General features: G+C 45.3%; 1 long non-coding RNA gene across 1 annotated transcript; it reads left to right on the top strand.

Annotated features, from left to right (window-relative positions):
- The first annotated feature begins 2,424 nt into the window (after nucleotides 1-2,424).
- Nucleotides 2,425-49,914, top strand: LOC131274551 (uncharacterized). Its single transcript, XR_009181780.1, has 3 exons — nucleotides 2,425-2,593; nucleotides 42,692-42,771; nucleotides 48,762-49,914. It is a non-coding gene; the product is annotated as an uncharacterized lncRNA (long non-coding RNA).
- Nucleotides 49,915-72,089: the final 22,175 nt, after the last annotated feature.

Genomic DNA, 72,089 nt, shown 5'->3' on the forward strand with positions numbered 1-72,089 from the left:
GTGTGTAGGATTATTCTAAAGACATTTATAGAGGAACAAAATACAGGACCTGACTGTATCCTTGAGAGAATCCGACACGAAGTACATTGTTTATTCTTCCTCTTCGAACTTACAATACCTAATCCTTCTACTGAGATACACAAACACTTCTCTCAACTGCCTTACAAAAGATAATACCTTACAACAGACTGCTTACAGATCAAGGGTGTGTGCTAAGTCATCCTTTAAATTTCTCCATAAAATTTTAATCGGCTTCCCTACTATAATTTTCTACAATAGTTCATCAAATCTTATCATATTTTATTATATCACTCTTGAAACATGCTACACAAAACTAAAGCCAATTTGGCAGTTAAGTCTCCAAGTTGGGTGCCAGAGAAACGAGTCACTTTATGATAGTCTGGAGTAATAACAGAATCCTATCAGAATGCTATCAGAGCGTTCACTGCTTTAAAAACATGCTTTCCCCAGCCCTCTTAGCATCTTGGCAGGTAGGACATTGCCTTGAAAAGCCCAGGAATCTCCCAGCTATTCATGGAATGCTGCCTTTGCCTGTCAGAAAGACCCTTGTTTAATGGGGAAATGGAGGATTCTCTGCTCAAAGCCTTGAGGGATCATTGTGTGAGAAAAAAAATTAAAATTTAAAAAATCTGTTTTTCAGCTAAAAAAAAAATTGATCAGGATCCAAAACACATTATTAGTTTATCTGCTTTTTACTGTCTCCTCACCCTAGAGTGAGCCTCCCTGAGGGCAGCCGCCATGTTTATCTCATTCATCACAACAACCCAGGATCTAGAATTGTGCTGGCACATGGAAGGTTCTTGATTTTTTTTTCTTTTCATGAGTAAATGAGTGACTAAATGAATGCATCCGTGTTACTGTGAGACTAATTGCAGGAAGCCCTGGTGGCAGATCCAAAATGAGAAACTTATGCAACAGAGCAGGTGACTTACAGAGTCTCTCTCTTCTTTCTCACCACCATAACTTTTGGGAAGCTTTCGTTTAAAATGCTCCCTGTCGGGCTGCTGGGCAAAACTCTTCCAGTGTCTCCCTGGGAAGGAATTTAGCCTGAGCTTCCCCCACCCCAGTAGGCTGGCCCAGAGGTGATGGGAGAGAGCATGCAGGTGATGGATATAAGGTGTGGCTACCTCACCATCTGCGTTTGTGCATTCTTTAATGGACAAGGGTTAATTTGCATCTTCATTCTGAAGTCATTCCTTTATTATAGAATTACTATAAGAGAAATAGGGGTCCTGGCAGCTTTAGTAGCAGCAAGTACTGACTGAGATATTTATCTAGGCCTGGTCCTGTGCTAAAAGCTTTACGTGAATTATCTCATTTACTTCTTACAAAGACCCAAAGAGGGAGGTGCCCTTATTATCCCCATTTTACAGTTGAAAAAAACAGAGGCTCACAAACATTCTGGAACTTGCTCAAGATCATGTAACTGGTAAGCCTCAAGGTCAGGATTCAAACTCAGGCAGCCTGACTTCATAGGTGCTGCATTCAACTACAAAGAGAAGCCAATAGAGAGGTGTGGGTACCTCACACTGAACAAATAAAATAAATTGAATATGTAAAAGGACTCATATAGAAGACTGCATATGGACCCATGCACTCTGGCTTTTATTTATTTCTATGGATGGATGAGTGGATGGATAGATGGATGGACAAATGGGTGTTAGGATTATGTATGAGACACTTAAATGCCTGCAAGGGAGGAAAGTCAAGTTGGCCAGATTTAAGACAGTGGTAGGGACTGTTGGGACATCAGAGCCTAAGCCTTCTCCAAAGCCCCCTTTCTGTCCTTAGTGGTTGCCAGGCAGAAATATAGTGCCAGTGTGGACAGATATTCTTGTTTTTCCAAGAGAAACTAGAAATCCAGAATTTAATATGAAGCTCCCGTTTTGAAATATTGGCAAAAAACTTAATTCTATATATGTGTGTGTGTCTGTTTATACAATTACATATACATCTAAATACACATATCCATATACAACATTGAGCATTTAGCTACGTGGAGCAAAGGGGTTGAGGGACAAATGTTGGGGGCAAATATGGTCTGTAGCTAGGAGGGCTTGATTTAGGATTTCAGCTACACTGAACCGTTCCAGCTGAGTTGTCTGTTTTCTTTGTGCACAGCCTGTAGTGGGGGGTGGTCTGTGAGCGTGATAGAATGAGATGTACCCTAGGAAAAGAACAAATTCTTTTAATCCGCGTTCCGGTGGGCGTGACCCCATTGTTAATATATCCTTTGAAGAGGTTATTTTTAGGTAAAGTGTGACCCATGAGAAAGAGGCTGGGCCTTAGCCCATGTTGCTCGAGTCCCTTAGAAACAGAAGCGAGTCAGTAGGAACGGAAAGCCACAGGGAGGAGCCGGAAGCCGGAAGTCCACTGGAAACCGGAAGTCCGCCGGAAGCCGGAAGCGAGAGGAGACATGGCCCTGTGACTCCAGGCAGGCTCTAAGGAAGGAATCCCAAGGCCCGCGGAAAGCTTCGGCGGGGTGAAGCGAGCCTTCTGGCCTTGGAGACCGCGAGCCAGGACCTGCCCCTGGTGGCTTCCGTCATCGCACCCCGCGAGCCGGGGTGGGCAGGTGGGAGGAAATGCACTTGGTCCAGGGCCAGAGGGCCGCGTCGTGGTTCTTGAGCAGTGTAAGGCATCGGCACCAGGGCCCTGGCGCTTTAACCCCCGGCAGCCTGGTGGGCCTTAGCAGAGAAGGTCCTCCTCCCACTCTCTGGGAGCCCGCGGCGCGGTGTGGGCGGCGTTCCCAGTAACTAACGAGCGCCCACCAGTGCTCACGGAGTCCCGGGATTCGGGCTGAGTGGACGCGGTCTGCCTGCGTCTTAATGTTGCCTGAGCGGGCTCGTAACCCTGAATAAACTAGTGGAAATCTGGTTAGCAGCCTAACAAAGAGAAAATCAAGTCTGACTTGAATATACATTGATTTTTCTATAGGCAGGGAGGAGGCAATTTAGTTTTCCTTTAACTCAAGGCGCTGCTATTTTCTGCCAGTTCAGTTAAATGCTGGCATATTCTGAGAAGAGAAATGATGCGATTTCCTAACGGAGGGACTGCGTCCAGTTGAGGGGCAGGGTCGTTGTTAGGGAATGAGAACTGAGAATCAGTATGGGCAAGACTGTTTGCTTTCACCAGTGGATTTTACTGTACTTGAAGAGAACAGTGTGCTTACGCTTTGCATTAGGATTGGGATTTGTTTGTTGTTGTTGTTTTTTAAATCACCATTAAGTTTTAAATTCCGTGATGGCAGGTGGCCTGCCCACATCCTTGGGTGCATGCTTTGTTGCTCCATGCATCCAAATACTTAGTATTCTAGACGGGAGATGCCTAAAGGTCTTGCTGTTTTAAAGATGATAAAATGCAGCAGAAAGATGATAAACTTGGAGATTAGTGTCGTTTGTTCTCATCTGCCATAAATCTCAGCTAAATCGTACCCATAACTGGAAAATTGAAGCTGTTAGACCTTATCGCTGTCCTCTGGGCAGAGAGCATGCGCCTCTGCTGGGATGGAGTAGGAACAAGAAATCACAATGAATCACAGGGTGAGAAATTACTCCTCAGTCTCACTCCCCTTCAGTCTGGTTGAATGCAGGGGATGACCAAATTGGTGAAGGTCTGTTTTGAACACTTTCTAAGCTCCTTATTCAAAAAGGGACAGCAGCTCCCACTCAGATATGAGCATCTGGCTGGTATTGTTTTTACCACTCATTCCTTGAAATTGTATTTATTTTTGTGGCCAAGCCAAATGACTTTTCCCTTAATTGGCATCTTTAGACGCCATCAGCCTCCTTCCTGGCTTCACCCCCATTCCCCCTCCTCTCCTGTCCTCTGCACAGGAATGACGGTAGTTTCTGGGCTTGGCTCGAAATGGTGCGTGAAGCAAGCCTGGCAGGCTTAGTCGACTGTGGAATAAGAAACCCGGAGAGAGTGGGAGTCTGAGGACTCCACACTTAGCCACCAGCTGTCGTGGTGATAGGAGGTTGTTTACACCTTGTTCTTGTCCTAATCAACTTGCTGCCCGTGGCCTCTCTGACTGTCCTGCAAAAACTTGACATGTTGGTCACCATGCAGCTGAGGCCCTGTCTTGGCTTTCTCACCACAGGCCTGTATGCAATTTCCTGGAGACTGACAGATCCATATCTAGAAAGCAATAAAAATATGTGTTCTCCCCACTTCTCTCTTTCCATGGAGAGAAAAGTCTGGTCCTTGATCTTCAAGTTCTTGCCAGGCATTGATTGCACATAGGGGTTAGAAGGAACAGCCATGGGATAGCAGAACGTGGCCCCTGGGGGGTATCAGAAACTTCCCTGATGATCTTTTTGCACAGAGCATTGCACTGGGAAAGATACAGTCAGACAGAGTCCACAAGCAGAATTAACTACTGTTGTTTTTTAACTAGAGGGAAATGGAATAACATGTTATGTCTCCCTTGATACATTTACATGCACTCAGAGCACACTAAGATGCCACCGATAGACTGCCTGCAAGTGCTTTTAGTCATTATAAATAATCTTTGTGTAATTCATGCCCTTACCCAGGAGGCTTCCAGAAGCTTCTTTCCCCGGAGTTCCTGGAGAGGCGCTAGCTCAGTTGTATGTTTCAAAACATTGCTTGTGGCCAGTGTCTGCTTTGTTTAAAAAAATGCTTGCCAAAGAATTCCTTCAGTGCAATAAGGATGTTTTCATTCCCTTTTCAGTTCAAAGTTTGCAACGCTGCTAAGAAAATCTCGTATGTGCTTTCTGTTTTGAGGGGTTTCTTGTGCCCATATCATCCTGACCCCCCTTGCCAATCGCTGAGGAAACAGTGACTGGCCATATGGAAATAGACTTTTTAAAAATACATGATAAGTGGGTGGTACGTTTTTGTTGTTGTCAAAGATTCAACTCATTGGGTGAACCTAGCACAAAAGTCTTTTTAATAAAAAACCTGCAAACCGAAACCAGAAAGATGCAATCAGTGTGGCTGTCAGCACCTCATTAAGAATTTCCAGAGTTCTGAAACGGTTGTTCTTAGAAACTTTTCCAGTCTTTTTTCATTGTTGTTTTTGGAGAGGAGATGCATCCAGGTCTCCATTCAGCCTCTCTGGAAATCCTAAGTGGTTATGCATTAACTAAACCTTGACTGCATTTAAAAATAGAATAAGAAGTTTGGTTTGAATAAAAGGAATACAAATTATTAGGATTTGGAAGGGCAAAGACAGCTGAATAAAAATGTTCATCTTTTATTAATTACATACATTTTGCCCAAGATGATTTTACTAGCTGGAGCTAATAACACAGTCATTTTATGTAATTGTGAGACTATGCGGGCTATGGCAATTTAATGACATTTTTACAGAGGCATAATTTTGCAGGGGCTTAGATAAGCCATATTGTTTTGGCTTTTTATATAACTTCTCAATCTCAGATGAGCTTTAAGTCCAGTTGTCCAGGGCCAGGGATGCACTTGCAGATCTATCGTGTTTCCAGCTCCTGCACAACAATCCCAGTAAGACCAGTTTACAGAAGGATGCTTCATTGTGCAAGGCTCGCAGAGTTTACTTTCAGAATTCTGGTCATGGGAATTGGTTTGTTTCTCCTCCAGGTTCTGATCCCCTGAACTGGATCACATGTTGAAAAGGCTGTGCTTACTCAGGTATCCAGAGGCTAAAAGGACACAAATTAAAGTTTAGTGTTCTAGGCTTTTTAATTCTCCTTGATCTCCATGCTGAACTTGACTTCACAGACACAAACAAAAGAATACATTAAGCAATATACGTGAGGCTGACAGCAAGCTGCTGCACAGGAGCCACAGAGAAGATAGACTTCACCTACAGGTGGCTGGGCTGGACGTACCCTCCTTGGACATACCAAGGAGCTCCTGGGCCACCAGAAACTGTTTTTGGATTCTCAGACCTATTTTCTTCTCACTACTCAGCACTGCCTCTGTGTTTATGTGTAGGTATTTCCACTAGCCGTAGGGAAAGCTAGAAAAAAAAGCTAATATTGGAGTTCCTTTGTTGAGATGACACAGAGAATTAAGTCAAGGAAATTGGTTATAAATGAGGAAGTGGTGTAATTAGATACTATTTTCAGCTGTGGTGTCATGGATGTGTAACTTTTTTCTTTTAAGGAGATACCAGGGATTGAACCCAGGTTCATGAGAAGCAAGTGCTTTGTAAAGAGGGCTCTGACTGCTTTCATTACAAACATCCCCTGCCCTGCCCTTCCCCAAAAAGTGCATGGGCTTGTTGGAGGAGGCACAACTCCACTTAAATCTGTATGTGAGGAGGGATCAGAGACTGTTTACAAACTGTGCTAAATGGGTTATTAATAGCAGCCCAGAAAGAACAGCTGTTGGTATTACCCTGTATGTGGAATGTCAGGTCCCCTCAAAAGTTACTGCCTATTGTATAGGGGGTTTAGCAGGGCCAGTGGTGGCCCCCAAAAGACATGGCCTCACAAAACCTGAGTCTTTGGACCTTATTCAGAAAAAGGGTCCTTGCTGATGGAACCAAGTTAAAGATCTCAAGATGAACGGTGAGAATATCCTGGATTAGGGTGAGCCCCAAACCCAGGAACAGGTGTCCTTAGAAGCTGAGAGAAGGGAGAACCCAGAGAACAAGGCTGTGGGAGGATGCGGGCAGAGGTGGAGGGAGTGCTGCCTCAAACCAGGGAGCTCCTGGGCCACCAGAAACTGGGAGAAGCCAGAGGCGCCCACCTTCCGACGGAGCGAGCCCTGTCTCAGCTGGATTCCAATCTTCTGGCCTCCAGCATGTTGAGAGGACACGTTTCTGTTCCCTCACACCTCAGGTGTGTGGACATTGGTTCCAGCAGCTGCTCACGGCTCACCTGGTTGGACAGGTTTGCTGGCCAGTGAATATCTGGGGTGTCCTACAGCGTTTAAGGGAAACCCGTTGTCTGGAGAGGCTGTCACCGACCAGGCACGGCTGGGACGTCGTCCCTGGTGAACCCTGTGCTTGGTGTCTGTTGATGAGGAGGAGGTAGTATTAATACCAGGACGTGATGCATTTGAAGGACAAAGAGACTCTTGGTTTTTGTTGAGGACTCTTGTTTTCAAAACTATGGCTCAAGTGTGTGATAAAGATGTTGAAGGCAATGGGCTGAGAGGAGGTGCCTCTCAGTCCTTCCTCAGCACCTCTGCCAGTGCTTCCTTAACCCTCCATAGCCAAGGGGAGAAGGGGTCAGCAGAGAACGGAAAATGAAACCCTGGACATGTAAGGCTACAAGAAAGTGTGCTCTTGTGGAAATTAAAACCCAAAGAGTTGTAGCGTCTTCCATGTGTTCATCTTGATTCATTTGAGTAGAGGCATTATATAGTTTTCTATGTATTAGCTTTCTTTATACTCAATGAGAAAAAGTGGTTATTTTTTTGAAAGGGCTCTAGAGCACAGGTTAAGCGCCCTACATTAAAAGGCTGGACACAGATTTGGTATTCTCATATTTTCAGTGGTTACAGCTATTGCTTCTATGTCAGTTCTGTTTTTATTTTTTTCATATTCCTTGTTGCAGTTGCATCCCGTAAAGTACATGGGATGTGGCAATGGCAATGCATTAAGCCCCAGGGTATTTTCATTTGTAAGTAAGAGAAACCCAGATGAATTGGCTTAGCAGAAAAGGAAATTGATTGTCTCTCCTATTAGGAAAAGTCTGAGGCTTCAGGCATGGCTGGACCCAGCAGTTCAGGTACTTCCATCAAGACTTGGTCTTGTGCTGTCTCCTGTGCCTCATGCTCAGGTGCTGCAAGACGGACACCTGCAGCCCCTGGAACCTCAGGCTGACAGAGTGTTCCTCTTTCCCAAGAAACCCAGCAAAGCCTGATGGGTGGTTCTTAAAGGCCTGACTGTTACCCCTGAAACCCCCTCTGTCCCCACGGGTGCCCCATGTTCTGACCTGCCCGGGCTGGCCGTGGGGGTCAGCTCTTTCCCAGCCACTGGATACAGAGTGGACTGGGGTGGGACCTCTAGAGAAAATCAGGGTACTCTTGGCAGGAAAAGGGAGAGTGAATATTGCACTTGCAGAAACCCGTGTCCACCTCAAGCAGCCTCTATGGTCATCACCCTGTTGGCACGGCGGGTAGGCCTGACCCTCGGGGTGGCGCCCCACGTCACCCACGTCAGCAGCTGCTGCTTCAGCCCTTCCCTAGCTCTCCAGCCACTCTGTCCTCATTGCTTCCCAAGGATTTCTCACACGCATCCTAAGGGTATAACCCTGGAAAAGGAGGTGCTGAGCGTGTGCGTGTAGGTAGACATGCAAGATTTCTACCCGAGCGATAACTGCAAGATTTGGGTTTTTTTTTTTTTTATCTTAGCAATTTTTTTTAAAGATACATAGATCACACAAAATGTTACATTAAAGAATATAAGAGGTTCCCATATACCCCCCCCTCCTCCCACATCAACAAACTCTTTCATCATTGTGGCACATCCATTGCATTTGGTGAATACAGTTTGGAGCACTGCTGCACTGCATGGACTGTAGTTTACATGTGTATAATAGCCTGTTTTGTCACTGCTGTCCCTTTACCTGCCTCTACAGGATCGCCAGCATTGCTCAGCCTTAAATTCTTAATGCTTTGCCCTGTTGTTTGTTCATTTCCATTTTTGAGCGGTGGACTCTCTAGCTTGTAGGCCTTGCAGACTTTCTTTCCAGCCCCCGTGTCCTCCTGGCTCTGTGGCTTCCCTTGCCTTTTCCCCTACACGGCTGTCCCCGCTCTCTCCCGGGCTCGCCCTCCACGTCGGGCAGCTCGTGGCACTGCTTCCCGGCTCCCAGACAACAGCTCCCTGGCTTACATGCCCAGTGGGCCCTGCCATCGTGGCCCCTCCAATTCCAGAGCCAGGGGGGGCTCCTTCTTAGCTCTGGTCCCCTCTGTGTCGCGGCTCCTCCCTCTGCCCGGGACGCTGCAGCCCTAAGCTGCGGGAGCGGGGGCTCGGGCCGGTCCCACCTAAGGCTGCAGCCCCTGCAAACCTGCCCTGCCCTGCCGGCTCTGCCGGGACACCCCGAGTGCCCCCCGCAGCCCCTCCCCAGCCCTGGGCTTCTGCCCTGCGTCTTGGCCGTGGAGGTAGTGCCTTTGTTTTCCCCAGCTGTGCTTTTTATTACTTTGCTGTGTGATTGTGTTAATTTGCATATACTTACTCTGCCCGCTCGACCAGCAGCCGAGCCGGTGGTGGGAAGTCTGTCCTGTGCTTTAGGACTCAAGATGTGAAATGCCCCCGTTAATATCATTTTAACACTACAGTGAGTATTATGACAGTGTCATTTCTCAGGACCACATCCCTACTTTGCTTTCCTTATTTTCACCTAATACAATAGATAGAACCCCAATAGACACAGCTTTGAGTTTTGCTGAGATAAATGGGCTTATCTTTTATGTCAAATAAGGGCTGCTCCCAGGGTGGGGTGGATGTGAAGCTGTCCTCTCTTCACACCTGAAAGGGAGGTGGGGTCACCGCCACGCCCTGTGCAGGGAGCACAGTGGACACAAGCTCCAGGGACACGTGTATCTTGTGGTAGTGGCAACAGATGTACCTTATAGCCTCCCCCACCCCCCAATGTTTGTTCTGCCATAACTGCCTTCCTCTGAAATCTGCTCTTACTTATAAACTTTTTTCATGCTTGTGATTGAACAGCTGTGGGGTTTGGAGTTGTGTGTCCCCCAGGATAAACTCATTCTTCGGGGTGTGAACCCGCTGTAAGCAGAACATTCTCAGGCAGTGGCTTCAGTTAGGGTGTGGTCCGACCCGGTCAGGATGGAGCTTTTCTCAGAAACCCCTATAGGGCGATTGATTTTGTCTTCTGCTCCAGCCCTTCCTGGAAGGGTTTCCCTCCCAGCGGTGCCCAATGTGAGCAGACATCTTATTTTACTTCACAGTGTCCCCATTAGTTGTTGGGAGGCTGTTTAAGCAGCTCAGTGACATAGGCATGTACCCATTTTCTTTGCATTCTTCTGCTCTGCTATGCCAAATTCATTGATTTTTCAACCTTGTCCTTGTTGCTTCTTGCTTATAAGATGGTTGCTGCAGCTCCAGGCATCACAAACACTTGTAAGGTAGAAATCTGTGATGGTTGGGGAGATGGAAGTGGCAAAGGGACTTTTTCTTCAAAGGGCTTTTCCCTTCATTTGTGAAGGTAATTGTAGCAGTTTGATATAGTTATGAATTCCAAAAATAGATATTGGATGATGTTTGTAATCTGATCTGTACCTGGGCATGATTAAGTTATGATTAGGGCTTTGATTGGGCCACATAATTAGGGCGTGGCCTAATGATGTCTCTCAAAGGATAGAATTTAATGTTGGAGTTTTGATGTTAAAGTTTGATGCTGAAGTCTTAAGCTGGAACCCCAGGAAGTGAGCACACAGAGGAAAGAGAAACAAGTCCTGGGAAAAGAGAAACCTTGAGCCCAGAAGGAAACAAGCCCTGGGAAGAGAGGAACCCAGGAAGCCTGAACCCTCTCAGACATTGGCAGCCATCTTGCCCCGAAACATGGAAAGAGACTTTGGTGAGGGAAATAACTTATGCTTTATGGCCTGGTGTCTGTAAGCCCCTACCCCAAATAAACACCCTTTATGAAAACCAACTGATTTCTGGTATTTTGCATCAGCACCCCTTTGGCTGACTAATACAGTAATCTTAGAAGCCCTTCTCCCATCAGGTATCTTCTTTCAGTCCTTTGTGCAGAATGTGACAAGTGACCCCCCCTCCCTGTAAGCCAGGCTGAGGAAGTCAGGAAGGATCTGTGGCAAATAGAAGTTACAGACAACAACAATGGGAAGGGGCAAAATTCTCCCCTGGAATGGGAGAGGCTTACCCCGCCCTCCCTGCCCTGCATTTACCTTAGAAAACCGACACCCTGAGTGCCCTTTTTGTAGTGTAGATTTAAATGCCTGTAGAAGGTTGAATAAGCCTCTTGCAAATTTCCCTGGGCACAAAGGTCTCCTCAGAGAAGGAGTTCATTTTGTTGGAATGTAATCAAGGAAGATAGAGCCCCTATCTCCCAGTTTCTTGGGAAGAAGATAGTATAACTTCCAGAGACCCCCAGTTCTGCCTGTAAGCCTACCCCCACCCTCACTCGTGCCTTCTAGAGAAGGTGTGTAATGGGTTGCATGGAGGGGGGTCGTCTCTTTCTCTCTTTGCAGTCTCTTTGCGGGTTGCCTGTGGCACATCACGTTTTGGTTTCATGCTTATTTAATTCTCAGGCTTTCCTTCCCTGCTCCCTTGGTGGTGGGGGAGGCTGCTTGTAGCTGTACCCCCACCCCTGCCACGGGGGCTTGACGGCCGCCAGGAGTCCTGGGCCGGGTGCGCGGGGAGCCCCCTCCCAGGTGACGGGGCCTGGGCCAGCTGCCTGGGGTCCTGAAGGGTCCCGGAGCCGGGGCGCGGCGCGCAGGCCCTGGGTGGCTGTGCCATCCTAAAGGTCCCCGGCAGTCCCGTGCAGCCATCCCGCGTCCACCTGGGAGAGGAAGCAGCTGATAGAGGAGGCCAGCCCTGGGGCCCAGAACCCTGCCTGGTGGAGAAGCACCTGCAAGTACCGTGCAGGGCAGGAAGCCGCTCCCTCCATTCCCGGATCCGTAGGTCTGTCTGTCTTGCTTCCTGGGCCAGAGGGAGAAGTGAGCCCCGGCTCAGCCCTCCGGGAACACAGGCCCAGGTGAAGATGGGGGTCCAGCCCGGGGCCAGGACGGGCCCTCCCTGGAGGAGGTGGCAACCCAGTGGGGTCCCGTAGCAGAGGTAAGGGGAGCTGGGGGAGCCGAAGCGCAGGCGTTTAGGGAATGGCTGCGAGGGAGTCAAGGCTGAGCCAAAGCAGATGGGTGCCCGGGGCAAGGGAGTGCACAGAGGCCCTGGGCCGCAGAGGCTGACCTGCCAGGTACTGCAGGCCTGCCTCAGAGGAGGGCTGGGGGCAGCGGCGACAGGCTCACCTTGGGGTTTATACCCCAGGTGGCTAGAGAGCACGGAGGTAGTGGCAAGCCTGGAGGCTGAGAGTGGAGGCAGCGTGGAGGCTGGGAATGGAGGCAGCGTGGAGGCCGGAAATGGAGGCAGCGTGGCAAGCCTGGAGGCCAGGAGTGGAGGCAGCCTGGAGGCTGGGAGAGCAGGCAGGGCAAGTCTTCCTGCAGTGTCTCAGGCAGCTGGGACAGCTTGACGTCAGAGTCAGCGTCTGCCCAAGATGTGAGGCCCCGGCACCATGGATAATCTTTCTTCTCTCTCGAAGGTGCTTGGAGACCTCCTACTTCAGCTAGAGCCTAAACAAAGCCTTCCTTGCTCCTGCCCTGTGATTGCATTGGCATCCGGGAAGATCCTTCAGTGTCTGTGAGAGCCTTCGATGTCCATGTCTTCGTTAAATGTCTTTCATTTCCTGCAGAGCCTTTGCTGTCAAGCACAGGAGCGCCTTAGGACCAACCATTTGTACAATCAAAGACTGTGAATGCACGAAAGAAAGGGAAAACTCTCCCCGGCCCACTCGCTGGTTGAACCTGTTCTGAAATCAGTTTACATGGAGTTTGTTTCCTTTTTTTTCCCTTTGTTTGTTTTTCCTTTCATCTGTGCAGGGTTTGGCTTGTCCAAATCTTTCTATAATGGCATTTCACTCTTTCACTGGGCCCTGGTTATCACTGAAAAGGTCAAAGACACATTCACGCCAGCTTTATTGTGATCAAAAAGAAATGGCGTGAAATCACTCGCAAGCCCTGTTGTGTGGGATCCCCCTTTTACACTGGGTTGCCCTTTAGTTCCTTGATTTTCTCTGGAGTTTTACCCCGTGCTCCTCACCCACAGGGGGAGCCAGGACTGGCGTGCTGGTCCCTTCTCAAAGGCTGAGCACTTAACCACTGAGCAGTGAGCTTCTAGAACTCTCACTTCACAGCGCCACGTGTATCCATGCCTTGGCACATGTGGTTCTCTCTGCCTGGGAATCTGCCCCTGCCCACTACAGCTGGTGAGTCTGCACTGTCTCCTTCAAGAAGCCTTCCCTGACCACCTCTCCCTTGTTCTGAGTTCCCCTGGCACCCCGTGCTTTCCTCCATCGCTGCGCTGATACTGTAAAGTGTTCTCTTATCACTGCAGATTTGCTGAAAGGATGGAAATCGTGCCTTGTGCTTCTGTGCATTCCTGTCTCTGAGGTCTCCAGTAAATGTGCATTGAGTCAATGGATGGATGGAGGGGTGGGTGGATAGATGGAGAGAGGAGTGAACAGGACACGTGGTTGAGTTGATTTAGTAAAGAAATGACTGCCTGAGTGAGTGCGTGGGTGAATATGAATGGATAGGATGAAAGGATGGATGGGTGGATGAGTGGATGAGTGGGTGGATGGGTGGGTGGATGGGTGGATGGGTGGATGGGTGGGTGGATGGGTGGGTGGGTGGGTAGATGGGCATCTTGGATGTGAATAGAAGGGAGGATAACTTAATAAAATATTTGGCTATGTGATTTCCCTTCTGTCTGCACAAAATGCTTATTAAAAAGAACCAGAACAATCCATCTAGAATGTACTCAACCAATGTAAAAACAATGTTTTGGAAATGGTCACTTTTGTGTTCCTTATCTTCTGGGCATTTGAAATTTTTTCTAAGTAGTCTCTTAACTTTTTCCCCTATTTTTCATGGACAGTCATGACAATCTGCAGATAATTCTGCTGCTTTTCCAGCAGCTCCCTTTCCCAGCCAGAAGCTAGTGCCCTGGGCCTTGCCCAAGCCCCCACTCCCTCCCCCTTGGAGGGAGGCAGGCTCAGTGGAGACCATTGAGGCCAGGGGCCTGCATTCTCGTGCTCTGTGGGTCACTGCTGAGATCAGCTCAGCGATAGGCTGGCTCAAAGGGAAGGCGATGCAGAACTTTATGAGATAAAGGACAGAAAGAAAGACATAAGAGAGGAGATAAAGGTGGAACCAGGGGACTCACAGCTTCTGAAAGCCTCCTCTCTGGTTTCCACCTTGAATTTATTTGAAACTACCAAGCAGCTGTTTGCTATTAGAACTGCAACATCATCTACAATAATAGGAAACAATTGCAACATCTACAGTAGAACAGGTGCAACACTTAAAATAAGGAACAGGTCATACGAAGTTCAAATGCAATTATTTTCCCACAGATCTCCAGGACTTGGGGTTTCCAGAAAGAACGGGGACCCATAGGTGCCTTTAATGCTGGCATCTCCTCTTTGATGTTGTGCTGCCTCCAGAAGATCCCGGAAACAGGACACCCCACACCTAGGGAGCTTGGGGTGATAGGTTGTGCGTTGGACTTGGAGTCAGAAGAACTGAATTCTGAGCTGCCTGGCTGTGTGACCTTGACCTCAGTGGTCTAAACCAGTGATTGCAGTGGACTTCATGTGTCCTCTGTGATTGATGAAGACTAACTTCACAGAGTGTGGGGCTGAGAGTGGAATGTCAGCGGGAGAGGGTGCCATGATCCATTATCAGTGCCTGCCAAGGTCACAGGAAGGGCAGAGGCGAGGCCTGCGCATACAGTGCACGCCTTTTCCCCAGAGAAGCCCTCGATGGGATTTCTGAGATCACTGGGATTTCTGAGATCACGGTTATTGCCAAGCCATTCTTTACATATTTCAAGGCAGGGCAGCTTTTGGATAACATCATTTTTAAACTACTGATGGATTTAAGTGTAGGGTTCTTACTGTATTGCTGTCACTATAGTTTTCACATAATTAACATTAGAATCCAGTTAGGTGTTTTCTCCTTCATTTTAGAGATGCCGAAACTGAGGCTCAAGAGTTAGAGAACCTGTATGTCTCACTTGCGCAATGCCACGCAGTGGCTGGGATTAAGCCACGGGAACTTACCGTCCCGTGATTTGGCAGCTGCAAGTCTGAGACCAAGGTCTCGACAGGCCACACGTCCACCCGGATTCTGCAGTGTCCTGCTGCTGCCTTGCCGCCGTCCTCAGGGGTCATTGGCCTGCACCCCTGCCCCCGTCAGCCGGCCCCCCCTTCCGCCTCCCACTTCTGCTCAGTCATCTGTGTCTCTGTCTCCATTTCCACTTCTTAAGCGGCGTCCACCCCGACGGATGAAGGCCACCCTGAGCCCACCTGACCTCACCGGAACAGGACCTTCAAGGACCCTGTTCACATGTGCGTCCACGCCTCAAGAAATAGCAGCATCTTCAGAGGTCCTGCTTACTGTTTACTCTGGGGTTACTCCTAGGAAAACATGGATTAAGACTCGAGCCTGTCTTTTTGGGGGTACATGCTGCAATCCCCAGCACCGCACACAGTTGCACAGCTCCTCGTGTTTGGAGCCTGCCTTCAAGGCCGGCACTCTGAGCGCCGTGTTCTCTTCATTGTCCGTCATGTCAGCAGTCAGGGCACAGGGAGCATTGTCTTAGGTTATCAGCTAAACCTTCTGCAACCTTGAGTTTATCGTGGTAGGCCCTATTACCGTCAGTGCATCTGGCTCTTAAGTGCATTTTAGGAATAATATATTGGAACAGATATCTAATCATTCTTATCTTTTTCTTTTAGCCAGATCTTGGATTTTACTGATTCTCATGTAGGGTTTTACATAAAGTGTTTTATAGATTTTATTCCAGGAAATGCTGGGATGGGTTCTTGTTTTAGTGGATGCGTCTATATATTTCTCTTTTTCTCAAACTCCATCCTAACCTTTTTTTTCTTTCCCCTTTTGCCCCATTCAGCATGTTTTGGGCCTCTGAATCTGTTTTCTGTCGATTACAGTAAAAGGATGTGTGGGCGATGGTTTGAATATTTAAAAAGATAGTCAAGCATAACTATAACCTGCAGTATTTAAGTCTCTGCATCTATTTATGTGCAAATCTCTACAGGTTTGTGTTGAAATAACAGAGCAGAATTCCTTTCCACATCGAGCTCCTTCTCTGCCCCTGGCTGTGGATCAACTGCGAGGGGCTGTGCGGCTTTCCAGGGCGAGCACGCTGTGCTTCCCAGTCCAGATGACAGAAGAAACATGCTATGCCTCAGGCAAGTTACAAATCCTTGCATATTTTTAGCTCTTAAAGTAGAATTTCTGAATTCCTTAGGAAGGTGATTTTAAACACTTGGGGAAGTTGGAATCTCCTCGTAGCATGACGATCAAAACCCACGCCATAAAGTCGAATCCTGGTGTATCCCGTCTGCCTGTGAGCGTGGACCGCTGTGAGGTGTGGGAGGGCAGCACGCGCCTCCTGGGGAGGTCGTGAAGAATAAGCAGGAAACTTCAAATCAGTCTGAACAGCTCTCACTGCAGAAAACACACCCAGCATCTGGTGGGGTGACAGTCCAGTGCCCTCCTCGAGATTGCTGGGGCACCGCGGATGTCGGGCCCCTTCCGTTAGGAGAACTACCAGCACGGTCAGTCCTTATTCAAATACCCAAATAGATGGAGAGAAAGAAAGTGGATTCTGGCCCCGGTTGGAATCAGTTCCAAGAAATGAAAACACTGCAAGTGGTCAGGAGTCCAAGCCGCAAATGATGGGGTGGGGAAATGCACACGTCCACCAGGAAATACTAGTGACATGCAACTGTTTTTGTTTTATAGTTCTAACTATTCCAAAAGGCAAAGGATATGTTATTTTTCCAGCTTAAGGTCCACTATGCAGTTTTTAAAAAATAGACAAGTCACTGCTGTGACTGCTGGCATTTGTCAGGAAATTGCTCTGCTGGGACTTCAGAAAATCCTTATGAAGAGGATGTGAGCTCAGCAGCAGATGAAGAAATGTCCCCAACCTTGGTCAGAGCCAAGGAGATCCTCAGTGTTCCTTTACTTGGCTGCTACTATCTGAGCCCAGGAGTGAAGGTGGCCCCAGTGACCTGCTGAGAGCAGACCGTCACCATTGTAGCACCATCAGGGTCAATCATCAGGTTATGTGAAACCTTTTAGAAAACAAAGGATGCCACTCCAGATGTTTCCCTGACTGAGCATCCTCAAATGACTCAGACCTGTGACAACAATCTGCAAATTAATTATTTGCTGACAAGTTATTCATTTGAGCTGCAAGTTTCTAGGCTAGCAGAAAAGATGAACATCAAAAACATGAATGTGAGATAGTTGCAAGATGTTAAGGAAAGCACTAGTTGTAGAAAGATTGTCAGACAGGCATTGCAAGGTGAATTCCATTTCCAGTTGAACTGGTATCTTTCCAATTAAGATTTTGATCTGTAAAGATTGCAAATAGCAATATGAATTGAGCCAAAAGAATGTCAGGTATTACAAGAGTATTTTATAGACATTATTATTGACTCTCCAGACTATTCCTGAGGTTACCATTTATTATCCCCATTTTACAGATGAGAAAATTGAGGTTTGGGAAGCCAAGAAACTCCTAAGGACAGACCATGAGCAAGTAGTATAGAATGAATTGGAGCACACTTAAATTCCAGAGATAGTTCCTACCCATTGCCTGTTATCAACCCTCCTACTTAAATTGGCAAAAACTGAAGTGACTTTTAGGGAAGCGGACTTGGCCCAATGGATAGGGTGCCCATGTACCACATGGGAGGTCCGCAATTCAAACCCAGGGCCTCCTTGACCCATGTGGAGCTGGCCCACGCACAGCGCTGATACGTGCAAGGAGTGCCGTGCCATGCAGGGGTGTCCCCTGCATAGGGGAGCCCCACGTGCAAGGAGTGCACCCCATAAGGAGAGCCACCCAGCGCAAAAGAAAGTGCGGCCTGCCCGGGAGTGGCGCCGCACACACAGAGAGCTGACACAACAAGATGATGCAACAAAAAGAGACACAGATTCCCAGTGCTGCTGACCAGAATATAAGTGGACACTCAAGAACACACAGCGAATGGACACAGAGAGCAGACAACATGGGGGGGAGGGGGGGAAGGAGAAAGAAATAAATAAAAAATAAATCTTTAAAAATAAATAAAGTGACTTTTAAATATATATATAGAAATGTAGCAGATTTCTTGTCATACTGAGGCAACCTACAGACAAATTCAGGGATCAGGAAACTATAGTCCTTGGGCCACAGGCAGCCCACAGTCTGTTTTTGTAAATCAAGTGATTTCATGCTTGCCACGTTCCATGTGGCTTTGCACCACACAGCAGCCCTGCATAGATGCCTGGGAGCCTGTCAGGGCCACAAAGCTGAGCATATTTACTAGCTGACCCATTCCAGAAGAGTTCGCTGGCTCTGACAGTACAGCCGGGTCCTCGTGAGCGTGAGGCTGCCCTGGCCACCGCTGACCCTGCAGCCCTGTAGAAACCGAGTCCTGGCCTGCGCGCTGCCGTGACGGTGACTTGCTAGCTGATGACGATGAAAGCCCAAGGCTGCCTGGGGCCGGCTTTCCAGAATTGCTCCCAGATTTCAGGATCCAAGCCGAGCCCCTGGGTAGGGTGCCCCCAGATCCGGCCGCTGTCTCCCATTGGAGCGCACCTCCTCCCCCTGCCCCCACCCGCTGAGCTCCCGCCTGCCTGGTCTGGCACCAGCTCGCGTGCTGGTTTCCCCTTAGGCCCTGTGTCCACGTGGCATGTTCCTTCTCTAGGTCTCCGCGTGTCGAGCTCGTCCCCAAGCTCACATCTCAGCCACCTGCTGCACCATCTGCGCCTCCATTTCTCTGCCCTCGGGATGCAGATTGCTCGCTGAGGGCAAGGCTGGCGGCACCTGCTGTGGGCCCCAGCGCTGTCCACGCCGCCCCTCAGGCCACTGTCCCTGGTGGCTTTTCCCTGTGGATCCCGCTGTACCCTCCCAGCAGAGACAGTGGAGAGGCCGCATGGCCTCCGTGGGCTTGTCAAATGGAGCTTGGCCGGGTAGAGTGGGTCCAGGCGCGGATGCCGGCGTCAGCCTTGGGGCCCACATCATGAGTCTAGAAGGAGATCTGGAAAGAAAGAAAACAGTGTCACCCTTGAGTTAGTCCTCACCATTCTGCACTCAGGTTTTTCATCATAAAATGGAGGGCAATATGGCCCATCTCACGGGGCACAGAGGGGAAACAAAGGCGCACACCTGGGCAGAGTGCTCAGAACAACATCTGGCAAACAGCAGGTGCTCTGCACATGAGCTGTGCTTACCAGAGCAGCAGGTCACCTGGGCACAGCAGTGGTGCCTAAATGCCTCCCCAACCAGAGGCCCTGCCATACCCATCACCTGGGCCCCACTCCCCCCACCCCGCAAGGGGACAGCGCAGGAAGGGAGGCTGGCTCCTAGTGCGGGAAGATTGGAAGTAGGCTCTCCTCTCCTCCCAGCACCTGATGTCTACAGACAGTCCAAGGGAGGAGGCCAGACCGTCCCTGCTGTGCTGCTGACAGCCCCAGGCCCTGGAGAGTGTGGCCGGGGCATTGGAAGCAGCAGAGCCCTGAAGGGGTCCTTGGGCACCAGTGGCCTCACTCTGGGGAAGGGATCGTGGCCCCTGAGAAGGTCCACCCAGCAAGGCTGGGGTCCTCTGATGGCCAGGTTTGCCCCACCTCCCCAGTTCTCCACCTTGTGTATTCCTTCTCCTTCCAGGCGCTCCAGACAGGAGGCCACAGCCTGCAGGCGAGAGCAGCGGTACAGGCCCTGCTCCGCACTGGCCTGCACCCTCTGTCCTTCAATAGGGTGGGGAAGTTTTCTACCATTATTTCTTCAAATACTCCTTCTGCCCCTTTTCCCTTCTCTTCTTCTTCTGGGACACCCATGACGTGTATGTTTGCACATCTCTTGCTGTCATTTAGTTCTTCAATTTTTTCCATTCTTTTCTACATCTGTTTTTTGTATGTTTGCTTTTGGAGCCCATGTCTTCAAGCTCCTCAGTCCTTCCCTCTGCCTCCTCAGCTCTGCTCTTATATGACTCCAGTGAACTTTTAATTTCATCTCTTGTGCCTTTCATTCCCATAAGATCTGCTATTTTTCTATGTATGCTTCAAATGTTTCTTCATGCTCATCCAGTGTCGTCTTAATATCCTTAATCTCTTTAGCCATCTTGTTGAATTTATTAAGATGATTTGTTTGATCATCTTTGATTAGTTTTCTCAACTCCTTTATGTCATCTGGAGGCTTATCTTTTTCCTTTAACTGGGCGATAGCTTCCTGTTTCTTGGTGTGGATTACAGTTTTTTTTTGTTGGTGTCTTGGCATCTGGCTTACTAGAGTATTTTTTCTGGGTGCAGTTTTTCTCTTTAGTTTATGGCTTCCTGCCCTTTCTCTATTGTTGGTTGTTTAGTAGGAGACAAGGATGTAGTTGGTGCTGTAGGCTGTGGAGGCTTAAGCTGCTCCCATTGCCCCAGGGACCAATGAAGCTTCTTCCAACTGTCTCCTTTGCCAGGGGTAGGACAGAGTCACAGCTGTGTGGAAATATCCAAGTCATGCAGGCTAAGACTGTTTGTAGTTACCTGGAGAGAAAACTACACGATGAAGCTTCACACCCCTTCCTTCCTTACCTAGGGCAGGGATGGGGCTGCAGGTGTGAGCAGCAGTTTATGCCATGTGGGTCCAAATGACCGCAGTTGACCAGGTAGACTGGTGTAGCACTGCACTCACCTCCTTCCCTGCCAGCAGTGGGAATTGACCCTCTGGAATGCCCAACAGTCTAATTTGTGTGGGCTGAAAGTGCCTGCCATTGTCCAGAGAGGCTGAGGAAACACCAGCCCCTCCTCTCCCATTGGGTGGTGGAGGTGGATCCACGGGTAACCACTGGTCCAGACTGTGAAGGCCAAAAGTGCCTTCTGTTGCCCAGAGAGGCTGAGGAAACACAACTCCCTTTCTACCTTACTCGGGGGCAGGGATGGAGCTATAGGTGTCCAACTCTTCAGTCTGTGTGGGCTGAAAGCACTTGTAGTTACCCAGAGAGACTGAGGAAACACCAGTCCCCTCTTATCCTACAGGGAGGTGGGGATGGAGCTATCAGTGCCTGAGTATCCAGCCTGTGTGTGCCAACAGTGCCTGCAGTTTCCCAGAGGGGCTGAAGAAACCCCAGCCCCCTCCTATCCCATGGGGTTGTAGGGTGGAGATGGAATAGAAGGCGCTCAGCAAACCAGTTTGTGTGGACTGAAAGTGCCTACAGTTGCCCTGAGAGGCTGAGGAAATGTAGCTCCTCTCGTATCTTATCTGGGAGCAGGGATGGAGATCCAGGTGTCTGACTGTTCAGGCTGTGTCAGCCACAAGTACCTGCAGTTACCTGGAGAGGCTGGTGCAGGGCCCGCCAGCCTCCTCCCTGCTAGAGGTGGGGCTGAAGCCTGGCCTAAGGCTGCAGGCCCATCTGGATGGAAAGAAGCCAGTCCTGATGGTCCGTGTGATTCTCTGTCACCCCAGCTTCCTCTTATGGGGGGAACAGAGTCAACATGGCAGCTACTGGCCTCTTCCTAACTTGGACAGGTTCCAACTTCAACTGTTCCCGAGGTTATACTTAACCAGCCGAAGTCACCAATTGGTAGCTGAAGTTGGTGGTCAACTGGCTCGTTCTCCCATGTTTTTGGGAAATGGAGTTTCGAACCCCAGCCACAGAACAGCTCCTGAGGGGGCTTGTGCCACCAAACTAGGAGGGGCACTGGCCTCTGCAGCGTGGCCTGTAGTTTCCCCAAGAGCTGGCACAGGCCCCCCCAGCTTCCTTTCTCTAGTTGTTTTCAATATTTTTTTAAATCTGTTTAATCATGGTGTGTCTTCATTTGGATTCCCTTGAATTTATCCTTTTTGGGGTTTTCTCAGCTTCTTGAATATGTAGATTTTTCAGCCATCATTTCTTCAGGTAACTTTTCACACTCTTTTCCTTTCCTTCTGGGATTCCAGCGAATCAAATGTCCATCTTTCGTGGTTGTCCCACAGATGCATGAGGGTCTGGTCATTCTTTTCAATCTTATTTTCTTTGTCTCTTAGATTGAGTCAGTTCTCTTGATTTGTCCACAAGCTCATTGATCTCTTTCTCTGTCATCTCCATACAACAGTGTCCATCTAGTGTGTTTTTTCAGTTCTATGTTTTATATTTATATTCATAGATATATATATTTATATAAAAATATATTTATATTTATATTCCGTTTTGGTAATTTCTATTTCTTTGCTGAGTTTCTTTTTTTTTTTCATTTATTTCAAGATAATTTTTAGTATCTTTTAAAGTTTTTTTATTACTGCTGCTTTAAAATTCTTATCAGATAATCCCAGCATGTGAATCATCTCGGTATCTGTGGTATGACTTATCTGTTCTCATTCAAACTGTGGTTTTCCTGGTGTTTAGGATGATGGCTTTTCAACTACATCCCATAATTTGTGATTATTATATTAGGAGACTCTGGGTCCTATTTGAACCTGTTATTTTAGCAGGTAGTTGTCCTGCCTAGGCTAAGCATGCAGTTTCTGGCCTCCAGGTGTGGGCTCCGTGGCAGTGGAGGCTTCTGAGTCCTGGCCATTCCCCTCTATCCTACCTTGACCTCCTGGAGCTGCTGTCACCTGCAGGGATGGAAGGTGCATCCCTGAGCCCCAGTGGCACTGGACCACCTTCTGCAGGTGTGGAACGGAAGTGCTCCTGGGCCTTGGTCTCTGTGCAGCTGGTAATCGCACGGGGGCTGCCCGGCCTGCTCGGGCCTCGCTGACCCATGGGTGGTCAGCCCCCCGGGGCCTGGGTGTCCAAGGATTCAGTTCCTGGTGGAGCTCTGAAACTCTGCTGCAGGCCCATCATCAGCCCGCGCTCCGAGTCCAGAGCCCGAGGCAGGGCTGCTGTCTGTCTCCCTCAGCTGCTCCCTCCCAGGTCTATGGTCAGACAGAGTGGGCAGTGCGCGGGGCATTTCTGCCCATGCCTGCTGCTGGCTCCACGCAGCATTCCGGACACTAGACTGGAAAACATATGAGAAATAAAAATAAAATCCAGAGAACTCACCATCTTGTCCCTCTTCAAGTCTTGACAGCTGTTGCCACGGCACCTTCTTCCTTCTAGCTTTCATCGTCTTCATTGTTGTTTCTTGAATTATATCCAGAGGATGATGAGGAGAAAGTGCGCCTGTGCCATTGTGTTCTGGAGTCAGGATTCTGCATTGGGGAACACTTTTAAGGACTTGATGTGCCCTGTTTCTTTGTTCTCCCAGCATATGCCATCTTTCATCTGAGCACACCGTGGCATCTCCGGGGTGAGATGGGTCCCCACTGTTCAATGTCCTGCCTCACATCATTCCATCCCACGTTGATATCTAAGTTCCATTATTGGGAACAAAAATTGGCTGTCTTCTCTAGTCTTCTATAGAAAAAATTAGATTGCCTTTTGGGGAAAAAAAGATGACATTTATGCAAAAGACTAGTAAGCATTAGAATAGAATCTGTATCTAATATACTGTGAGTTTTTTTAGAAGAAGAAATTTTTTTTTCATGAACAAATAGAGTGCATATAAATCAGATTATCTTTAAAAAATTCATACACAGATGTTAGAACACCAACTCCTGCTAAGGGGGAATAATACAGTGATTAAAAAACCCGATCTATGCAAATAATTTCACATTATAAATAGAGGTTAGTTTCTCTTTCCATTAACTATGGCAATCACAATAAAAATGACGAACCGGTAGGGGGAAAAGTGGCAATTGGGAAGCTGAGGGAGGGCATTTGTGTTTGGTTTCATCGTCGAATTACATACTTTTTTATCCTCTGAGTTAACGGTATTATACTTACAAGCTTTCAAGGCCCGATTCATTTCCCCAGGCAGCGAACAATTTCCTTGTGCTAAAACCAGCTTCATAATCCCGTTTCTTGGTTTCCCTCCCAAATGTAATTTGCATGGATGAGCGTCCCATGTGAGACAACAAAAGCCCTGCCCGTTCTTCAGCTTCCAAGCTCATCCTTTCGAGTAGACTTTGATCTGCACTGCTGCATCCCACAGTGAATACTCCCTGCTACACTTGCCGTCAGGTCACAGCACATGGCTTTATTTATGGAGGAGAGTATGGAATTGTCAGACAAAATGTAGGAGCACCCATTTAAATTTGAATGCCAGAAAAATAATGAATATTTGCTTAGTATGTCTCCAGTATTGCATGGGACACACTTATTCCAAATAAATATCTGTCATTTATTTGCAATTCAAATTTAACTGGACACCCTATACTTTTATTTGCTATATCTGGCAACTCTAGATGGTGTGGTGTCACTATAGCTTCAATCTCCCAACATACATACCAGGGAATATGCATTTTTACTCCAGGATTTCACAGTCAGTAGTTTAGAGAAGCTGGATTAATGCTTCCATGCCATTTTCCCTAGGATCTTTACTTTGTGCTGATGCAGTCAGGAAAACCAACACCAGTCTGGCTGCCCAAGCAAAATGATAAGAAGAATCTAAGAATTAGCAGGAACTTTATGGATCAGTACTAGTTATATGAATTTAGAAAGCACACAAAACATCCCTACCTTTTTTGCAAGTCTGTGTCATAGTCAAGGACTTGTAGCAAACCCAGTGGGAGGGGAGCCTATGAAGGAGAAGGGAATGAGAGAAATGAAATAAAGCCAATAACAGACACACACTACCCAGCGATGATTTTGTGCCATGTGACGAAAATGCAATTAAGTCAAGTGTCTGTACTTGCTTCCAATCAAGGAGGAAAGAATAAAAGATTGTGCAAGGAAGAGAACATTGATAGATCAGAGTGAAGAAGCTGGAGCGCCCCTGGGAAGTGGTTGTTGATGCCCAGCAGGTGCTTGTCTGCAAAGCACCCACACGGCATTTAAGAACTTGAGAACATGACAAAATGGGTTCATATCCTCTACCAGCCAAGCACTGGCCAGGTAAACCGGGACAAGTTGCTGAGCCTCAGTTTCCCCACCCGTAAAAGGGAAATGAGATACTTCTCAGGATTGCTGTGAGAACGAAGTGAGACTGTATCAAGTCTCCTGTGTCAGGACTTAGCGAATAATGTGTAGACAGTAAATGGCTTGCCAATATCATTATGGAGTGCTGTATGATTATATTTTAATTTGTCTTCCAAGATGGAATCTAAATGTTATGGGAAAAGCAAGCATGCTTTAATCTCCTTTCTGCCCCTCTCCATTCTCCAGCTCTCAGTAAATGTTTATGCATATTTAACTGCAATTGAGTGAGGAGAACAAATTTAGATTAGAAAAATAATGACAAAGGAGAAAGATAAAGAGACTCAGGGAAATAGTACCATGGGGGAATTTTAACTTAGAGACAAGGAACTCTGGGGCATGGGTGGGGAACTCAGATATCTTCAGGGGTCACTTTCCTTAAAATTAGCAGCCATCCCAGGCTGTATTTTGTCTTCTGAATTTGATAGCAATGTGGATATAGGACATAGTTCTATCTCCTTTCTGTTTGTAAAAGTCAAGAGTCCAAGCACAACAATAAATGACAACTTAACACTGGGCCTTACTTCAGGGAGACCAAAGGGAACAGTGGGGACCGTGGCAGCCATGAGGGCAGCTCAGCGTGTCGTAAAGGGGGAGCTGCCATGAAGCTCCCACACGGCTTGCCGTGCAGGAAGTTAGATTCTGTATTGACAGATCTTCCTGTTTTACAAGAAAGAATAGAAATACGTAGATTTGTGTCCCCCAATGTTAAAATATTGGCTCAAAATGTCTAAAACATGGTAAAAGAAAAGAAATTTTGCCGAGTGCAATGCGCGTGCCACAATGATGAAAGAGGCTGTTGGTGTGGGAGGAGAGGGGTGTGGGGGGGTGGGGGGTATAAAGGAAACTTTTTTTTGTGATGTATCTTCAAAAAAATACAATTTACAAAAATGATGTGGTAGAGGTGGGGAGTGGGTTAAATGGGAACCTCTTATGTTTTTTGTTTTTTTCATGTTTTTTAATGTAACATTCCTTGTGATCTATTAACTTTAATTTTTTAAAAAATCACCACAGATGAGGGTTCTCCACTTTGGTACAAAATGTTTTTAGTTAGTCCTGACACTACATATTAGAGGTATTAAAACCAAAACTAAATTTTAAAAAAGTAAAAGAAAAGGAGTCACAAGCCAAATTTGGCCCACCAGTCTGCTGGATTGTGAACTTTTTCTTCAAGTCAAAGAGAAGTGATCACCTTATCTAGTATATTTGCTTTAGACTGAACAACTGAGGCCCAGGGAGGGGAAAAGGCTTCCCAAGGTCATTTGTGCACAGCAGGCCAGACAAGGAGAGCAGCTCACGTGTGGCTCAGCTGCAAATAGAAACTGAGTTAGTCTTCCCACGGGAGGGTAGGGGTGGGGGGCTAACGGGAGTAGGCACCACAATCTTGACCACGACCTCAAAGTTAGAATGTGGAAGGGTTTTATTCTATTTTGTGTCTGTATTTTAACTAAAAATAGAAACTGTGCTTATTTCCTGTTGTAAGAAATAAATCTTCTAGAAGAAAATAAGGCCCACCCAATTGTGGAGAAGAAAAGAATTTATTCTCAATCTTGCAAAAAGGGTGCACAGCCGGAAAACAGGGCTGGCACGAACAAGGAAAATGACACAAATTATACCCCTAAGCCTGGCGGCAAGCCCTTCCTCTGTTCTCCATAGATTGGAGACTTCAGAGGCTACAGCCTCTCCAAGAAGATCTAACTTGCCCAGGGAAAAGTTTGTGACTAACCGCTTCCGCCATCACACTCCAACCATTTTAGTTTCTACCTGCTCCCCTTTGCCAAATAAGGAATGGAATTTAGTGCTGAATTGGTGTTGACTTAGCTCTTTCTTGGGCATCTTTTTTTGTTGCCTGTAGGACTGGCTTAAGCTGGTTTCCTTTGTTCCTGCTTAATCCGGGAGTGGGAGACTGAGGCGGTAGGCTGCCAGGTTACATTAATTAATATTTTCTTCCTTTACGTGAAAACTAAACTAATCTTTGTTTCTTATACTGTTAACAAAAATGTTCCCTGAGGGTTCTTAGCCTAAATTGTGTTTGTAAAATGGCAAGACATCATCAGGCTGCTGTGAGGACCGGATGTGTCACCTGTTATTGCTAGCCCTGCCCCTCCACCTCCCTAAGAAAGAATTCCATTGCACACAGAAAAATTTGTCCAGAAAGAGAAAGACACATCTTACTAATGAGTAAGACGCATCATTCAAACTGTTTTATCTTTAAAAGTCTTAACTCATTTTTATCTTCTTAAAAGCAGTAGCTTTATTTGTTCATAATTGGCCTAAATGTTAATGTTTGCATCATGGATGACTCTGGAGAGGGAGTATTAAAATGCATGCGGCCTTCTCACTCTCTCTGTTAATGAGCCGTAGCAGAAACTCATATATACCCATTTTAAAAGAAGTCACAGAAAATGTCTTTCTAATAGCACAGGTGATTTAAAATTGATCTCCAATAGCTTGTCCTACTTTTGTATTCTCAGCCACAGATAAAAGAGTTGTTCTCAGTTGTAAGGCAAACTGCTTTGAGGGCTCAGTCATGTTACTATTTTCAGAGTTTACTCTTGGTATTATCCTATTTTTCATTTGTTAATCCCATTATAGAAAAAAAAAATACCACATTTCTTGGATTTCAACTCCATCTGAGCCATAGCCTTGATTATTTCAATGATCACATATATTTTTAAGCATATACATCTCCTCTGGCACATATGAGTATGAGTGTTAACAATTATATCATTTGAAAGACTTGGTAATCATGAAGGTGAGACCAAGCTAATTTTGGTAATAGGAACTGAATAAGTTGTTCTACAGTCCCTGTGTAATGAAGCTACATCTAGTTATTAGAAAATACTGCCTAAGCTACCTTTGTCAAGTTCTCTGTTAGGGAGTAGCATCATTTGTAGCATCTACAGTCTTTGTCCTGATATTCTCATCATCTGGAAGGGAGGACACGGCTTGTACAGAACTGATGATAGTAGTCCCAGGTAGACAGTGATAAGGAGAATGATGAAGATGAAGATATAATGCCCCAGTACCTCAGGGGTGAGACCCTCAATTTCCCCACAGTGACAGAGGAAAAGCCATTCTTGAAGAACACAGAATGAACTCAGGTATTTCCTTCGACAGAAAGGCTATTTACAATTAGGAAGACAGGGTGTGTTCAGTTCAAAAGCATCCTGTGCAGATGGGAAGAAAGAAGAACTGTGAAGATCTTCACCTCTGTAACAAACAACAGAAAACTGATAACTGCATGAGCCAAAGTGAAGATCCGGCCCTGCCTTTGGACTCAGGGTTATTATTTTGTTCCACCCCTTTGTCTCATTTACCCAGGGATCAGAAAATATTTTTGGATGGTGGCCTTCCAGATAATTTGTGTTTCAGTTGGGTTTAAGAAGAAATAGTCATAGAATTGCATAGGCATCCATGTAAACACGGATAGGTCACCAAATCATAGCAAGTGGAAAATGTTAAAAACAAAACAGCAACAACAACAACAACAACAAAAAAAAAACAGCAAGAGCTAGAGCTCAATACCATCCATTTAGATGGAAAAGATTTAAGAAAATCACTACATATTTTTAAATGATAAATAAGTTTTTAATAACAAACTTCAAAGATGTTAGAGTAATACCCATGGAAAGAAAGAAAATGAGCTTGAGGATAAGAGGTTGTGTGGTTTTAAGACAATAGCCCCAAATTCATTGAACTTCTTCCTATGGAGATGTGGGGTCAATATTCCCTTTCTTTGAACCTGAGTGGTTTTGTGACAGGTTCAATCATTAAATGAAGGCAGAGAAGTGACCCTATGTGCTTCCAAAACCTAGAGAATAATAAAAGGTCCTACAGCATCCACAAGGTTCTCTTGGGATGCTCGCCCCGGGAGAAGCCAGCTGCTATGTAAGCATCTGACTAGTCTGAGGAGGCCATGTGTAAGATCTTAGGTGACAGCCCAGCTGAGCTTGGGTTGGTCCCAGCTTAGCTGCAGCCCGTGTGGATGTGTTAGCCTTCCAGTCCAGGTGAGCCTCCTGATGACTGCAGCTCCAGCTCATGATCTAAAACTGCTGAGCTGAGTTCACCCACAATTCCTGACCTGTAAAATCATGGTTGTCTTACACTGCTAAGTAATGAAGTCATGTGTTAAGGAGCCATAGTTAACTGGAACATAGATATACAGAAAAAAAATGAAATAACAAGTTGAGTGCCCTTGAATGAAACAGTGCCCTCCCAATCAAGGAGTATGGTTAAATCAAATGTTTCTTCAGTCACAAAAAAAGCTAGAAAATTTTTCAGACGGTAGGTATAGAGTGTGAAGTGACATGTTTCTTGACAGGGTCACAGAACATGTATTTTAGTTGCCAGGTGAAATACAAGACACCAAATGAATGTGAATTTCAGATAAACAGCAGGCATTTTTCTGTAGTATAAATATGTCCCAAATATTGCAAGGGGTGTATTTGTTTCTCTGAAGAAAGTGCAGATATCCTCTTGGTAATATAAAATATTTTGTTTTTTCAAAGATGGCAACTCATTCAAACTTTTAAAACACTAAGCAGATCAGAGGAGGCTTATCAGTGAGCTGCGCTCAACCTAATTCCCTTGTTTGCAAATTCAGATCTAGACCCACGCTTCCCCAGCCCAGAAATGCTTGACACATTCTAAGAGGTGCATGTGGGTTTTAAGAAAACCCCCATGCCCCAAATATCAGGCAACTAGCCCCATTTTTCCAAAGGAAAGTCTAGCAAATTTCTTGCCAACTTCAATATTTGAACCATGGGATATCTAGGTAAAATAGTCAAATATCTATTTATATAATTTTAGTTCCATGCATATTTAAACATACATATTACATAAAATAATAAGTGAATGTAGGAGTAATATTTTTTTCACTTAACTCAAGAAACTATGTCATTCTCATTGTTCAGCTGCACGTTGGACCTCGGGGCCTCCATCACCACTCTTGGAATTTTCTTCTTCAGATTTTTGGAGGCCATCAAGTTCGCTTCTCTGTAATTTTGAGAAAAAAATGTGTTGTGATATGCTTGTGCTGGAAACATAAAACCAGGTTACTAGTACCCATTTGCCTTGCATTAGGGAATTTAGTTGTCTTATTTGCTGTAGGCATATGTTTGTAGTTTCTGCAAATGTAACCACTTACTGTACTGTTGTAGGAATCTGGCTTACCTATTTGTTGCTTCCTGTTATTATAGATGATGTTGCAATCACTTCCTATTATTGTAAATGTTACCTTTTGTAGATGTTGCATGTTGCTTCCTGTTATTGTAAATGTTGTATTTGCTTCCTGTTATTGGAGATGTTGCAGTTACTTCCTGTTATTGTGGATGATGTTGCAGTTCTGATACCAAACAGCTGCTCATTAGTTTCCAAATAAATACAATGAGGAAACTAGGGTTGGGGCTCTCAGTTCCAGAAGCAGTGAGTCCCCTGGTCCCATCTTTATCTCCTTTCTTGTGTCTCTCTCTGTCCTTTATTTAAGTTATACACTGCCTCCCCGTCCGGCAGACCTATTGTGAGCGAATCACAGTGGTACACAGTTTTTTATTCATTGCAACATGAAACTACAGGTCTGCAACCAAACTTCAAGGGCTATAAAGTTTGCAAACCCATAAGAATATTTACAGAATCTATATAATATGCCTTTGCCTTTTTCTGTTGTTGTGAAATGGGTGGGTTGACTTCTGTAATGATTTAAAATTCACTTTGGCCACAGGATGGCTGCTTTGTAGTAAAAATCAAATCTATTAGGGTGGCTTTTCTCAGGATTAATGTGGGATGAAACATCCCCTTTAAATTAAGCATGTAGGAAACTGTCACACGCTCTCGGAATAAACACTAACACGCTGGCGTGTCTCCACATTGCCACTGAGAAGCCTGGCTAAGCAAACGCATTTCTCCAGTGATGCTGAACTGCTGTGTTTATACCCGACAATTCCCTGGGTCCATGTAGACCTCAGTCAAGGTAGGGCACAAGATGTTCCCACTGAGGAGGCCGTGACTACCATCAGGTCTCCTTCCAGGTTCAATGAAAGGCCACTCCTTAGTGCCTTCTGGCCTGCAGGGAGTCAGTGTGAAATTCCCCTGAGCGCAGGACCAAGGGACTGTGGTGAGGGCCCTGTTTGTGCAACAGGAGTAATCTGCGACTCCTAGACATTGCTGGAATTCAGCTACCCCTTTAATTTTTCCCTGGAATTCATGGGTGTCTGTAGGATATGTGTAACTCTCTTGTAATCAGCAATGAGAAGACAGTTTTAATTTCAGTTTTGTCGTTAATTTCTTCTTCCCATTCATCTACCCAGTGACTGTTGGGGACTGAATTATGTCCTCCACAAAAGGCAATTCAGGTCCCAACCCCTGGGTGTGACCCCGTTTGTAAATGGCACCTTGGAGGCTGTTGAGTGTTAAGGTGTGCCCAAACCGAATGACAGGGGGCCTTGATCCAATGTGCCCGAAGTCCTAAAAAGCAAAGGAAATAGGACGTGGAAGCAAGCCACGGAGAGCAGCCAGAAGCTGGAAGGCAGTGGAACCCAGAGGAGAGACGGGAAGATGCGGCCATGTGCCTTGTCATTTGACTGAAAAGCCAAGGAACCCCAAAGACCACTGGCCATCCAGAAGGAACCAGCCCCAGGAGGAAGTCAGCTTTCTAGCCTCTGAAATCATGAGCCAATGAATTCACATTGTTCAGTCACCCCGCTGTATGACATTTGTTTTAGCGGATGGGAAACTAAGTCATTAGCTGAATCCCTGTCAGACTTGAGGTCACAATGGTGCATGTCCTCTCTGGCTGACAAGGTCAAAATGGCAGAGATAAAGATTAGTAAACTGTGATGAAACTATTTTGTGCCTAAATCCTTGGCTGCAATGAAGTAGAGGCCAGTGTGTGCTCCTTCTCCTCCACCCACATCTTCCAAATGACCTGTCACTTTAAATTAAACACTACAAGATGCAAAGCAAGACACTTGACTGTGAGGCTGGCTGCTGGGGATAATCTTCAGTGATGTAGACACCTTGAGTACTTGTTTGCTCACAAAGCTTTCTTAAAACCAATCGGGAAAGAAGGTTCTGCCGTGTTAATGAAGTAGGGAGTCTTTTTTGTGGAGAAATTTAGCATGTAGACACCATGGGAAAGGTTACCAGATATCAAAGATGATAACAAAGCAGAGTCTGCAGGTGCTAAGAACTGACATCCACTTATTACTATTGATTCAACATGAAAGGAGAAATTATTACCCACTCTTTCATCATGTCAGAATGCCCATTGAGAGTAAAACGGACTTCACCCACATTCGCTACCTAGTTAGAGCCAAAAGCTGCGTTAGTCAGAACGGCTTTTTGAAGGGTATGGCTGTCTCCAGACCAAAGTGGACTCAAGGGAGAACAAAGTATAGTTTTGTGAACAAGTTCAGTTAAGAGTCAGAATCTTATGTTGGATGGATATTTTTTAAATAAGCCTCTTTTCTGTTGTGGACTCAGGTAGATCCACAGTTAGAAAGAAGAGCAATGTGGGAAGATAGTAATGGAAATGTTGTTGATAGTGCTTGTTGATTGAAGTATGGGCATTATCTGGCAGGAGCTCTCATGCTGTTGATCTGGAAGGCTGTGACAGCCTCAGGTCTTGCACACAAGGCAACTCTTTGCTCTAGGGAGGGAGAGCAGTCATTCGACCTTTATATCCTGTGATGGCCACAGATAATAACTTAACCCAATTTCCAGACCCCTAGCTAAATTGGTTAAATTCCAACTTAAAGAAGTCTGCACCACACAATATGAAAGAGCTATGCCTGGGAGTATTTTTCATGATTAGTTATGGGGCAACTCAGGATATATTGTTGTATCCCTCTTGATGGCTTTGAAACTGTCCTTTTAAATTCAATAATTAGAGGAAAATTCTAGTCAAGGGAAAAAGTGGGCATTTTTTTTCCCAAATGCTAGAAATTAAGCATCATTTTAGATGAAATATGATTTAGAATGATCAACAATCATTCAAATCCAAGGGAAAGCAATCAATCCAAAATCTAGTTACACTTCAGATTGATTTTGAATCAGCTATGTTTTCATAACTGGTGTATTCTGATTGATACTATTTTAACTGTAAATCTTAGACAAATTTTAAATATATAATGCTGGCAGCAATGCTAAAATTAGAACCAGCCATTTGAAGAATAGAGTAGGAATTATGTCTTATTTATCTGGGTATTCTTAGCATAGAGCACAGACTTCATACTTAATCAATGTTGGTTAAGTGAATGGTACACAGACATCAAGCTATATGAAGAAACCAACTAAAATGATAGAAACACTTACTAGGACTTAAGTGAGAAGGCATCTGATGTTGGAAGAGACCTGACTTTATGACGAACTCCCTGCCTAACCTCAGAGAACATCTCTTTGCCCATCTGAGTGTCCGTTTTCCCTCTATAAAATGGGGGAAAGAAACCTGTGCTCTGGGAGGTTCTGGTCTCCTGTCGCTGTTATGCTCGTTCTCAGCGATGGCCATGTGGGGCTATTGCTAAGGTGTGAGCTGATGCATGGTTCAGGCAAACAGTGCCTGCATTACCAAGAATCACAGCATGCTTCAGTTTCCTCTTTCCCTGGATCATGTAATAAAGCACTGACTGAGCACTGACTGTAAACGGTGGGGCAGTGGAAAGGCGCTCCAGGGCTCGTAATGAGGACTGCAGATTTTCCTTGTGGAAGCCAGCCTAGTTAAGACAACAGGTCTGGCTTCTTGGAGATCATAAACTCAGACAGACAGTTCCGTCCATCCATCTACCCATGCATTCATCCAGCAAGCATTCGTTGAACACTGATGATCTCAAGCTTTATGGGTCAACAGTTTCAAAAGATTTTCATTACAGCCATCATCCTAGTGAGAAAATCAGTCTCTGGTTTACAGACATTCTTCAAGTACTCTATCACTCAATTGCTTGTTCACTCTTCACTCATCCAAAATTGTTCAAGCACCTACTGCATACAGTGGGTTGTAGAAAGGTGTCCTAGAGTTCACAGTGATGATAGCAGCAGATTTTCAGGATGAGGCCCGCTTTAACGAGGACAACAGACCCTAGTTTCATGAAGATTAGAGACAAGAGTGAGAAGGACGCATCACTCATTTGTTCCTGCATCACTGATGGCGCTCCCACTGTGCATCTGGATTATTCTGAGCATAGGAAACACTGATGCATATTTGATGCTCTGAAGGAGCTCATATTCTCATGGAAAAGAGGCAGGTAGAGATGGTTTCTTTAGTGGCCCCAAGAATCATGGTACCTATTTGCATGGGTTGCTCCAGGAGCACAGAATGAGACCCTGAGAAGGCAAGGTGGGGAACCATCCAGGCGTTTCCTAGAAGAAATGAGGACCAAGCGAAAACTTGAGGAGTTAGCCAGGCTTAGCCCAGGGGAGAAGCTGGGACAACTTTGTAAGCAGAGGGATCAGCATGCAAAAACGTTGTATTTCGAGGACTGCGTGTAAGTTTCGTGTGGCTGCAATGTTGGGTGGAAGGGCAGGAATGGTGGGGTGGAAGGCTGCATGTGTAGGTAGGGGGGAGGCAAAGCAGAGCCTTGAGGCCATGCTAGGAAATGGGCTGTGAATAAGGGCTTATGGGAGCGAAGTCATGTAAGCATAAGGGGGGTTACAAAATCCTTTCTGGCTACAGCATAGGGAATCAGGGGCCCAGGTAGATACTGGCAGACCAGATAGGAGGCAAGTGCCAGACTCTAGGTGGTAGGTGATAAGAGTCAGAGCCAAGAGGGGAGACAAGCACCGAGGCTGGGAGCTGCCGAGGAGGAGGTGGGCCTTGGTGTCCTCTTGAGGAAGAACAAGCCCAGGCTGGTGGGGTCTAGCCTGAATGCCCAGTGGCCGACACTGTGCCCAACACATGGTCAGCACTCAGTGAATACCTGCCAGGTGAATGCAGAGTTTGACAAATCCCATTCCAGGACTCAGAGGTTGGGACTTAAAGTGTGGGGAGGATCTGAAAAGACAGATTTGGGGCAGGGTTGGGGAAGGAAGGCACACAAGGAGGAGATGACACTGTAAGGCAAGGGGTGGAGGGTGGATCACAATAAGGCCAATGGACAGCTGCTCAAAGAACAAGGGGTCGTCTGCTGCAGTTGGTTGAAAATGACGTGGTGTTTGGAGGGTGGGAGTGAAGTATTGAGAGACACTATGGAAAGAGAGCCAGGGAGCCAGAATGCAGGGCCTGGACTGCCACAAGAACAGGGAGGCCTCGACTTGGCAGGCAGTGGGGAAACACTGAAGACTTCTGAGCAGAGCAGGGCATGATCACGCCTCGGTTTTAGGACAGGCTCTGGTGGCAAGAATGGACTGAGGAGCAGAGGCAGGAGGCAAGAAGCTTACTTAGAAGAATGTGCCCCTTGTCTGGGTGAGAGGTGGTGAGAATTCAGGACTGTGGTGGAGAAAGGTGGGAGGTGAATCCAAGAGGTGTGTCAGCGGTAAACAGTGCCTGTAATTTTCACAGGTGTGCACCTCTAAGGGGCTTCTTACGGGAGTCTCGGCAACAGCAATTGGCAACAATCCACATGTCCACCAGAGAGGGCTAGTCCATGCCTCATGCACACATGGAGACCCGGGCACCAGGCAAAAAGGGGGAAATAGTCATCTGTTTAGCATTAACCACTTCTCTAAGAAGTTACTCACTGTAGTTTGCAAAATCAAGTGAAGGCTTTTGTGTACGCTGGGAGGCTGTTTTCCCATTATTTAAAACGATACCCACCAACCGGAGGAGAATGATGGTGATTAGCCCACGCCTGTGGGTCTCTGGCCTTGGCATTCATCAGGCCACATGGAGACGTGTCAGAAGACGGGTGGCTGGACTCGGCTCAGGGTGGGGCGTCTCTGACAAGCTCCCAGCTACTGCTGCTGCTGGTCCAGAGCATCTCTGAGAACCACTGGCTTGTGTGAGCGGTGTCCCTTAAGCTGTGCCATGGTCAAACCCTCAAGGCACGTGGACGCCTTGATGGGAGTTACCTCTGGGAAATTAGGAAAGGCAGCTTGGACTGTGGGTGGATGAAAGGAAGCTTTAGGATCATGGATGGTGTTTTAGAATCATATTCGATATTTTTACATTTGTATAAGAGCAATGCACTCGGGTTATGTATGAGCTTCAGAAAGAAAATATTTAAGAAAAAAACGGTTGTTACAACAAAAAGAACCCCAAATTTCTCTGATTTAGATCACACTTAAAACATTATTATGAGCTCATTTATGTGTAGAGCTACCCCACAACAGTTCACATCCTAACTTGTAAGTGAAATCCTAATTGCCGATACCCATTTGCTTGTTTATATTTAGCTGTTTATGTGTGTCTTTGTGTTGGGACCCCTCTAGGCCCAGCTTACATTGAGAGCGCTTCGTTGAACACCAGACCCGCTAGTGGTAAAGCCCAGAGCAGAGAGTTTCCTGCCACCCCTGCTTCTTCACTCCTAAAATGGTGCCATGGGCAGTGGTGGAGGCGCCATCTTGGAGAAGTGGGTCTTCTCTCAGGCATCTCTCACTCACCGTCTAACTGTAGTCGGTCATTTCACATTCCTGGGGTTGTTCATTGTGTGGCGCTGTGGCCTTCACGGGTGTGGGTCCTTCAGACCCAGTGGTGGTTTGGTGGGGTTGGGGTTCATCAGCAGGGGTCACCAGGGGACAGAAAAGGCTCAGCCTTTGGCCATTCTTTGGGGCTCTTGTACACAAAAAAATTTAGGAAACATTAACAAGGTTAGAAGACTTGAGGGGAGTGATGGTTAGGTTAATGTGTCAACTCAGCCAGGCAATTGTGCCCAGCTGTTTGGTCAAGCAAGCACTGGGCCAATTGTAATATGAGAGCATTTATGGACTTCAGTCAGCAGTGACTTCACTGCATAGATGGCTGATTACATCTACATCAGTCAGGGAGATTGCCATCAGCAATGAGTGACGCTTCATCCAATCAGTTGAATGCTTTAAAAGGAGAAGTGATTCCAGCATTCAGAGAGAATTTCCCAGCTCATGTTTGGACAGCCAGTGTCTCCCAGAAACTCATAAAGAGCCTTCATTGGACTTTCATTGGAGCCAGTGGTTTGCAGCCTGCCTGCAGAACCTGGACTTGTGCATCCCCAGGTCACATGGGAGACTCTCATAAAATCTCATACTATTTACAGTTATCTCCTGTTGATTCTGTTTCCCTAGAGAATCCTGACTAATACAGGGGGATAGTTGAAGTGTTTACAGTTTAGAAATGAGTGCTTTTATTCATTCTCCCAATCTCCTTGTCACTATTCTCCATACCAGCCCCTCCCCACCAATTATAGCAAGTTAGTTACTTAGTTAAGCTTGTCACAAGATATTTGCAGAATTTATACATTCTGAGTCCATATTGCATCATGGAGTATGACTCTCCTGTTTGGTGAACATTTTTTCTTCTCTGTCTCCTCCATGTCACTGTGCATGTATCATCTCATTATGGGAGAAAAGAACTGGAGTCTGATGTCAAGGACTTTTATGGCTGGCGAGTCAAGGTCAGGTTGCAAATCTTTCCCTTCCCATCCGCCTGCCCCCTCTGCCTCAATCAGGGAAGAGGCTATCAAGAAGGTAACCAGTGCCCCCAGAACCCAGGCAGCACTTTCATGCTCAGCGTCTCTCCTCCCGAAAGCTCTGCCAGGGGCTAGGCAGGCACCGTCTCCTCTTACAAGTTATGTTGGCCTCTTAAATGCCAGATGATCTTTAATGCATTTTGCATTTTAAATTTCATCTCATTAAATCTTCCCAGAACCTTTAGGAGGTGTTATTCTGATTTAGCAGATTTATAGATAAAGGAAATGAACATATCAAGGATTAATTCTAGCTAAAGGCAGTGAACACACTAGATATCTGATTAGACTCAAGAGTCAGACAGAACTGGGCTGACCCCAGCTCTTCCTCTTACTGGACATGTGACCCTTGGTAAATTACTGCAACTCTTTGGGCCTCCATCTTCTCATCTGTAAATAGGATTGTTAAGTAGATGATATAGGCAAAGACTGGGAAAACCTTGGTTGCTGCTTAGGTTAGTGGCTGGGTGGCGATGTGAGGAGTGAAGGAGAAGAAGTTGGTATACTATCAAAACAAATGGGTTTGGGGCTGGCCAGAACTCAGCTGGCCTAACGAGGGTTTGGAGCAGTGCTGGAGCCAAGAAGGAAGTTGGCACAGTTGGGAGACTGATTACACATAATGTGTCTTAGTTTCCCACAGCTGCTGTAACAAATTAACACAAACATGGTGGCTCAGAAGAACAGATATTTATTCTCTCATTGTGTTGGAGTCCACATGTCCTGTATCAGTATCACCAATCCCAAATGGAGGTGTTGGCAGGCCCATGCTCCCTCCTGGGGCTCTAGGGTTGCCAGTGTTCCTTGGCTTGTGGCACATCACCCCAGGCTTGGCTTTGAGGTCATATTGTCCTCTTCTCCCTGTCCTTATCTCTACTAAGAACACTTTGGTTCCTGAGCCCAGGATGGTCTCACCATCGCAAGATCCTTAAGGTGATCACTAGTGCAAAGTGCCATTTCCCAATAAAGGGAATATGTACAGGCTTCAGGGATTAGTGTCTTCTTTGTGGGGGGGGGGAGTGTGGTCAGCCTATTACATGGTAATTAGGCAAATGAGCAAATACATTGAGGAAAATGGAAGCTAGGTTTCTATCAGAGAAGAGAGAGAAAAATGGAAAGGAAGAAGCCTAGACTAAACTTAAAGTGTTCAATTGGAATTTGAGAGATCAGTTAACTTGTAGATTTTCAGCTAGGTAGAAAGATAATGTGAATGGATTGCCATGTCCATCTACACACACGATTACCTTTATTTTTCATCACTGTCAATTTACAGAACCTAGAAACACTGACACTAAGTGAACCCACCACCTCCCAGTTCATCGTTTCTAAGTAGCATCCTCCACCCAAAGGAACCAGGATCCTTGGAGAAGTGGCTGGTCCAGGGAGGGGGAAAGCACAGCACAAGATGAGCCTTGATCATCTTGTTCTGCCAAAAGTAGGAAGTGCTAAAACCATGGCAAGGCCCCATCAAAAGAACATGATTCCCAGGTTAAGAGCAAGGTCACCTTGAGCCTCAAAATTAATAAGATACAACCAGCAAGATGGTGGTGGAGTAAGGAGCTCCTAGAGTCAGCTCCTGCTACAAGGCAGTTAGCAAACACCCAGAGCTATCTGGAGGTGAAGCACCTGTTTGGGGGCTCTAGGAGATCAGAAGAGCATTCTGACACATCCTTGAAGGAATGGAAGAAGGAGACTGCCCATCTGCAGAGAAGACTTGTAAGCAGAGGCTCCATGCCCCAGAGGCCAGTGCCATCCTCCACTGGAGGCACAAGCCACCTTAGGAGGTGTTCCACAGCTGAAATTGAAAGCTCCACTTCACAAAAACAGGGAAGGAAGAGATGGTTGGGCACCAACTTCAGCTACTGATGAGTAAATTCAGCAGGGTAAAGTATAATCCTGAGAAAAGCTAAAGTTTGAACCTGTCCAAGTCAGAAAGAGGCCAGGAGCTGCCATCTTAAATCTGCACCTGGCACGAGGGGAAGTGGGGTGGACTAAAAGTCACATTGCTGGTGGGGACCAGCTTCTTTCCATCCAGATCAGATTGCAGCTTTAGCATAAGCCTTGGCCCCACTTCTGGTAGGTAGGAAGCTGGGAGGCCTGGGCCAGCCTCTCCAGGAAATTACTAGCCAAGCCATGGAGGCCGGTAATCATCCCACTTTGGCAACACAAACTGCCCCAGGAGCTATTCTATGGCTGGAATTGGAAGCTCCATTTCCCAAAAATGAGAGGAGGAGATGGTTGGCCACTGATTTCAGTTACTGATTGGTGGATATGGCTGGCTAGAGCATAACCCTAAGAACAGCTAAAGTTTGAATTTGTCCAGGTTGGAAAAAGGCTGGTAGCTGCCATTTTGATTCTGTCCCCAGCATGAGGGGAAGCCAGGCTGACTGAAAATCACAGTGATGGTAGGAAGCAGTTTCTTTCACCCAGATCAGCCTGCAGCCCCAACCTAGGTGTCAGCCCCACCTCTAGCAGGGAGGTGGCTAGTGGGCCCTGAACCAGCCTATCCAGGTAACCGCAGGTACATTTGGCTGGCACCAACTGAATAATTAGAAGTGTATTGGGCAACTGTTGGCATCTTGGACATACATTGCATAGATTGCTACCCACATATGCAGCTCCATTCCCACCCCAAGCAGGGGAGAAAGAGATGTGAAGCTTCATCAGTTTCTCTGGGCAACTACAGCCCAGGCCCTGCATGACTTGGATTATTCCACACAGCTGTGACTCTGTCCCTACCCCTGACAAAGAGAAAGTTGGGAGAAGCTTCATTGGTCCCTGGGGTAATGAGGACAGCTTGAGCCTCCACTGCTTATAGCACCAACTTCATCCTTGGTTCCAACTGCACAATGAGCAAGAGAGAAATGGCAGGAAACCCTAAACTAAAGAGAAAAACTGCACCCAGAATAAATACTCTAGTAAGTCAGATACCAAGACACCAACAAAAAATTACAACCCACACCAAGAAATAGGAAGATATGGCCCAGTTAAAGGAACAAGATAAGCCTCCAGCCAACATAAAGGAGTTGAGACAACTAATCATAGATGTTCAAACAAATCTCCTTAGTAAATTCAATGAGATGGCTATAGAGATTAAGTATATTAAGAAGACATTGGAAGAGCACAAAGAAGAGTTTGAGAGCATACATAGAAAAATAGCAGATTGTATGAGAATGAAAGGTGCAAAAAATGAAATTTTAAAAACATTGGAATCATGTAATAGATTTGAAGAGGCAGAATAAAAGATTGGTGAGCTTGAAGAAATGACCTCTGAATGTGAACATACAGATGAAGAACGGAAAAAATTGAACAAGGTTTCAGGGAACTAAATGGAAGCAAAAGATGTACAAACATACATGCCATGAGTGTCCCAGAAGGAAAGAGAAGGGAAAAGGGCAGAAGGAATATTTGAAGAAATAATGGTAGAAAATTTCCCAACCCTATTGAAGGACATAGATGTCAATGTGCAAGAAGCACAACATACTCCCATCCGAAAAAACCCAAATAGAACAACTCAAAGACACATACTAATCAGAATGTCGAATGCCAAAGACAAAAAGAATTCTGAGAACAGCAAGAGAAAAGCAATGCATAACATATAAGGGATACCCAATAAGTTTATGTGTGATTTCTCACCAGAAACCATGATGCAAGAAGACAGTGGTGTGATATATTTAAGATACTACAAGAGAAAAGATTCTAGCCAAGAATCTTATATGCAGCGAGACTGTCTTTCAAAAATGAGGGCAAGTTTAAAAAATTCACAGAAAAACAGAAATTGAGGGAATTTCTAACCGAGACCAGATTTTCAGGAAATTCAAAAGGATGTGCTAGAGCCTGAAAAGAAAAGAAAAGAGAGAGAGGCCTAGAATAAGTCTAGATATGAAGATTGTATCAATAAAAGTAACTCAAAGTATCAAAAGAGTGGTGAAAATAAAATATGACAGATAAAACTCAAATAGTCAGGAATAAACTTAACCAATGATGTAAAGCACTTGTACTCAGGAAACTGCAATTCAATGTTAAAAGAAATTTAAAAAGTCCTAAATAACTGGATGAACATTCCATGCTCATGGATTGGAAGACTAAATATCATTAAGATGTCAATTCTATCAAATTGATATACAGATTCAATGCAATCCCAATAAATGTCCACCAGCATTTTATTTTAATTGAAAAGATGGTTATCAAATTTATTTGGAAGGGTAAATGGTCCTGAGTAGCCAGAAACATCTTAAAAAGGGAAAGCAAACTCTCCTCTCTAGACTTTAAATTATATTACCTAGCTATAGTGATAAAAACAGCATGGTACTGGCATAAAGAAAGACACAGAAACCAATAGAATCAAACTGATGGTTCAGAAACAGACCCTCACATGTATGGTCAAGTGATTTTTGCCTATCAAACCCACACAGCTCGGGCAGAACAGTCCATTCAACAAATGGTGCTGAAAGAACTGGATATCCATAGCCAATAGAAGGAAAGAGGACCCATATCTCACACCTTATCAAAAAATTAACTCAAAATGGATAAAATCTTAAAAATAAAAGTAATAATCAAAATCTTAAAAATAAAAGTAATAATCATAAAACTTCTAGAAGAAATTATAGGAAAATAGCTTCAAGACCTGCTGTTAGGTGGTGGATTCTTAAAGGAGATAAGGGGAGGACTGTGGTGGACTACTGATTTTGAATGTATGTAGCAGTTTTATTTAGATTTATCGTAAAAATGTGGAAATGTATAGAGTAGATGGTAACACATAGTAACAGCTTGTTTATAAATGGGAATGTGACTGAAAATGGTGGTCTAGGTATGTAAATGCCAATTAACAGAATGCTAGAGAATATTCTAGGAACAGAATAGCACAATAAACCAAGAGGTGGATGAGAATTGTGGTTGGTGGTACAGATGCAAGAGTATCCTTTGTTAGCTAGAGCAAATCTACATCACTATTGCAGGGTGATGGGAATGTGGAGAAGAGTGGAAAAAATACAATTGGAGTGACCTATGGACTGTGGTTATCAACAATAATATAGTATTCTTGCATCTATGCCAAAAATGCACTGTGTTGATAATAGCGCAGTATGGAAAATGTGTGCCAAGTGTACACTATGGACATGGTAACAATCAGATGATATTATATTATTTGTAACAAATGTTCCATCACAGTGTGGTGTGTTGATAGAGGGGTGTCGTTTGTGAATTCTGCACATGTGCATGATTGTTTTATAAGTTTACAACTTCTGTCATAAAAAATATATTTAAAAAATAAAAATAGAGTGCATTGGGGGAAAAATACACCAAATATAAGAAAAGGAGGACTATGATTACAGTAAGATTTTGACAATATTCTTTCATAATTTGTAGTAATCATCTCACGACAATGCAAGATGTTGGTGGAGGATTGATGTGTGGGATCCCTGTTTGATGCTATACATGTTTGCTTTGTAAGTTCACAACTTTTACTATATACTTATTGTTTATGTATGTTCATATATAAATGATATGTAGATAATGTGTTGGTTTGGGGGAAAATACTTTGATTAGTAGTAATATTTTGACAAAGATCTTCAATTATTATTAAAAAAGGTTTAACAACAATACAAGTTATTAGTGGTAGGGTGAAGAGTGAGAGTCTTGTATGATGTTATATACGTTTGTTTTGTGGTTTGCAACTATTACTGTACACTTATTGTTTATGTATGTTTTTGTATGAGTATATACTTCAATAAATTTAAAAAAAAATTAATATGGAATTTATGGATTATAACCTGTTGAGTAAATAGGAACCCTGCTATAAATAAAAAGTAAATCAATAGGGCTCTCTTATGATATGATGCCACCTATTGAGTGTTGAAAAGATGGATTCAGAACAATTACCATTTGGCAGCAATACAGTAATCACTGATTGTGAGAACTGTCATCAGTGGTGCTGAGAGGAACAGGTGAAAGTTTGATGCTGAGGGGATATTCCCCTAGTCTTAATTTCCCCACCAAATACTGCTTGGTTAATTATTAATTAATAGGTAAACATACTTATTAAACATGGAGTGGAGAAATGTGGCAGGCACCCTTTTATCCAAGTGGTAAAGGTGAATCTCTCCACTAAGGAGATATGTCACCCAAGATGAGATAAGAGCACGTTTCTCAAGGAACAGGGCACTGAAAAGAATACCATGTCGCATATGTGTTCTTGCCGCTAATGCATATACCAGATCTAAGGCTACAGAGACATCAGACAAACCTAAATGGAGGAGTATTCTGCAAAGTACCTGACCTCAGTCTTCAAAACACATCAAGGTTGCGAAGTATAAAAAAGGCTCAAGAACTGTTCCATGAAGAGCAACAATCCCCTGGGTACAAGGGCTAAGACCAATAAGGAAGGATGGTCCAACAATGAGCCCTTGAGTCTAATGACTATGCTTGTGAGCTTGTGTGCCTAAAATAAGAACTAGGCCTAGAGCTGCAGGGTGCCTAAGATTTATCACCTGAGAGCCTCCATGTTGCTCAAATGTGGCCAGTCTTGAAGCAAAACTCAGCATATAAATGCATTGCCTTCCCGCCAGTGTGGGACATGACTCCCAGAGATGAGCCTCCTTGGCACCAAGGGATTACTACCAAGTACCAGCTCATGATGTGGCTGGAGAACAACCTTGAAAAAAAGGGTCAACTCAGACTGGTAGAATATCTCAACCTACATGTAATATCAGGAGTTAAAAATGCTTTTTGACCTTGAATAAAAGGGGGAAATGGAAAGGACAAATGAATTTATATGGCTATGAGTCTCCAAAAAAGAGCTGGGAGGTCATTAGAGGGGTCACCCTTATGCACACCTCAGCAGAGTCCCAGAGACACCTAAAGTAGATATAACTCCAGGATTGGTTTTTCTGAGGGCTACAGAGATCCACAGGTTCTATGGTCATGGCAGATGGACTTTGGTGCCATGTCAGTTGGCCCTACTTTGGAGTTTGTGCTCCTGAGTGTGATGGAGTTGGACTCAGATGTCATCTTTGTTCACAAGCCCCTCCTGGCACTTTTACCAGACCTGTGGTTGGTGCTGGGGTTTAATGTATACTCAGGGGACCTGAATCTCTGGACTGTCCATGTGATAGCCAGGCCCTGAGCCTTAACAGACTTGCAACTCCTACCTTCTGGTTTATTGGACTTACCCCAGCCAGCTAACAGGGAGGTGAAGAAGGTCAACCACCACACCAGGGAGCCAAGAGTGCCTACAGTTGCAAACAGGAAAACAGCATCCATCATCCAAGTGGAATCTAAGCCCCCTCTTGATACAGAGGTGGAGTGGACATAACATCCCAGGGTCCACAGAATGGAGGAATAGAGTGTAGATTAGAGTGAACTTAACTGATATTCTGTTCTGGAACTATTGTGATTAGTAATGGAAGTAAATGTAGCATTGAGATCAAGAGGGTAGCCATGGTAGCTGCTGGGGGTGGGGAGTGGGTGGAGGAGATGTGATGTGGGGGCATTTTCAGGACTTGGAGTTGTCCTGGGTAGTACTACAGGAACAATTACTGGACATTGTATGTCCTCCCATGGCCCACTGGGTGGACTGGGGGAGAGTGTAAACTATAATGTGGACCATTGACCATGTGGTGCAGCAGTGCTCAGAGATGTATTCACCAAGTGCAATGGGTGTCCCATGATGATGGAGGAGGTTGTTGTTGTGGGAGGAGTGGGGTGAGGGGGATGGGGAGTATATGGAGAGCTCATATTTTTTTAATGTAACATTAAATAAAATAAAGACAAAGAAATTAACAACAAAAAAAAAGAAAATATAAAGGAATAACAAAAAAAAAAAAAAAAAAACTGTCCCAGGCTAATGGACACAACAGAGACATGGTGACAAAATGAGGAGCATAATTCTGGCTGGATCCTGGAACAGACAAGAAAGGGGGAAAAGCACAGATTTCTGTTCATTCGTTTGTTTTGTTGCTTCTTGCTATAAAACCTTATTGGGACATTTGGCCAAATTTGAATGGGGTCTGTGGATTAGATGGGAGTATTGCATCAGTGTTGATTTCCTGATTTTGATGGTTGTGGTATGGTATGTAAGAGAGTGTTTAATGTTCTCTTTTTCTTTTATCTTAGGAATTTAGACACTGAAGTATTTGAGAGTAATGAGGCATGATTTCTGCAATTTACTCCAGAGGAAAAAATACATATATATATACAGATATTAGAGAGGGAGAACAATGGTACAGGAAATATGGTCATTTAGGGACTCTGAATGAAGGATATTTACTTGATTTTTATACTAATACAACTTTCTATAAATTTGGATGTATTTGGACTTGTTTCAAAATAATTAAAAAATGATAAAAAAATAAAAAATATATATGAAAATTATGAACAGGGCCACAGGCAATCCATGCCTATCTTACCCCACACTGTCCCACTTCCATGGTCCACTCATTTGGGGCTGAGTCAACAGCCACTGTCCTCCTTTTGCTGCTGCATCATATTCCATCACCCTGTATTTATTGTGTGCCTTGTCTGTGCCGGTCACAGCAGCGACCGGCACGCCACCACCCCCTACCCACAAAGCTGTCATTCCTTCAGGCCCGGTGGAGGGAGCAGGTGCTAGCGTCTGCGGGTCTGCATGGCCGACAGTCGGGATACGGAGGGCGCGGTGGGCTGCAGCTGGACAGACAGCTGGCTTCCTGACATGCACGCACCCTCGCCCCCGATCATCTTGGAGAAAGGTTCCCCCATCATTCGTTACACGCTTAACTGGGAAACGCTTTGTAATTGCTGCCATTAAATATAATGTCTTGGTGATGTTGGCCAATTATAAAGAAGATGAACGAATTAGGGGAAGCCCCGCAGTCCCAAGATAACCAGATGTGCTGCCCAAAGGGACGGGGACGCAAAAGGAAGCACTGATTTTGTTGTGGTGAAATTATTCAGTATAGGCAGCCACAGAGAGCAGCCCACCTTCAAAATATTAAAATCCAACCCCACTTTTCTCTGTTACCCTCACAATTGACACCTTCCAAGTAGAAGTTTCACCTGTATCACAGCGATACTCCCAGTAGACAACGGAGGTGCCGCGTGGGTGCCCCTTGTGTTTATACCTGCTCCCTAGGTGACGTCTTTCTGGAGATGGTTTAAAAATATTAAATCAGTTAATCGACTGAGCAATATAATACACTGAGAAACTTTAACTTTCAGAGAGACAGACTGGACAGTTGGCTCTGACCCTCCAGGGACCAGTTAAAACCCTAGCCATTATATGCAATGAAGGTCAGAGCCTGCCGAAGGCGAACAGCTAGCGACTGGGTGCACCGAGGAGCAACGTGGTGCCTTTCTTTTTTTTTTTCTTTTTTCTCTCTTTATTTTTTTAAATGTTACATTAAAAAAATATGAGATCCCCCTATATCCCCCACCCTCCTTACCCCACTCCTCCCACATCAACAGCCTCTTTCATCATTGTGGGATATTCGTTGCATTTGGTGAATACATTTCGGAGCACTGCTGCACCACATGGATAATGGTTTACATTATAGTTTACACTCTCCCCCAGTCCACCCAGTGGGCCATGGCAGGACACACAATGTCCAGCATCTGTCCCTGCAGCACCACCCAGGACAACTCCAAGTCCTGAAAATGCCCCCACATCACATCTCTTCTTCCCTCTCCCTGCCCTCAGCAGCTACTGTGGCCACTTTCTCCACATCAATGCTACACTTTCTTCCATTACTAAGCACAATAGTTCCATAGTAGAATATCAGTAAATCCACTCTAATCCATACTCTATTCCTCCATCCTGTGGACCCTGGGATGGTGATGTCTACTCCCCCTCTATATGGAGAGGGGCCTTAGATTCCACATGGCTGATGGATGCAATTCTCCTGCTTCCAGTTGCAGGCACTCTTGGCTCCCTGGGGTGGTGGTTGACCTTCTTCACCTCCCTGTTAGCTGGCTGGGGTAAGTCCAACAAACCAGAGGGTAGGAGTTGCAAGTCTTTGCCTCTTGTGTCTGAGACTCAGAGCTGAAAACGCCAGCAAACCCAAGATGCTGCGTGCAGACAGAAAGTGCATCAAAACCCTGCTCTTTCCAGCCAAAGGGCCAAGAAAATGCGCAGCCTAGCCAGACAGAGAACTTTGAGATGAAGACTCCTGTCAAAGAGCGCAGAAAAGAATACTATGCCCTACCAGCCAAGGCTGACTGCGGGCCTGTGACGAGTCTCCTCAGGAACCCCGCTCCGCTGGTGTTTTCTGTCCAGTCCATGAAGGCCAACAAGTAGGCTGCTGACTGATGACCGCCCCCTCCCACAGCCTGGAAGCCTCCAGGAAGCCTGGCCTTCTACCCCCACCTGGCAGTAGTGAGATGTCCTGCCCCCGGCCAGGGCGGGCAGTACTGGAGGAGGCCAGGGGGAGTCAGGACTCCTGCCCACTGGTCATGGGTCAGCTGCGGTAGACCCAGCAATACCTAAAAGGAATTCAGCACCGTGACCACGTGGGGCTTACGCCATGGGTGCAAGGCTGCCTTGATATGCGAAATATTGTAATCCACCACATTAACAGGCTAAAGAAGCATCTCGTGATGAGTCACTCAAAGAAGCATTCAGCAAAGCTGAACACCCATTCTTGATAAAATTCAGAAAAGGAATAATAGAGGGTATTTCCTCAATGAGGTAAAAACAAAGCAACAGCAACAATGAAAGACCTGCAGGCAGCACTGCATTTAATGGTAAAGGACTGAATGAATATTCTCCTCTAAGACTGGAAGGAAGATTCCCCACCAGAGGCCTGTGTGAACTGCCTTCCATTCATTTCAGAACCCACTGGCTCAGTGCTCTTTAAAGAGTGTCTATTTTTTATTTTTTTATTTTTTATTTTTTTTTGCATTTGAGACTGCATTTTAATTAAAATTCTCTTTAGGTAAGAAACTCAGAAAGCAAATTATTTTTAAACCTCTAAGTTCTACTTAAATATCTTATTTTCCTGTTTATAAATCTATTGATAAATGTATTCATTCTATAGTAAATGCTAAAGGGCATTTAATTAACTTGGTTAAAATATTTAAGACATAATTAAAATTTAACATATTTGACTTTCTTCTGAAGCAATTCTCATGCCTCATTAATAAAACTATCTCAAGTACTTGAAACAATCCTGGTCAATGTAGTAAATGAAACTCATGTATATTGTGATCTCAAGTTCTTCAGAATTCCAGTATTTTTTAAACTCATGTAATTTTCAATTTAAAAACTATAAATTCTAATATTTTGTTTAAAATTCCATTTTAACTGGAATCATTCGATAACCTGTTATCTAGTACATCAAATTGCCTTAACTATTACACTTTTACATACAAAATATCATCCAGTTGTTACGAAGGATAATGCCCAAAATACAATATATTTGTGATTTAGGAATTATCTTTTTCTTTCAAATTCTAAACCTTTTAGGGTTTAATGACTCCCTAAGGAAATCATATCATCTCCAGCAAATTGAAGCTATCTTCACAAGCAAATCTGCTGGATGACCAGAGCTACTGAGCTGTCGGGGCACCTGAAGACACAAGCAGCCTGGGTGGTTCTCGGCAGGCACCTGCCCCGCAGCCTCCTTCTGGAGCCTCTGGGTCAGCGGGGCCTCGTCCTCACTCCACGTGGAGCCATTGCACTGCCCTGTGCCCCATTTTGAGTTGATGTTTAAACCTCTGCACCACGGATTGGATCAACAAGTTGACTTGCACCCGGTCCTGCTTTCTCGGGAGCTCTTTTCTGGTGTGCCTGCCTGCCCGTGACGTTACACACAGCTAGGTGAGCAGCTTGCACTTGATCTCCGCGTGCAGCCCATGATTCCGCAGAGGCTCCTGGGTGACCCCCTCCCACCACTGGCAGGTGAAAGCCCCCCCTGCAAGGCCAGCAGCCTCCTCCCGCATGCCCACTGATGGACGCGTCATCCTGCATCGTGGTCCTTCACGGTGATCAGCTCTATGTAAAACTGGGATCCATTTCACCAGACTTTCCTGGTGTTCCTGATTCCATTCTTAATAGACTTCTTTGCATTAAAAAAAATTCATTTTTTAAATGTTCAAGTGAGGATTCGGGTGTATTAAGAGGAATGGCACACTCTCTTATCTTGTATAATTCATTAAAATTATGTACTTTAAAAAATGACATTTAAAAAATCTTAAGCTGCAAAACCTCACTTTAATTTACATAAATTTCATTTAGCAAATTAAATGTCATATTTTAAAATTTAGGATGGCTGGTAATGCCTAACCCTTAATAGATCTTAAAGAGTAGACAGAATACACAGAACTTCCTATTATTATGTTTATACCATAACAAATTGTATAGCATCAATACAGTGGAATTAATTTTATCATTATTTCTGCTTCTCTCCCTCTTCCCCCATATGCATTTACATACATGTGTGTGTATGTATTTATGTGTGTATGTATTTATGTGTGTATATATGTGTATATAGCTATAAACACAATGCATATACACATACATATATGTGCATCTGCCTATATAGACATACATGTCTACATATACACATATAATACATTCAATATAGGTTAATAGCAGAAAATAAAGTACCTATATGCAAACCTTCTTTACTTAATTACTTGATAAACTCAATAAAATTTAAGCTATTATTTTCTCCCTTTTGTATCAGTTAACCTTTTCTGAGTAATATTAAGTCATTGCCTTTCCAACCCAACCTGCTGTAATCAACCTTGTTGCTTATTGCTATTACTATTATGTTGTTGTTGTTAGAATTGCACTCTTTGATGTTCTGTGCTGTCCACACTGGGCCAGTCCAGGCTATTGTTAAGCATGACTCAAACTTATGCTGTTTACAAGAGACTCACCCTAAAGTCAAAGACGTAAGTGGTTTGAAAGTGGAAGAATGGAAAAACATACCATGCACGCAGTATCCAGAAAGAGCTGGGGTAGCTGCACTGACATCAGGTTAAATGTACTTTAAGTCAAATGGTTTTGAGGGACAAGGAAGGTCATATATACTGATAAAGGGCTCAAGTCAGGAGCCTAGCTTTGCTATGAAGAGTTCTCTTTTGTAGATCTTTAAACAAAGAGAAGGAATAATGAAAAACAGAAATTAAGGAAGGATGAAAAGTGGAAAATGCTAGGGGGCTCTTCTTAAGACATTACTTTAGGGAAGTGGACTTGGTCCAGTGGATAGGGCGCCCGTCTACCACATGGGAGGTCCGCGGTTCAAACCCCGGGCCTCCTTGACCCATGTGGAGCTGGCCCAAGCGCAGTGCTGATGTGCGCAAGGAGTGCCGTGCCACGCAACGGCATCCCCCGCGTGGGGGAGCCCCACATGCAAGGAGTGCGCCCGTGAGGAAAGCCGCCCAGCGTGAAAAGAAAGAGCAGCCTGCCCAGGAATGGCGCCGCCCACACTTCCCGTGCTGCTGACGACAACAGAAGTGGACAAAGAAACAAGACAGCAAATAGACACCAAGAACCAGGGGAGGGGAGGAAATTAAATAAATAAATAAATCTTAAAAAAAAAAAAAAAGACATTACTTTAATACTGCCAGTTGAGCAAAGATAAACCAGCATTTTAAGCTTTTGTTGCCAGAGGATTCAAAGTGACCTTGAGCAACTTTCCTAAAGTCTATGATCTTTGAAATTATTTTCTAAAATTGTGATTTCAATAACCATTTGCCGGGGTTGATAGGATGGAGGAGAAAAAATGAGCTAACACACAGCAAATCCATTTAGCCACCACAGTCCCTTCCACCACATATCAGTAGAATCTGGAGGTTCTTCCGTGACATAAGATTTAATAATAATAAATTAATTGCAAAAAGCCATCCCCTATTTCTCTTATCCAGAGCACTTGCTCAATGAGAGGACATGAGGAAGGCAAATGCTTTAAGAACTGGCATTTATTTCACTCATCTGAAATTGAGGCAGGAACAGGAAAAGCAAAGAGCAAAATGCAGTGTGGAGCTGTTTTTTAAAGTAGGGCATCTTTCTTCTTCAGAATTTATTTTCTGAGTAAAGAGGGAAGTAAATTCATGCTGAAAAAAATTGTTATTTTCAGTGGCGTACTTCTAAATTGGCTCCTGTTTTGACTGACATTAAAAACACTGTGGAAAGTTTCCAGGACTGGCACTGTATTTTGATTGTCTTTGATGTTATATGATCTCTATTAGAAAAAGGAAGCTGATTTAGCTCATTTTTATTTAGACAATCCTCTGTCTTCACCTCCCCCCAAATTCCTGAATGAAGCCATACCTTATGGATCAAAGAAAGTCTCAGGTGATCTCAGGTTTTGTTCCTGGTAGGTACGAGCAGCAGGTGCATCCCCCGGGGCTCTCACTGTGGGGACCGTGCTGTTCTCCGTCACCATCACGGCCAGTGATTAGTTCTCACTGTCATAAGGTCATAGGAATCCAGAGAGGGGTGAAGCGCAGTTCTTTAGAGAATGGGAGGCTGCTGTAGCCTGGCCGCTGTGCCCTTAGCACTGTGACAGCTGTAGGGCAGCCCCTGATGAACGTGCGCTACTCTCCACCTGGTGCTAAACAGCTTGAGAAACAAAAGATTGCAGACAAGAGGTCGAATTACCATCTTTACTCCTGATAGAGCTCCAGCTGTGTAAGATGGCACAGAGTGGGCGAAAGAGGCAAATGCAAAGCGATGGAGCAATGATGAGCCCATTACCTGGGTGAAACAAGCCTGTTTCGGGTACCAGAAGACCGTGTCATGTAATGACTATTCGTGGGTGACTCTGATATTATCCTGCTTGTCTTGACTGTCTACTCCCCCACAAAGACCAGCGGAGCAAGAAAAAGCACGTTTATTAAGCAGAGCTAATTTATTAAACTCCCTGCAGCAAGGGACACCTTGAAAAGGTGAGAGCGTGTTTCAAACAGGGAAATAGGAGGTAGGGTCTTTAACTGGAGTTTGGGGGGCTGAGATCAGTTTATTTAAGGTGGGGCTTTCCAGGTCAAGGTGAGTTGAGTTTGGAAAAATGTTTTTGACATAAAACCTTAAACTTAGAAGACTGAGTCTGGTGAGGGTCTTGCATAAATTGTCGACTATAAATGAACTGTTGTTCCCAGGTGAGCAAACTGATGGCCTAGATATATGGGTGTGAAGATTTTTTCTGCCACAAATAGAAAAATCATTGATTGGTTACACAATCTTACCTTTCAGGGCAAGGGTTGCTGGAAGAAACAGTTAAGTTATGTTGATACAGGTGGTCTCCATTCTCACTGAGATTAAATTCTGATTCCAGTGTTTACTGACAAGGAGGGCTACGGGAAGTCGCCTCATCTTCATGAGAGGCAGTTTCTTCAGATCTAAATTGAGGGTTAGGAGAGTATCTGTTACATCAGGAAACTCTGAGGATTGGATGAGATAATCCATACAAAGCACTCGGAATTGGATGAGAGAATCCATACAGAGCACTCCCAAGAATTTCTGACAAAAATCCTCAATACGTGATAGGAATTATTGATAACACTCAAGTATCATGTGAGAATTTGAGACTCTTCTGAATACAAAAGCAGCAGTCACTAATCAATAATTTTTCACTACACTCACTTCTGTATAGTTCTCAGTCTCCTTCTCAGAGGAAAAAAAATGAAGAGAAAAACATTTTTAACTGTATCTAACTAGACTAGCTGTTCTTCATTGCATTCCCATGGCATTCCAATGGACCAAAATGCTTACAGGTGTGGTACCAAATGTTGATTTTTCTAATTTATGTTACAATTTATATGTTGTTAGCAAGAATTACCAACTCAATGTACACAGTGACATGGTCTGTCTATGAGGCACACTCAGCCACTGGTTGACAGGTCACAATGCAAATCTAATATTGCCAGAATACTAATTTTTCAACACAAAACAAAACCCATATTAAATCTCCCAATGGAAAAGAAGTTTTGACACCAGCAAAACATGCCCATGGACTTTATCTAGTCAACAGTGTGTCAACGTGTGATGTTCTGTATTATAATAACTACATATTGTGCTCACAGCATGACAGAATATGGTATAAAGAAGGGTACGACAGGCCTTGAGTAAAATCAAGGTAATACCAGAAAAAGATCTGCCTTTCCTGGGACACTGGGACCTTTTGCTTCTTGAGACTATAAGAGAAATAAGTTTAGGGCAGTAGCAAGAGTCACTTAAACAGGAACCCAGAGATAAAGTATGACTAAGACAGCTGCAATCGTTTTTATAGACCCCGTGGAGCATGCTTATTCTGCAGTGATGGGTGCTGTGTAATTGTTGTGGATTGGTTTAAGGTTGGATTTTGTTTGCATCCATTCAAGAATGCTATGGCTGCTCAAGGGCGAGAAGAATGTAAACTTTTGTAACATACCATTGTAAGACAGGACAACATGCTCAGGCTTGCCACAGTATAGAGGTGTGCCAAAACTGTCAGCCAGGGTGCTGGATCTAGCCATGAGGTAACACTTCTATGTTGTTAGCAAGAATTGCCAGCTTGATGAGCTTCTTCAGTTTTCTACGTCAGATCGTCTCCGTGGAAGTCTGTATAAACCCATCTGCAGAAATGGCAAAATTCTGCAAGTGAGGCTTCTTTGGAGCTCAGCCCCTCATTTGGATAAAGTCAGGTTCATCTGTAAGATGAATCCTCCAGAAAGCCAAATCCAAAGTTAGCAGAGAGGAAAGGGAGGCCCACTAAAATCTGCCCTTAGGCCCTTTCGGCCACTTGTTATTTTTAAGAGAGTCTTTGCCAACCACGTCACTGGGCCAGTTCACTGTCCCCTGCCCCCCTGGATACACATAGCCCCTTCTTTCCGTGCCTGCTTTCAGCTCAGTGTAATACCTTTTAGTGAGGGAGAAACAAAAACCAGAAAGGCCAACAACAACAAGAAAGAGCCAAATATATGGCAGAAGAAGAAGGAAAAAATAGTCCTTCCCCCGAGGTGCAGTCACGTCGGCTTTCACGCCAGGCCGCTTGCGCTGTCCGCTGACGGGCGGCCGGCCTCTCGCTGCCGAGGCCGTGAGCCGCGCTAAGCAGCGTCGTCAATGCCCTTTTTATGAGGGCCTCGGAAAAACCTTCAGGTACAGTGACATTAGGTTTATCTTTCAGAATAATTTCATATTCACTACATAGCAACTCAATTTTTTAAAAACATACAACTAGTAATTAACTTACAATGCCCATCTTTTTAAATTGAAAATTAAGTACTTGCATATGTTGGAGAACTTTCCATTAAAGCGTTGCCAGAAAGCCTGATTTGATTTGGCATAATATTTATTTGATCTGGTTAGCCTGAGTATGAATTGGAAGAGCTGTTTAACCCGTGGCCAGTTTACAAGATCTTTCTTTTTTCCTGTGGCAAAAGGTTGAGAACCCCACATCCAGATGTGAAGCTGGTGTGGTAGAGCCCAAGGCCTCTTCCAGGTCTGTTTTCTGTTGATTCTAAAACGTCCTGGGCAGGCTAGTTTTCCTTCCCAAACACAACTTCTTCTCTGTTCTTTTCAAATCTCAGACTTTTCTATCAAGACTAGGAGAATCACATCATCTATCCATTTAACTTAGAATGAATCCAACTATAAACTTAGCTTTAGAAAGATAGGGATTATGAGAGAGGGAAGGGAGATGGAGAAAAGAGAGAGAGCTCACACTCTAGCATCCAGGATTCTCTCCATTTTCTTCATTGAAATTTGTCCAAGTGTCACCTGAGGACCTGGAAGAAGCTGGAAACCACAGGTTCCTCAGCTGCCCTCAGTTTCTAGGCCTCCCCTGGTGGGAGCATCCTGACTGTGAATCTCATGTTAAAAGAGAAGCTTGGTTTTTTTTCACATTGGGCATAACATGTCCCCTAACACACGTCGAGCAGGTCACCCAGAATGAAATGGACACCCTGGCTCAGCTGGTTTACAGAGCAGTTTTGGGCATGCACTTCCATGCTCTTTATAATCCAAACCCAGCAGAAGGCCTGACCTCTCTGATCCTTCCACTGTGTCCAGAACTTCCTTTTTGCTCATTTCTTTCACAAGGAATAAAACCTCTCTAGACCCTTCCACTGAGGCATACCATGGTCTCCTTTCATTATCTGTCCTTCGCATCTCCCTAGGACAGGGGTAATTCTATAAGAGAAGACTAGAGAGGCTAATGCTTCCTCTAAATGGGATTGCTGATGGGGAAATTTCAGGCACTTCAAGCACCGACCGCTCGGGTCAGGGTACACTCAGGACTCAAGCCTGAAGGTGATCTGCCAAGGTGGAGATGGCCAACCCTGAAACTCAGAGGTGAAAGGTGACTTCAGCTGATGGAACAACCCAAGGCGGGTACTTTGACTCCAGTAGTGCCCATTTCTGTCTTTTGCAGAGAAGGCAACTTACTAGATGAAATCTATGCTGAGCTGAGCACTCACAGATGGGTAGGTGTCAACAGGGCCAAGGAGGATCAGCATTCGAGGCAGAAGAACAGCAGGTGCAGGGCTCAGAGGCTGCAGTAACCTGAAAGGGAGAGCCTGGCAGGGCCCATGGCTCCATTTACACATGGGAAACCTGCAGCCAGCGGTCACTTGGCCTGTGCTTGGGAGAGCCAGACCTTGAATTCAGATTTCTGGCTTCATATCCTTTATTTTCACTACCCTATCTTACTATGGCACCTGTTGTCACATTTTCTTTTTAGTCGGTTTTACAATTAATGTCATGTTTGTCTTCAAGGAAGAGAAATAGAACTACAATGGCTTAACCAAATAAGTGGCTTGCTTTACTCATCTACAAGAAATCCAGATGCAGCAGGCCGGGTACCTCTAGCTTTTTGCTTCATCAAAAAGAGGAGTTCCTTCTATAGGCCTTAAACCCATGTTCTCGATAGAAACAGGAGAAGAAGAGGAAAAGCAAGAGGTTCCTGCAAGCTGAATCAGTTCCCTTTTTTCTCAGAAACTGGAACTTTTCTAGAAGCTTACATAGTAGGCTGCTGCTTACTTAGTTTGGGCCAGATCTCTGTCACATGGCCACTGCTAGCTGCAAGGGAGATGGAGAATTGCATGTTATTGCCATGGTGAAGGCTATCAGAGTGTCGTAGGAAGATTGTAGAATGACATTGAGTAGATGATGGATCATCTACCAAAGGCAGGAGCCAGGGACAGCGTCCTCAGGCATGCGCCTACGTATTTAGACCAGTTTCCCTCTTCTAGAGGGTGAGTCTCAGAAACTACAGGACCACACGGTTGGCGTGCCCCTTTGAGGGGGTGTGTTGGGGGAAGCCTCAGTGGTCTGAAGACTCAGGAAAGCTTCCCACTGTCCATCAGCTTAGGCATCGGCCAAACTGTTTCATGGCGCCCCTCACATCCCTTGCCCCTCCCTGGCATAGCTCTGCATGGCACGAGGGCCTGATAGCAGACGGGGTTTTCCAGGTTCCTGCATCAGCATCTTCAGGTGGAGTCAGCCAAGAGGAGAAAATGGCAATCAGCGAAGGGCAGAAACCCAGGAGAAGCCCAGGAGAAGCCAGGGAACTCCTCATCTTTCCTCTTGCCTCCACGTGCATCTCTGGCTAAAGTTCAGGCACCTCGTTTGTGGCTCCGGCTCCCCTAAAGAGCTCCGCATTTGTCCTACCTTCTGAAGGGTGGCCCCTCCCCTTGTGCCTTCCTCTGGTTCCCCACGTGGTGAAGGCAGTGGCTTCCCATTGTAGCCCATCTCTGAGTTGCTCACCGTCCCCCGCTTGTCTTTTCAGCAGTTTCAACAGCTCTGTAACTGGTTGCCTGGATTAAAGTCTCTCTGGTTTTAATTCTTCGAGTGTTTTCCATAGCCTGGTTGTACCCAGCAGCTGCAGTGGAACGTATTGCATCAGTCTTTCTTTCAACAAACTGACAAAGCACCTATTCTGTTCCAAGAATTCAACTTTTCACTGGGAAAATTGATGAATAAAAAAGATGAGCACTTTTCCTTCAAAGAGATCAGATCTAATGGCAAAAAGAGACAAACTGGGAAAAAAATGCAAAAATGCAATGCAAATATGGGGCTGTATCGTGTTGGAAGTCAGTACAGGGAGGGAGCCAAGGAGAGAGTGCTCAATTCTACTGAGACGTGTGGAGGGATCAGGGTGCTATCCCAGGAGGATCCATGGAGAAGAGGCTGCTTCAAATGGAAGCTGATGGGCTCGTCTTCCCTGCTTTTCGCTGTCTGGTGAATCTCTCGCTCCCCGTCGGGGTGGACGCCTCTTTCAGACACTCATTGGAGAGACGCTTCAATCCTAACCCGCCCACATGGATAACAGGACAGCGCTCGATTCTACAACCATTTGTGTGAGTCGGGAGCAGAGCTGTGCTTGATACAGACATTCTTAACGTGATGTATAAAAGTTCAGAGACCACAGGATGGAGGGGATTCGTGCAGGTATTTGAAAGCCTGACTGTGGGTTTGTTTCCCAAGACAGAGACCAGCCGTGTACCTTCTGTCTGGTGCATCTTTCACAAATGAAAGGTGTAGTGAAGGATAGAGAAGTCTGGAAGGAAGAGGGAAGGGAAGTGTCATTCAAAGGACAAGGGATGTAAAATAAAAAGAATTTGCATTCTAAAAACCCACTGAGATGATTTTCTCAGAGATTTTTATGACTTGCCACTAATTTCTGTGCCACTCACCCTTGGAGTATACTTGCTGCTTGAAAGACCAGATACATATATCTTCCAGTGAAAGGGAAACCCGGTGTACTTTGCAAGCAGATCCCCGAAAAGCAATTGTTTCCACATCCAGCAGCTCCGAACAGCACCTAGGCAGTGGTGTGCTGGTGAATGCTTGACTAGTTCTCCGGGATGAAAACCTCTGGTGGAAGGTGTTTGCCCATTTCCCTGGTGTAAATACTCTGGTGTAAATTTCCCTGGTGTAAATACTCCCAGAGTGGCCGATTTCAAGCTGCTGGTGTGACGGCGCTGAGCACGGCGCGGGATGTGCCGCCCCCACGGACCTCAGCACCCCTCAGCCCGCCCCATCCCCAGAGCTTCCGTGACTCCCTGTCCTTCTGCGCACCCCCCCTCCCACTTCTCTTTCAGGTGTATTTCCTCCTCGGAGCCTTGTGTTGGGGACCTTCTCCCACACCTCTGCATGGCTCATCCCCTCTCCCCCCTCAAGTCCTTTAGAAATACTCCCATCATTTTTATCAGACTCTAACATATAAGCGATTCACCGTAGGCTGGCAGGACATGAAGCCCTGCACTGTAGTCCAGTCCAAGTGAATTACCTTGCAGTGCAAGGATTGCAAGAGTTAGCCAGAGATTCTCAGCCCTGGTTGTGTATTGTAATAATGTGAGAAGACTTCCAAGAAGTCCTAACATCTGGAACATTGAATTCATATGGGGGGGGGGGTGGGAAGCAGTGTTTTTGAAAGCTCCTTAGATGATTCTTTTGTACAGCCGATGTTGGAATAAAACTGAGTGAGGCCAGAGCAAGGAGAATATGCCTGGGATGAGTGGGTTAGATTAACGGATACGGTTCATATTTCTAATTCATGCCTCTTTTTTTTTTTAAGATTTATTTTATTTTACTTAATTTATTTATCCCCTCCCCTCCTAGTTGTTTACGCTCACTGTCTGCTCTCAGCTCTCCACAGTGGCACGGGCCAGCTTGCCATCATCGGGAGGTCCCGGGAACTGAACCTGGGACCTCCCGTATGGTAGACTGGAGCCCAATCACTTGAGCCACCTCCACTTCCCCTTGCTTCTCATTTGATGTCAGCGCTAACCGTTGCCATTCCCGTGAACACCGATGATCGCCTACAAGAAGGCAGCAGCCAAGAGTGTGTTGGGTCTGTGCCACCTCCCCATTGTCAAGAAAGCCAAGGGCAGTGGGCTCAGGCAGGCCGGCGCCTCCTCCTCTGTGCCGCGTGCGCTCTGGGGCCGGCTTTGGACAGGAGGCTCACAACCGGCGTCTGCTGATCTGCTGTCATTACTCAAATGCTAAGCACCAACGAAGGCAGCACTGAAGCAGTTTTATTTTAGTAAAACAAAACAAAGCAAGAAGTTCATTACTAGCCAGAAGCTTTTCCCTGGGAATAATTTCTCCTTCTTCAGTTGCAGTCTTGGAGAGTCTTTGCTCTACCCCCTGGAAGATGATGGTGCCTCCTGGATTTTGAGCCACGGCTTGACCACCTGCTGTCTTAGGGGCTTTGCATGGGTGGGATGGGTGTCAGTTATCCCCTTTCCCTGCAGGACCCCACCATCCCGGGCTCAGGTGTCAACTTTACTCCACACAGAGAGTGGAGCCTGGGGCAGCCAAAGCACTCTTGGCCAAATTTGCGCCTGCTGTAGAGCACCGATGCCTGAAGTCCACCGCTCACATTGTCCTTAAGGACTTTCTTGATCCAAATGACATCTCGCTTTTAAAGATTTATTTAATGTCTTCTGTGGATAAATAAAACGAATTTTCTTATGCTTTGAGGTTCTGTGCTGCCTCCTCCTTACTCGAGGCTAGGGACGTCCACTCTTGTTACTCCTTCTCCACAGAGGACTCTGGCTGTATTTTCAGATGGCCACCAGACTCGAAGATTGCATAGAACAGAGGTCAGCACACTCTGACCCTGCCTGTTTGGTACAGCACTGGAGCTAAGAGGCGTGCTCATGTTTCTAAAGGGAGGGGACAGGGAAGGGGGTGGAGGAGAGGAGGGGAGCAGGGAAGCAGGAGCAGGAGAAGACGGGCTTGTCCCGGGTCCCACAGCCTGTGGCTGGTACAGCTGGGCTTGGCCTCAGAAGCTGGGCTCTGGCCATCTACCCAGCCGATGCCCCCCAGGCCACTTGCTCCTTCTTCAGGACCCGTTAACCCCCTGCATCTACATCAAGTAGTGCGTGATGTGGTCATCATAACCGCCTCTGCGCTCAGCTGGCTCGCCAAAGACTCTGAGCTCCGTGAGGGCAAGGACAGAGTCTATCCATCGCTCTCCAACCTCATTCCCTGAGATAAGGACGAAATAGAATCAGTGCTCAGCAGAGCTGCTGCAGATGACTGGCTGGATGAATAAATGAAGGGAAACGTAAACTCTGATGGAGCCCTGACTGCACGTGGGCTCAAGGCAGGGACGCTCAGCCTCAGCCGCACTGAGCCTGGCCCACTCTATGAAGATTAGTGGGCGGGGATAATTTCCAGAGAATGAACCACTGCCCTCTTCTGCCCCAAATCCAGTGGCTTGGGAATGTGGTTTTGAGAGAGAAATTTCTCAGTACCCTCTCCTTACAGATGGCTGGGCTGCCGGGAGGACTGATGTGTGTGGAACTTGGTCAAGACCAGAGCATGGGACATTTGCTAAATAGGTCGGCCCATGGTGTGGCCCCTGCATCTGGTTGCTGTCAGCTAAGGTGTAGATTTTTACTTGACATTATGTTTAGATTTTAACCTACTCATCAGTGACAGTAATGAATATTTACAAGAACCATTGTAGATTCCTTGATACAGTTGATTTTAATAATAATCACTGCATAATGTATGAAACATTGTTTGTTTTTGTATGCATTTATATTACATCCCTTTGTCTTCTAACTGCACCTGTAAAATGGATGATAATATTTAAAAACCCCAATTTGAATGTGTCCTTGTGTATTAGTCAGCCAAAGGGGTGCTGAGGCAAAATACCAGAAATCAGCTGGTATTTATAAAGGGTATTTATTTGGAGTAGGATTTTACAGATACCAGACCATAAAGTATTAGTTACTTCCATTACCAAAGTCTATTTCCACGTGTTGGAGCAAGATCGCTGCCGAGGTCTGCCAGGGTTCAGGCTTCCTGGGTTCTTCCCTTCCTCAGGCTTCTTTTTCCTGGGCTCAGGGTTCCTCTCTTCCTGGGGCTTGCTTCTGTTTCCTCTGTGAGCTTACTTCCCGAGGCTCCAGCTTAAGGCTTCAGCATCAAATCCCAACATCAAAAGCCCCCAACTCTGTCCCTTGCCATGTCTTTTATCTGCGAGTCCCCACGCACCAAGGGGTGGGGCTCAACACCCTGCTGGCCCAGGAGCTTTACCTGATTACTTAATCGAGTAAACCTATGAAGCCAATATAAGCTGGTATGCCCAGAGGAGATCGGTTTACAAACATAATCCAATATTTCCTTTTGGAATTCAACAGTAATACCAAACTGCTCAACCTTGTCCATCTAATTAGACAGTCATGCAATGACAATTGCTCTAATGCCTTTTGCCTCTTACGGACATTAGAATTCAAGTATTATCCTAAGAAACATCAGCAGGGAAAGATGTTCCATGCCTCTCCCTCAAAGGATTTTCTTGCCCCCTCACAGAATGTCACCCCTTGTTCCTTTCACTTGCACAAAGAGCCAATCCATTCAATTGCTCTACCAAAAGGAGAAATTTTGACCCTTCACTGCTGCTCGTCCCTGGAAAACAGGCTCCTGACCACCACTTCCTCTGCCACCTGGGTAGAGGTGAGATGGGACGTGCTAAGACCTAGATGAAGGAAACCACAAACAAGTGTTACCTGTGAGCACAATAACAAGCCTTCCAGCTGGGGGCGAGAAAAAGTGTAACATCTGTCTTCTTTTTCTATTATATTTAATATGGGATTGCAAGGAGAGGTTTATAAGACTTCAGATGAACGTATAGATTAATATACCTGCAAATGGCACTTATGATAATTCCCTTTCAGTTTGCCCTTTGGTCGATTCCAGCACCCACTGGCTGTGACATCTGAGCAGCTCCTGCCCTGATGGGGACTGGATAGAGAGAGCTGGTCCTGCCTCATCTTACTTTGCACAGTTATAATATGGGGAGTGGCAGGGGAAACTTCCACCTTTCATGCCCTTTGTCTCTTCCCCCTTCCCTCTTATTCATGTGTGTGTTTATATATGTGTCCGTGTGTCTGTGTGTCTAAAAAGATAGACATAGATTCACACACAAACCCTTATGAACATATGAAAGAAAGTGTACAGTTTTTCAGGCCATAAATTCAAGTGCCCAAGAAATGTAACTCATTTAATTTCCTACAAATAAATTTAATTCATAAGCCATCATGACCTGGCCTCTCATAGGCTTTGAGGTTGCTTCATGTCTCTAAATTCTGGGGGAGGGGCTAAGTGATTACCAGCTCTCGGGGGCAGGGCCCTGAAGAATCGCCAGCATGGCTGCCACCTGGAGTCACATCAGCAGCCTGTGCAGGAGCCACACAGGGAGAGCTCAGGGTGCAAAAAAAAGCTGAGGGTACAAGTAAATTGTACGGAAATAAGCGGATGGAGCGAGATGGTTGGTCTGTTCCTGGCCTGGAACACTAGAATCTGCACATCCCCAGCTGTTGCACAGATGTACTGCCTTTTGCCAGTGTGCCTTAACAGTGAGAGCCTTAACCAGGCCTGTTTCTTCTCCTTCTTGGAACAAAACCAATTTCAGGAAATCCGTCACTATCTGTTGTACCTAATCTCTAAGATCTTAATTTCCTCTGGCACTTCTTTAGCTCTTTAGATACAGTATCACCCTTTTCTCTCCTTCCTCTTGCTTTTTTCCCTGCTCAATCTTCATCGTCTGGGCTGATATTTCTCATCTTGTGATAGGCAATTTTAGCTATTTTACAGAAACTTAAGATTCTCTTTTTATTTTGTATTGTCTTTGTTGCTTTTGAATGACTTCATGGAAGAAAAGATGGAAATGTTAATTTTTTTGTTAGTATTTATCAACTGATTGAGTGAACATGCTCTTGTTCCCTAAATGTCTGTTTTTGTTTTCTTTAAATAGCATGTTGTTTAATCTTAATATTGTTATCTTTTATCTTAAAGGACTAACCTCTAAGTATAGAGACCATAGTTTTCTGGAAATTTTCTTCTGTTCCCTATGTAATCTCTATTTCAGTTGCATTCTCTTCTTCTCAATCTATTTGATTTGTGTTGTGTATTTCACAGCAGAGGCTTCCCCCAAATGCCTCTTGAGCTCTCTCTGCCCACCCATATCTCAGAGCGAGGCACGAAAACCACAGTTCTGTATCAATGGATGATGCTTGTTGATCAGCTGGTTTCACATTGGGGTACGAAGGAGGGCAGGTTGTTTGTTTGTTTTCTGTTGGACTCAAAATGTCAATGTAGACAAGCCTTTCTCTTGGGCTGGCTGCTTCTACAAGAGGAGTCACAGTGGTTTGGTTTGGTTTGGAAGGGCCAGCACCAGCCACGTGGCAAGCGTCATGGGCTGAGGAAGGGGCTAGGCCATCCCGTGGATGAACGCTCTCCCTCCACCCTCTAATTTTGGTATAGTTTATTTGCACCCTCAGCTCTTTTTGCTTCCTCAGATCTCTCTGGTTCAGTTTCTCCAGAGCCAGTCTTCCGTCTCACTCACCCACATGTTGCTATAATGGAAATGGTTAATTTCTAGGTGATGGGAGAAGGGATTGAGAGTCTAACTTCTAATTATTCACATTTTTCAAACTGTCTTCTTCTCTTCAGTCCCCACTACACATCAAAACTCACAGTTCTGGCTGTCTTTGCTTAGGGAAGCCTCCCAGATTTCTAACCTGAAACAGTCAGTGTGACTGTCCTCTCTGCAGCATGATAGATTTCAGCTTCTCCTGCTCTTGCATCTGCATTATTTCTCCAATTGTCTTGACATCTTGTATCTTTTGTCATCCTCTCCCCTGTTCTCTTTATCCTTGCAGATAAAGTTTATTCCCTTGTTTTATTTTTAAAAACTGGATTTTTTAAATTAGAGAACTTGTAGGTTTACAGAAAAATCCTGCAGACAATACACAGTTCCCAGATACCAGCCCACTGTGAAGAGCTTGCGCATTTGTTGCACATTTGTTGCACATTTGTTACAACTGATGAAAGAATATTATGTAATTATACGATTAACTATAGTCCATGGTTACATTAAGTTTCACTCTGTGTTATACAGTCCCGTGGTTTTGTTTTGCTTTTTACATATTTATCTAGTAACATATATGCAACCTAAAATTTCCCCTCTTAACTACGTTCAATTATATAATTCAATGCTGTAAATTATGTTCACGGTGCTGTGTTACCATCACCACCATCTATTACTAGAACTTTCCCATTATCCTAAATAGAAACTGTACAATTTAAGCATCCACTCCCCCTTCCCTACTCCCACCCTGGACCCTGGAAACCTGTATTCTAGATTCTGACTTTATAAATTTGCCAATTCTAATTATTTCACGTCAGTGAGATCATATAATATTAGTCCCACTGTGAGTCTTATTTCACTCAACAGGATGTTCTCAGCCAATCCAATGTCCACAGAGAAAATGTGGCATTGGTGTGGGAAAAGTGGCCATGGTGGCTGCTGGGTGCGGGGAATGGGAGGAAGAGATGAGATGTGGAGGCGTTTTCGGGACTTGGAGTTGTCCTGGGTGGTGATTCACGGACAATTATGGGACATTGTAGATCCCCCCAGGGCCCACTGGATGGAACATGGAAGAGTGTGGGCTATGATGTGGACCATTGACCATGAGGTGCAGCGATGCCCAGAGATGTACTTACCAAATGCAGTGGATGTGTCATGATGATGGGAGAGAGTGTTGCTGTGGGGGGAGTGGGGGGTGGGGGCAGTGGGGTTGAATGTGACTTCATATTTTTTGAATGTAATATTTTTTAAAAAATGAATTAAAAAAAAAAAAAAAAGGTTTGTCCAGGTCAACAACGGGAGCGTGGAGAGGCTGGCCAGGCATGTGGGGTGGGAAACGCTGCCTTCAACGCTGCTTTCTGTGGCCAGCTTGCGATGATTTAGCCCTGGGTCACGGGATGGCGCTCCTTGTGCGTCCGAAGGCTGCGGGGAGCGGAGTGAAAGCAGAGGTGGCTCCCTGCGGCCTGTGGGGTGGCCCTTAGGCCTGTGACAAAGCAGCAGCTGCCCCAACGGGGCACTTACCACCAGGCTCACACCCTGCTGACTCAGGCCAGCAGGTCCAGACGGCAAATCTGTTTTCACAGACTGTCGGTTTAGAAATGTTTCCAGGCTGTGTCCGCTCCCTTAATCTGTAACTCCTGAGCTATTTTCCGTGGCTCTGAACAAAGGCAACCTCTGCCCCTCATTTATTATCTCCTAGAATGCAAGTGAGTCTTTTACTTTAGCCCAATTAATTTAGCTGGGAAAATTAATCTTTTATCTGAAGTGGCAGTTTTCATAAATATTCACCCACTGCAAATAAGCTCCCAGGGTCAGCAGGCCACATGCCAGGAAGGCAGGACACGGGCAAGTTTACTCGCATGCATGCGTACGTAGCCCTTGCTGCCTGGAGCCGAGCGCTCGTCTTTTTGCTCAGTGAGAACTTGTGGAGGGCAAGTAGGTGTGAGGAGGGTGGGTAAGATCTGAGGCTACAGAGGCAGGAAGCATCTCTGTCTCCCTGTACATCTTTCCACCTATCTCCCCACCTACCTGAGGTCCACGACACTTACCTTTATAGCTCCATGTCTCTAATCTCAGAGAACTATCAGTAGATAACCATGAAAAGAGAGTTCCAGATGCAAAGTCAAACAGGGTGCACAGCTTTGAGGGATAGAGAAGGGTTCTGGAACCACATAAGACAAAATGTAAACAGTCATCACCTCTAGGTGGCAGAATTATGATTATCTTCTCCACTTTTTTTGTCTATGCATTGTGTCAGCATAAGGTAGGCCATGCTGTTGTAACAAATAGCTTCAGAATACCAGCCTCCTAGCACCGAAGGGTTTAATTCTTACTGATCCTGCCTGCCATTGTGAGTGGGTTCTGGCTGCGCTCCAGGTCTCTCCATCTCGGGGACCCAGCTGAGCCTGCTCTTTCTGGGACATTGCCGGTCTAGCTATAGAGGAAAAGTAAATGTGGCAGAACACACTCGGACTCTAAAAGCTTCTTCATGGAGGTGACAAATGCGATTTAGGCTCACGTTACATTGGCTAAAGCAGGTTGCATGTTCACTCCTGAGTTCACAGGGACAGAGGATTTACAATCGTCCCACAGAAACCAGCATGCAAGAACAGCACCAGTATGGGTGAATAAATGTGACGTCATTGAAATCTGAACTGTCTACTTTTTCTTAAATACATATGGGTTGCTTGGGCTTTAAGAGAAAAGCCAATGGGCGTAAACCTCAGAAGTAGAAAACATTCCTAGCAGCATAGCTCCGGAAAATCAGGGATGTGCACAAGGCAATTCCAGGACCCAGTAGAAGGCGTGAAACAGACAGACAGATGCTTGTTGAAGGAAGAAAAAAATAAAAGGATGCTCATGAAAATGTTCATGCCATTTATCTGACTGGAATTGATTCTGCACATCTAACTTTAAATGAAACACTCCTTTATCCCAGGATGAATGATATATAATCCAAATTAATAGTTTCTTTCCACCAGTGCCTTTACAAGACAAGAAAGTGTATCTTCTTTCTCCATGATCCTTGCATAGGCTCAGCAACCAGTCTGGCCAGCCCTGGGACCTCTGTGTGCACCCCAGTTTGGACATGACCTTGGTCTTGGTCCACATACTGGTGGGTGTGGGCACTTTGTAAATATGATCTCTTCAAGTTGTTACCTAAGCTAAGGCGTGGCCCCGCTGAATCAGGCTGGCCTATAATCCAGGTTACTGGAGCTCTTTGTAAGCAGAGTGAAGTCCAGACAAAAAGAGAAACCATTTGGGAGCAGCCAGATGTCACCAGAACCAAGAGAAAAAAAGAAGACCTCATCATGTGCATCGCCACGTGATGGAAAAGCCAAGGAACCCCAAAGACTGCTGCCAGCCACAAGGCACCCACCCCAGGAGGAAGGCAGCCTTCTAGCTTCTGAAACCATGAGCACACACATTTCTGTTAAGCCAAACCATTGCAGGCACTTGTTTCAGCAGCTGGGAATTGGAAACACCTGTAAGCAACCGGGGAGGAGAGAACTCCCAGCAAAACCGAATGGTGTCTGTGGCCAGTCCCTCAGCATGGAACGGTGGGCGACGCTGAGGGTCTGTCCCTTCTCCTTCCTGGCCTCTCCGAGTTGAAGCCGTCCCCAGCGGCTGCCTTCATCACAAAAGATGCTCCGCTTTAACAGAGGTGGGAAAATCAAGCAGAAGAGCTTTGCAAGAGCGGATTAGAAAGGACTGCGTGTCTGGTGGGGGTTAGCCATCCCATTGTTTTTAATCAAAGGCCACTGAGCTTCTCTTTTGATTTGGACAGGAACAGGAAGGAGAAAATAAGACCCAAGCAGTAGTTCAGAGAGAAACCTGAATTTAATTGCTGTAGCTCATTTGAAGGCACAGTGAAGTATAACATGGAAAAGAGATTTTTTCAGTCTCGGTTTAGATGTTCTCTGAGTGAGTATGAATACAACATAAGCATTATTTATTAATAGTTCCAGCCACTTAATTTGCTCCAGTTGGTATTGGACATACCTTTCCTGAGCCACCGCCAGAGCTGTCAGGAAGAACGAAAAAGTCATTCAAAGTTTAGGGAATTTCAGTGATCAAGAGACCATGAGGTGCAGCGATGCTCAGAGATGTATTCACCAAATGCAATGAATGTCTCATGATGACGGAGGAGAATGTTGCTATGGGGGGAGGAGTGGGGTGAGGGGGGTGGGAGGTATATGGGGACCTCATATTTTTTGAATGTAATATTAAAAAAATGAATAAAGACAAAAAAAGGAAAAAATGTTTTAAAAAACTAATTATTAAAAAAATTAATAAAATATGAAAAAAAAAGAGTCTACTGTAAGCCAATGGAATGAAGACAGTCTGGGTTATTGAATGCTTTTCTAACAAAAGTTTGATAAATTCTGGATATATACAGTGTTCTGCAAAGGAGGAATGCCTATAGATGGCTGGCTTTAATAAAATCTGGAAGGATCTTTGGAACTGACACATTATATTTTGTGAGACAGCTTACAGTGCTTTTGTTCATATCTGTGAAACATCCTCCCTAACACTGGTAACACTGTCTTTGTTTGTTGTTGTTTTTCTTCAACTGGTGAAGGCTTAATTTTAATACCTGATACAAAAGACTCCTACTTGGTGAATGATTGAAGCCAGAGCTAATAAAACTTCATTGCTTTTTAAAATCTCTCATGCACTGTGAGCTATGCTAGTATCTCAACCACTTCTTACAATTCCAAATACTTTGTCCTCTTGATTAAGGAGTGAATGGGAATTTATCTAGTAAGAATAGCAAGAATAGGAGAGAAAGTGTGATGGGGGTGGGGGTGTCAGGGAATGACAATAAAAATATGGCCAGAGGAAATATTTGGTGATGGTAGGGAGAAGTTACTCCCCACCATCCTCAAATATTCAGGAAGGTAAATTAAGATCATGAAATGCTTTTGTATCAGTTAGTTATTGTCATAACAATACTGTATAACAAACAACCACAAATTTCAGTAGCTTTAAGCAAAGTATTGTTCACAAGACTGTGAATTCACTGGATGGTTCTACTGATCTTGCCTGGGCTTGCTTCTCATTTTGCCTGGGGTTTACCAGATGCCTGCCAGCCAGCTGGGGCTGATTGGGACTGGACTCCACTGGGAAGATTGCTCGAGTCCCCTGTGGTTCTGCATCCAGAGCAGGCCAGCCCAAGCTTCTTCTCCTGTTAGAAGCAGAAGTCCAAGAAGGCAGGCCCCTTGCAAGCTAGATGTAGAATAGGCACCCAGCCTCTGGGCCAAAGCAAGTTACAAGGCCACACAAAACTCAAGGCCTCAAGAGACTGTACAAGTTTCGCTGGTGGAGGGCTTCTGGGAAGAAGGGGCTTTAATCCCTCTGCCCTCTGGCCTGCCCTTGAGCAGTTGGAGAGGAGGGAGAGAGCCCTCGGGCACACTCGGGGGGAAGTTGGCAGGAGCAAAGGAAAGCCCGGGGGTCTGATGAGGCACTGACAGCATGCGCTGCAGCAGCCGTTCTGTCTTCCTGAAGCTCTACCTTTACTTCCTTGGCTTGGCCTCCTTCGCGTTGACCTTCGGCTTCAGCTGAGACACAAACGTCCAAGGAAAACCTCGCCTTCTGCCAGGCACCCTGGTTTGCTCCCCTGATACCCTGTGCCTGGGTTTCTCGTACCTCCCACCCTAGCAGAGGTCACGCTGTCATTTTATTGTCTGGGCCTTCGGTAGTCTCCCGGCCCAGGCAAAGCTGCTTGAAGGCTGGGATTTCGCCTGGCACATACGGCAGGTGCTGGAGAAATAGGTGGCATCTTCTAAATAGCATTTAGCCATGTATTTGAACACAGATTTAAGCCTTATCTTATGACAGCATGAGTTAAATTTCCTACTGGAGCTTGAATAAATAGTCCACACTTGCTCAGAGTGCCAAGGCATCCGACATACAAGAACTTTGGCAAAAGCCTCATCTGCAAAAATCACCTTTCAGGACATTCAAATGGAAATTGTAAAGCAGCCAAGCAAATGAAGCCGTAATAAGATAGAGCTTTTCAACTGAATAATTTGATTTCTAAACACATGCATATTTTATGTCTCCTTGTATTAAATCATTCATGGAGACTAGGTTGCAGTTAAATAAAATAGTCTATGACAACAATCATAGACACATAATGATTTTCTCTTTCACACTTGGTTAGGTAAAAAGTTTGCCGTAAAGTGCTGCCAAAGATAAGCGATTACACTTATGAGGAACGAGCCCATGGGAGAGCCGAGTGGCTGCTGCTGCCTTGGGATGATCGTGACGCAGAATCCAGGGCTGGAGGAATCACGCGGACGAGACTCAGCCGGGAGCCTGAACCAGCTCCCTGTTGGCCGGCGTTCTGCTGCTAATTTCTTCTACCGAGGTGTCCGGAATTCCCCCTCGTTGACTGGCTGGGCCCGCTTGCTTTCTTATTTTGCCTTTCTCTGTTTTATACTCTCCTCGCCTTAACGTCTTACCCAAGGCAGCAAGCTCAATCGTCTTCCTGGGCCAGGTGACCTCAGAGCACATTTCCTAAGTCTAGGCAATCCCTGACCTGATAGGATGTCGATTAAAGGAAGCCAGGCAGTGCCAATTTATGAGAGTTGCCAAAAATCCAGATGTGAGGCTATCGATTTTTAAATAACAGTAAGTTTTTCTTCCCAGCCATCCTCAATTCTCATGAGTCCTACCTGCCTCTTGGACTCTGTGATGCTCAGTCTTACGTGAGCATCAGCTTGGCTAGGCTGTGTTACCCAGCTGTGCCGTCAAACACAGGTGCTGCTGCGAAGGTATTTTGTAGCACCTACAACCAGTTGACTTTGTTTATTTACTTACTGACTTATTTTTAGGAGGAACCAGGGATTGAACCTGGGACTTCGTGCATGGGAGGCAGGCACTCAACCACTGAGCTACTTCTGCTCCCCAATATCCTTTATTTAAAGTTGACTTTTTTTAGTCAAAGTTGACTTTTTTTAAAGTCAACTTTAAATAAAGGATATTCTCCTTGATAATCTGAGTGAACTTTTTCCAATCAGTTGAAAGGCCTTAATAGCAAAACTGCGGATTCCCTGAGGAAAGAGAAATTCTATCTGTGGACTGCAGCTCCTGCCCTAGAGTTTCCAGCTTGCTCCCTGCCTGCCCTACTGGTTGTGAACTTGCCCAACCAGCCCCAAAGCACAGAGACCAACTCCCGGCAAAAATCCCCCCCACTATCCCTCCTTCCATCCCTTTCTCCTTTCTTCCTTCCCTCCCTCCCTTCCTCTCATCCATCCATATCTATCTATCTATCTATCTATCTATCTATCTATCTATCTATCTATCTATCTATCTATCTCTCTCTCTCTCTCTCTATCTTCATCCATCCCTCCATCCCTCCATCCATCCACCCCTCTAATCTCCTGCTGGTTGTGTTTCTCTAGTGGAACCCTGACTGATACAGAGTCCTGCCTTCTTGGCCCAGCCTACTCTGAGCTGGTCCAGCAAAGATGATTATGTAAAGGTTGTTAATGTCTCTACATCAGTATCCATATATTTAAATATATAAACTACATGCATAAATAGATGCTGTCATTGACATGGGTAGAGCATCTATTGATGAATAGCTAGTAGCCAGCTGGCTGTAGATACAGTCTTCCATCTCTTTCTCTTTATCATTTAGCTTTGTCTACCTATCTACCGTCTATCACTCCACCTCTGTCTCTCCACCAATCTATCGCCCTGTTCTGCCAATGCTGCAAGCACGAGTTAGGCTGCCTGCTGGATGGCTGACGCTATCTTTTGCTGACGTTCAAACTGGTCTTTATCTATGGAGGCAGCCTTGATGCTCATCTTGCACAGTCATTATGTAACTTGCTTTAGTCCTTTTACTGGAATGATCTTGTGGTACAACTTTGATTTTGGTGTCACATCATTCATTTAACTCTTTAAAATGTTGCCTTTTGTTCCTAAATGTCAACTGTCCAACAACTACTTATTTATACTTGCAGTTTAGTTCTGTTAATGTACCTTTTCCACTTGTGCTACCAATGAATCCTCCCAAATAACAAATGCCATGCTACAGTTTAAATGTAAACCTTCACTTTAAAAAAAGGAAAAAACTGTTAGTAATGATTTAAGAAAGTAAAGGCCCTTCATTGCGCTTGCTCATTCTAGTGCCAGCTCTACCTTAGGATGGAGAGCAGGGTCACGACCCGAGCTAGCTGGTACAGAGGGAGCTTGGGCTCTGAGGAGGGTGTTCTCTGGTTTACCATGGCCCCTGTGCACCCAGCATCTCACACCCACCCACACCTGTGCTCTGGCAGCAGCGGAACTGAAGCTGCTGCTGCTTTCAGCTCTGCCTCCTCCCCCGGAGCCTACAGGGCCAAAGGATGCAGGGGAGCGCCTGCCATCCCCCACCGGGCCCCGCCCCCACACACAAGCATGTGCAACATGGTCCACATTTGAACAAGTGTAAATTTTGGGTTAATCTGAGTTTGGCAAGGAGATCTGCC

Source organism: Dasypus novemcinctus, chromosome 19, assembly GCF_030445035.2.
Source record: "Dasypus novemcinctus isolate mDasNov1 chromosome 19, mDasNov1.1.hap2, whole genome shotgun sequence".
Lineage (NCBI taxonomy): Eukaryota > Metazoa > Chordata > Mammalia > Cingulata > Dasypodidae > Dasypus > Dasypus novemcinctus.